Source organism: Genypterus blacodes, unplaced genomic scaffold (assembly GCF_046128005.1).
Source record: "Genypterus blacodes isolate CSIRO-AG114 ecotype Tasmania unplaced genomic scaffold, CSIRO-AGI_Gbla_v1 ptg000185l_1, whole genome shotgun sequence".
Taxonomy (NCBI): domain Eukaryota; kingdom Metazoa; phylum Chordata; class Actinopteri; order Ophidiiformes; family Ophidiidae; genus Genypterus; species Genypterus blacodes.
In genome coordinates, this window is record NW_027466986.1 from 1,961,653 (window position 1) to 2,033,741 (window position 72,089).

General features: G+C 40.5%; 2 protein-coding genes across 2 annotated transcripts in view; both read right to left on the minus strand.

Annotated features, from left to right (window-relative positions):
* Positions 1-8,515: 8,515 nt before the first annotated feature.
* LOC143014218 (apolipoprotein B-100-like) lies at positions 8,516-45,603 on the minus strand. Its single transcript, XM_076168024.1, is given in 52 exon segments — positions 8,516-10,855; positions 11,908-12,100; positions 12,375-12,496; positions 13,626-13,697; positions 13,881-14,006; positions 14,462-14,599; positions 14,754-14,888; positions 15,013-15,142; positions 15,283-15,550; positions 16,045-16,272; positions 16,487-16,789; positions 17,016-17,156; positions 17,285-17,414; positions 18,363-18,505; positions 18,637-18,744; positions 18,921-19,014; positions 19,100-19,403; positions 19,635-19,807; positions 19,920-20,107; positions 20,358-20,460; positions 20,744-20,812; positions 23,095-23,464; positions 24,873-24,926; positions 24,928-25,032; positions 25,469-25,587; positions 25,644-26,168; positions 28,790-29,875; positions 30,020-34,644; positions 34,798-35,171; positions 35,703-35,785; positions 35,884-36,059; positions 36,185-36,357; positions 36,507-36,708; positions 36,827-36,957; positions 37,051-37,221; positions 37,615-37,820; positions 37,959-38,126; positions 38,224-38,427; positions 38,536-38,700; positions 38,795-39,011; positions 39,111-39,322; positions 39,434-39,580; positions 39,690-39,807; positions 39,920-40,370; positions 40,482-40,567; positions 40,745-40,869; positions 41,369-41,521; positions 41,906-42,053; positions 42,186-42,328; positions 42,409-42,521; positions 43,010-43,039; positions 45,395-45,603. Coding segments are annotated over 52 exon segments (14,235 nt in total). The 5' UTR covers positions 45,450-45,603; the 3' UTR covers positions 8,516-10,723.
* Positions 45,604-56,218: 10,615 nt separating this feature from the next.
* Positions 56,219-72,089, minus strand: part of LOC143014219 (kelch repeat and BTB domain-containing protein 11-like) — a 17,531-nt gene continuing 1,660 nt past the window's right edge. The window contains exon 2 of the mRNA XM_076168025.1: positions 56,219-56,995. Coding sequence (XP_076024140.1) covers positions 56,219-56,995 — 777 coding nt within the window. The remainder of the gene's footprint in view (positions 56,996-72,089) is intronic.

Here is a 72,089-nt window from a genome sequence, read left to right on the forward strand (position 1 = left end):
ATGAAATCAAACACCACCAAAACCAAACAGGGGTCTTCATCTGTATTGTTTGATTGTTGCCACTGTTGTTATCACACCATCTTCATCTCCACCATAACCATATCCAGCGGCTCCCTGTGGCTTTGGCAGAAAATATATGGAAATGAATGTATTTTTGTATTTTGATTTCGTTAATTATTGTCATAAGTGTTTTTTACATTTTCCAATTGTAAAAATGTGTAGCTTGTACACAGATTCTTTAAAAGATTTCGGCGGCTTAAATGTGCGTCATAGCTCGTCGTCGCGCTCTGCTGACAGTTGAACCTCCGTGGTACTATCAGCCGCCCCTACATTTAGTGTGCACGAGTATTCTAGACTTCCTGGTAAATGCATTGAAACGGAACTTGAACAAGTTAGCATGAGGATACAAGAGTGACCACGGTCCGTTCTTCAAAATAAAGCTCAAAGTTAGCTTGAGGATACACACGTGGCTACTTCCGATTAAAAAAAAAAAAAGCTGGTTGCACACATTTTAACGTAGAAATGGGTTGATGTCGATGTTTGAAGGGCTGTAAATAATACCTCCACATAGTTACTCAGGATGACTAATATAGCTGTGCTCAGGGCAACTTTGACTACACACTAGGACAATTTCAAACACTTTTACTGTCCAATTTTAGAGATTTTGGAGAAAGTCTCACTTGTTTTTCTGTTTACTAGAAATTATCTTACATTTGCAATTTGAGGGTCTATAAAATATTCATTCAACATAGTTTGTTTTGTTGGTTAATTTGTGGTTCATCTGAAGAAGAAACAGGGAATATATTCTTCTAAGTACTACCTTATATTTTAGAGTAATGACCTTACATGCAGACAAAAATAATCATTTTCCTATATTTTCCATATTGGGTATGTTTTACCTGTACTTTGTGAGTGCAAAAATGTTAAGCCTTGGCTCTTGAAATACTGGAAGTCTCAGTTGCGTGAGACCTTTTTCTTAATTTTATTGTGATATTGTATTAATCAGAATCTAATATTTGCATTTGTATAGTAGTGTTTAACTTGGGCAATAATTGAGCCATGTGCTCTGCAAAGAAACCTCATGTCTCAGGACCCTGCATAATTGACTGGGTATGGTACTTTTTTACACTTCTAATTAAAAAAAAGAAGAAACTGTTTGTGCAGACAATACAGAGGTGACAGAAGACAAGAGTAGAGAGAGAGAGAGAAAGAAAGAAAACATATAATAATATACACATCAGGTGGCGTGAGTGCTGGCTAAGGAGCCTGATGGCCTGGGACACAAGCCTCAGCTTGATCATCCCTCAGGTGTCTCACAATGAGAGACTCCACAATCCTTTTTCTATGATCCACTTTTTGATCCACGTTTGTTTGAAACTGTGCTGGGAAAAAAAATCTTTTGCCTTTCATAATGTGTCATTGTCATTTCTTTTATCTCAATTTTTCTAAGTAATTACAAGGCAAACAATGAAATGGAAAAAGAGAGATTTTGCTTAACAGATTGTATTATTTTACAATTATCCTTACAATAAATTACTTAGTCTAACAATCTAACATTTGTGTTAGATGCACATGCATTTACAGTTGTGGTCAAAAGTTTACATGTGCTTGTAAAGAACATGTATATCATGGCAGTCTTAAGTTTCCAACAGTTTCTACAACTATTATGGGTCAACTGAAAATCTGACAGAATCTGCTGGGTCAAAAGTATACATACAGCAGTGCTAATATTTTGTCCCATGGCGCTTTTGGTAGCCATCCACAGGCTTCTGGTTGAATCTTTGACCACTGCTCTTGATAGAAAAATTGGTGTAGTTTAGCTAAATCTGTTGGCTTTCTGACATGGAAAGTCAAAGGAGCTCGGATCTGAAAAAGCAGACCATTGACTAGAACAGGTCAGGAAAGTCAATTGGAGCCATTTCAAAGCAGCTTCAGGTCCCAATATCAACTTTGCAGTATGGCACATGGCACATGTTGTGTCACTGCCACGATCAGGAAGAAAACAAGCTATCACCTAGTCATCACCTATTCATACATGTTCTTGACAAGTGTATGTAAACTTTTGACCACAACTGTATCTTCTGTGTGCACACAGATGCTCCCTGAAGAATTCATCTTCAAAAATAATCAAAAGTCCCCAGTGAGTAAATGTACAACTGGACTTAAAATTATTAATTCACAGCCAATGGAATTCCATATTAAGTTAATTTATTTGCATTACAAAAATAGAAATATCAGTTTTTAGTGCATAACTTATATATATGGTTACAGATGCCTTTAGCCTCATAGCTTCACATACATTGTTTTACTTGAGTTTTTTAATCACTCCTTAAAAGCTGTACAGTAAAAACTATTAACAGGGCACAATCACACCTGAGAAAGAACCTCTTCAACCACATTTCAAGTTTAAAGGATTCAATTAAATATAGTAGACAAACTTAATAATTCTCTGCCAATAATATCAATAGACAAATATCAATAAATAATCAGTGAACAAAGAGCATGATTGGTACAGACACACAGCATGTAGCAACATCTGTGAAAGCACATTTGTGCTGTGAGAGTTAAAGAGAGTTAAAAACCTAGTCACTGTATGCAGCATTCAGAGGCTGCGTCTGGTCCACAGTGGATCCTCCCTCCACCGTCCTCTGCTCTCTGGAGATTAATATTACTGCCAATGCAACAGCCAGCACCACACCTGTAACTGCCCCTGCAACAACTCCTGGAAATGCAGTAAGAAGGTATTCAGTTAGAATACACATATAAACTTCGAACAAAAAGTATTATATTATATTATTTCTCTGTTGTAACAATGCTTCTTGGCAATACATTTTATACCGAAAGCCTGTTTAGCCCCCTTTTAAATGGTTCCCCATTTGTAAGGAACATGCATTTGTGGGATGAGCAGCACAGCTGAGTATGTGGGTTGGGCTCATGAAAAATTTGCTCTTGAAAAATATGTTACATCAGGCATCATTTGTTTCACCAGGAGCTATTTATTAATCATTCATTATCCTTAGCCGCTTATCCTCTTAGGGTCAAACACACAGACAGACAAGCCTGTCACACTCCCATTTACACATACAGCCAATTTAGAGTTTAGTCACCTAAGCTGCGTGTGTTTGGGGAGCACCAAGCAAGCTCCACTGGCGCCCAGTGGAGCCCAGGACCTTCTTGCCATGAGGCCAGAGTGCTGGCCACTATGCCACTGTGCTGCCATATTTATTCATCAAAGATCAGTAATCCAAATGTAAGTCGCTTTGGATAAAAGCGTCTGCCAAATGATCGTAATGTAATGTAATGTAATGTGGAAGTTACCACAAGATGCCATTAAAAATAAAGGGGAATTTCAGAGGCTTCATGTTTGTATTCCAACCTAGTTCAGATCTAATTTTCACAAAAATCATTACATTTGTAAAATCTCCTGGGTATCACTTTAAGTGTAAATAAAAATTATGAATAATTGTTGCTATTTCATACATGTGTTTGTTTGTGTGTTGCTCATTCTAAGTGAGTGAAGTTGTGTAACACTGTTGGTGTGAAACATCACACATTTCAGGAGCCACCTTCATCAGGACTGTGGTTTATGGCCGGGTTAAACGATCATAGACTGGTTTACTGTTGGTCGGGTTGAGACGGTGTGATCGAGTGGGAGTGCACAAAATGAGGTCATGCAGCAGTGCACAGAATACTTCTTGGCAGGGTGTTTGCATGGATCCTGTGCAGGATGAGGAGAAATCAGAACTCCTCCACATGTTCACTATAGCGCTGTGCAGAGGAGTGGACCAGGTTCACAGAAGAGAGAAGGGTGGAGGAGAGGAGACACTCTGGGGCAATATGGAAGAGACAACAGGTGTGTTGAGGGAAAACTGATTGCTAGGTGAGAACCATACTTCAGTCAGATGCCTTGTGTGTACACTGAAAATAGTGATGTCTGTCACTTCATACAGACTGATGAAGATGAAAAGGTTCAAAATGCTGCTGAATGAACAATTCCTCCAATAGACAAAGGCATATTTACAATGTGTCACATTGCCAAATTCTGTGTAAACTAAATACTGTACCAGCAACAACTTCTTTGCTCTCAATGAGCTTCTTCTGTTTTCCTGCTGATCCAGTGTCACCTTCTGGCCAAGGACTCATGGGAGGGGTCAAGTCCTAAAGAGACAATACAGGACACCTCCATCACCTGATTCCCTGCACACTATTCAAACCTTCAGAACATACATACATAGAAGATATTCCAGGTTCCACCCCCTGCTTTGGCTGCAGTAATCCTGTCACTCCTGCTGCTGAGAGGATCCTTGAGCCTTACAGAGGAACCATCACCTTACAGAGAAGATCAAACACACAGTGTCTAGGCCTGGACATACTGCTATTAACAGTGGATCAGGACACTTTCTAGTCTCTGAACATGACACCTACCGTGACCTTGTTCTGCCCAATCCCCTGAACCAGAGCCCAACCCCTCCAGGTCATATCCTGATCCATCCAAGTCCTCTGGAGCGTCAGAAAACTATTGCAAAGGACAAAGGATACAGACATGTTTTAATTTGAGAACGAATGACGAACAGGCATTGCTTGGGCATGTCTCACACATAAATGGCCACATGTGAAAATGAAAAACAAAAATGAAAAAGTAAAATATTTTGTATGATGAGATGTTTGCACTAAACACCACTTTTCAGTGTTGAATAGACTTGCATTATCGAGTTATGAACTTGTTACATATATCATTGCAGACATTGATAGTCTCTCTAGCATTCTACCGTTATGTCAATTTAAACATGAAGCACATAAATTAACCTCAATGACCTCAATGTTCAAACAATCTGCATCATGAAATATTTATAATATAAACGATGTGCGGCAGCTAATCAGCTTTAAAATAGTTACCATTAGTTCATTTTTGTCTTATAGAATGCCATTAGGTTACTGTGTATGGACCAAAGTGCACCTGCCTGAGCCACAGTGACCAGAGGTGCTGGTCCCTGCTACACTACAGTGCTACACTATATTGCACAACACTACACACCCCACCCCACTCCACATGACACTCATTGCTATACTACACAACACACTCCACTCCACGCCACTATACACTTTACACTATACACTATACTCCACTCCACTCCACTACACACTACACACTCCACACTACAGGTGGCTGTAACTGCCAAAAATGAGCTAATAGCAGTTCATTAATAGTCTGTTGTGCTCCAGTGTACCAGTGTCCTGTAACTGTCTCACAGCATGAGACGACTACTTGAGGGGCCTCATTATCAAGGCTAAACAAACCCAAATTGGTCTTATTTTAATCAAATATTTTCTGAATTGATATAAGAGGTTTGTGGTGACACACATCCTAACTACTTCAATAACTGGACACGGCTCGGGGTTCGAATTCAGGAGTGTGAAGCAGCACTTAGACTGACTGCTCAACTCCCACAAATCATCAGCAAAAATCACTGTTCAATGATGCCAAAATATGAATGTTAATTAATTATTTAATTATGATTTGGACAAAATTGTAGAAATTGTTTTAAAGTTAGGCTTTAAAAGTAAATTAAGTGTTTAAAGTAATGAATTATAATGTTACAACATGACACAAACTTATCACCTTATCACGTGAGATATTGAAGCCGGTTGAGCCACAAAATGATAGAGGCAAAGATTCTGCCATAAATACTAAGCAAAGATGTCATATATACAGTGGCTAAAATAAGTAACACGTCACCATTTTCTCGGTAAATATATTTCTAAAGTTGCTATGGACATGAAATTTTCACCAGATCTTGGCAACAACCCAAGTAATACATACATACAAAGAAACCAAAACAAATAAGTTCAGAAATTAAGTTATGTGTAATAATGTGAAATGACACAGGGAAAAGGTATTGGAGCACATGAAGAAAGGGACGTGCAAAAAGGAATGGAAAGCCAAACTGACCTGACTTGAATCCAATTGAAAATCTTTGGAAAGAACTTAATATCAGAGTTCATAGAAGAGGCCCACATAACCTTTAAGATTTGAACACTGTTTGCGTGGAAGAATGGGCCAGTCTATGCTGCTTATTAACTGTGCATAAACTACATTTCCCACAACCCATGTCGATTTTGTGACACAATTGAATACCTTGAATACCTTCATGGGTGGGGTTTATATATGCATCACAGTTGAAGCAAATGAAGGTTCATTATCGAGTTCCCAAAGGCTTACTTATGTTTCAACTCCACGCACAAAGCTTTAAAAACAACAATATAATATAGGGGCTGAATAATTATGACATGGCTATCTTAAGAAAATACACTGTTACACACAAATACTACATCATACATTTTCTGTGTTGATGTTATGTATCACTCAACTCATAAAGAAGTCATCCAAAGCAGAATGTTGCTCTTGGAAAAAAACTTGAATTGATAAGACCTTAAAGTCTTTGGGGGTGTGTATATATGTATATTTATATATATATGCGTGCGTGCGTGCGTGCGTGCGCCTATGACATGTTTATAGGGTCATCACAAGGAAAAGCAGCAGTTTCACAATTCAACTAGCCAATTAGGTTTTTCCTCTGACTGACCTTTAGTGCTTCTGGAAATATACAGAGAATTCACCTATAGATGCAAATTTGTAATGTGAAACAGGAAGCGTTCCCCTATGGCAGTGATTTTCAACCGGTGTGCCGGTCGTCAGGTGTGCTGTGGGAAATTATCCAAATTCACTTAATTAGTCATTGAGCCGACCCCCCCCCCCCCCCCCCCCCCCCCAACAAAAGTGTTGTGTTCAATCACAGCACAAATTTCAAAGCGCTTTCGAAGTTTTGGTGGTGTGACTCAAGATTTTTGTCATGCACACACACACACACACACGAAAATTGACCTAAGGGCACATTGAACATAAATGGCTGTAAAGGAAGCATAAGCTTACCGCCACAGCAGTTGGGTATATTAATTCCAAAGTTAGAAAGAGCACAGGTGTTACAAACGTCCGCATTTTGCAGCAGATAGACTGGACCTGATCGTTTTCCGCTTCCTCCTCACGGGAGCGCGCAGCAGGTGCTCTGAGCACAAGCCCCACCCCCTGGCACTGCCACAATAACAGCAGTGGCTTCTGACCCCTGCCGATTAGAACAGGTGAACAACAAATGATGACAGAGAGAATTTTAGTTTACTCAAAGGGCGTCATCTTATAAGTAGTGATGGCGAGATGAAGCTTTATGAAGCATTGAAGCTTTCCATCCAATTGGTTCACTCATGGGCCGAAGTTTCACTGTGCTTCATTTGCTCTACATCAAGTGGACAATAAATGTAAAACAGTCAGCGTCAGACTATAATGACGCCATGGCTTTGGTGTGTGAAGCTTTGAATTGAATAAATCAGGAGTGCTTAACCAGTCCGGCTCCTAGAGCCACAACACATCCCAACACCATTGCGAAGAGCCATAGAGAAGAGGTGACGGAGAATAAATCCAAATACAGGCTGGCGGTAAAATAACTCACTCACTCACTCACTCACAGAAAGAAAAAAAACTACAGAAAGGAAAGATAATGATGATAATCCACACGTTTTAAAGATTCACAAAATGTGAGAGCGGAGGGTCGATTGCGTTTCGCGGGCCCTCATATTTCCAACCGCGCGCCAAACCAGCGAATCAGTGACATGGTACAGCAGCTTCTCGAGGCTTCGAACGTCATCCCATACGTCACCAACACAAGCCTCGATACGCGCTTCGCAAAAATCTTCCTGGATTATTCGACACATGCTTCGTTCGAAGCCTCGACGGGAAAGGACACACCACTACTTATAAGCATTCACCTTTGTTGATGTAGGAGCTGTGCCATAACAAATCTGGGTTTATCAAAAAATCGTGTGGTATTTTCATTTGATGCTTACAGTGGTTTAATTCCATATTTCAATCCAATTCGAAAAGTTACTCTCATATCATAGATTCATTACAGTTAGAATATATATATATAGATAGAATATTTTAAGCCTTTTTGTTTTAATTTTGATGATTATGGCTTACAGCTCATGATGGCTACACAATCATGGAGAAGACAATGATATTCTAATTTATTGAGATGCACCTGTACTTGTACAGGATGTTGATGAACTTTCTGGATTTGGAGCATCATTTTATTTTGTTTGCGTTTTAATCTTAAATGCATATTTTGAATTTGTGTTAGCTTTTTTGCATTACACTTACGCTTTAAGAACTCTTTAATATACTGGCTAAGGACTCAACCAACATAAAAGAGACAAGTTGCAAGTTCACCATCGTATGCATTCTGTCCTCACAGGCCACTGGAACACATCACATCAAAATGCCTTGGTCCAAAAAGGATTCTAGAGAAGCTTTGGTTTATTACTCTGGCCAAACTGCACCATAAGACACGTCAATGAACCTGTAAATTGCATTATATCAAGATCAAGATACCTTGTGGTAACATCAAAGTGGGTGAAGTAGGTTTGAGTCTCTATACACAGCAGAGATTAGACAGACAACACCACGTCTGGTCAAATGTTAGAAGAACAATTTAATTATACATAGTCACAATTCTGCTTCCAAAAATGAGTTTGTTTTCTTCATCTAACATCTGGAAATGTACATAAGGCCACCTGAAAATGTACATGACTTTGACAGTGTGACAAAACTCATATGTTCATATTTATATAATTGACAATATCTTACATTGCTTTTGCTTACAAGGTAGTAGCTGTTCCAAAATACAGCACTCTTCTGTACAAAAATAATTCTTGTCATATCATGTGAAGTTTCCATGGTAGCAGAGGACTAAATGCAGCCTCGGTTTGAGTACAGAGCGTAATCAGGATTTTCTCTTTTTAAAATGTCACACATCAGACTATCAACAGTGGATGTTACAACTCCAGTACAAATAGAGGCTGGCCTTTCCCGTTACAGATTCAAAATAAAAACCATGCCAAATTGCGAAGCAATAAAGATTTTTTTCTTTAAAATAACATGATGAAATAAAACTGTATACATTATATTCAAGGGGAAAGGAGTGATGAATATACACACGCACACATCAAAAATGCACATTTTTGCCTTTTGCTCCCCAAAAGTGTAAAAGACATCCCATTTACAGCATCAACGTTTACAAATGTACATCTGTACAGACGAAATAAAAGCATCACTACAAATTTAGCAAGGCCCGTCAAACACCACAACTAGACAATTTCAACTAATAAACTTACACTTAATAACTGCACATATACTACATGTATTCTACAATTATTCATATATGAAGCAAAGAAGCCATCACTAGGATCATTACAGATGAATTGTATAGCTTTTGATGGCCTCCACCAATGCACTTGCATACCCAACCAAATGAAAAAATATTAAAAAAAAAAAACGGAACGAAAACAGGTTCTTGCAACATCCTTCTTCTACTTATCCCACAAGCACCCCACCCCTCCCCCACACCCCCTCCACTACTCTACCCTGCAGGTGTTGGGGGTTCCATCATTGCCGCAAGCCCCCGAGCCAAAAGCAACAATTAACTTGCACAAAAAGATGCTATACATTGCTAAACTACTTCTACACATCATGTTCAGTACATAAAGATACTATTTCAAGGGCAGGATCATCTCAAACTACAAGACAGTTAGGCAAAACATGATTAAGAAAAGAATCGTTCCAAGTATTAAAACCTGTCAGAGCATGCTAATGGATACCCCACTCCCACCCGTTATCCCACATAAGCCCCCACTATAAGATTGCACCTCTACTGTACAACCAAACCTCAATGCTCTGCCTCCATACGTTCTGTTGACTGTGGTCTTAATCTTGCCGTACCCCAAGAAAACAGCTGAGTGAGGGAAGTAGACAGTTCAATTGGGACTCGTGGATGCAGCAGCTTGTCAATCTGCAATGCTTTGTACCGAAAAAGTGTTCAGGCAGACTACTAGCTGCTAGGCAACAGGGTTAAGGACACGCTCCCAGTCAGCCAGGAAAAGAAGGAAGTGGAAGAGGCAAGAAAAAGCTATCACACTACCCTTGACTAAGCACGAATCCCCAAAGCCAAGCTGGCAAACGACGCTTAAAGACCCATGGGTGACTAACTTATTGGCACATATTGATCCACCAGTGGACAGGGAGGTCTTAATCCATCCAGACTATGTAGGGCTATGTCAAAACAAATCCATGATCTGGAATGGGAAACCTTCCTGTGCATGGGATAATATACAAATATAGTATTCAATTGCAATGATTTAATTAGAACAGCTGATTTGATTAGTCTGTTTTTTTTTTGGTTTTTTTTAAAAGGGTATTTTTTTCTAAAAAGAACTTGCCTTATAAAGTCACTTGCTGGTGTAATTCTAAGATCTGCAAATTTCAGCAAATGTGTGTCTAAATTTTTTTCTACAGAGAATTTACAAGGTAAAAAACTAAATGTACAAGATAATATGAAAATCAGTCAGATACATCAGTGACATAATGAACAACGGGCTTGTGCTTTACCCAGGAAACCAGCCTGCTGACTGTGCTGCCCCTGGTGGCCGCGCTTGGGACCTGCACTAGGGGTGGCAGAGTGGCAGGGGTCAAATGTCACAGCGTTCTTAGGTGAAGCTGACTTGTCTTTCATTTTTGGTAATTCTCCAAAATGGGAAAACGGAGGGTGTCAAAGGCCCTATGGCTAAGGAGCATCTCTCACAGAACAGGGGGGTTTGGGGCTCCAGGACATCAACAGGACTACATGAGGCCATTCGTGGGGCCGCCAATGGGACCAAGTTCAGATCCACTCTTCATGTAGTACTTTTCTAGCTTGGCCAGAATGTGCTTCCCATAGGTGTACTTGCGTAAAGTTGCAATGTGGGGCCGGATCTAAAAAGACAGAGGGGAAAGGGTCATTGAGTTCAAAGTCAATCTGCTATATAAAATGCAGAGATCAACCAATGAAACAGATAAAAGAAAAGCATCTCATTAAATAATGACATTTGCATAATATCAAGGTGACCCAGACAATTTAAAACACTTGTTCCTAAGTTGGTACTTCAGTCCAAAATTACTATTTAGTATTTTTGGAGTATTTATTTGGACAAAGAACTGCGAAATTTGTGGTTGATTAGACAACTTCTTATATTTTTTAATAATTTCTTTTAAACCAATTTTTTCCCCACAAATTTAAATGTCTTTAAATACACAACATGGATCCAACAAATTGAAGTGACCGGATAAATGGAGGCAGGAGATGTTATCTTTCAGTAAGCAATGCACACGTTCAGGACACACAGGAGCTCTCTCAGGCAGGTGTCACACAGACAAGTTTTTAAAACAAGTAGAGAAAGTCAAGTGCACTGCATCACAACTTTCATCCCTAGCAGTAATCTCTTTGGAGACAGAGAATCTTTGAAAACAAAAAGATAAAGAGGACTTTTACACCAAAGTCAGAGATTTTAGGCGAATGGACTGCATATACAGGTAAAGGTAAGACATACATTCATTCACTCCCTAGCCACGAACCTCACTGCACGTCACTGGCCGGAATAGCTTAGAATTGAATGCACAATAACAGGGTAGCTATGTTTATACATGGCACTAGGCCCAGTTTGATATAAAACACAATTTTATACAATATATATAGTAGGGGGTCCCTGCTCCATCAGTTTGAGGGTCCTGAAAAACGTTCAAGACCCCTGCTCTACGCATTTAAGTTAAGGTTCTTCAAAAGATTTGATATTCATACACCAATCAATAGACCGTCTCCTGACAAAGAACTTATCTGCAGGGTTCGAACTCCCAAGGACAGAAGCTTTATAAAATAAGATTCCTGCAACTGAAAACCTGCATCAACACCTGAAGAATATAGAGTTGAATAGCAAATTGTTGGCGGCACTCAAAGTTTAGCTGTGGACAAACATTTGCTGTCTACCAACCTTGTGCATGATGATCTTACGCTGAGCAGGCTCTGCCATGTCGATCATCCTTTGAACAACATAATTGGCATACTGGTCCTTCATCATAGTGTAGAGGGCGCTGTGGGGGCCATCTTTCTGACAGCACACTTCGTCTATCAGCAGAGCTCTCTCTGCACGCGAAGAGTGGATCACACATTTCTCAACCACATTACTGAGGAAAGGGAGACAGAGAGGAGCCTTTATGACACACACACACATTTTACAGGCATTGTGAAGTAACGCAGACCGCTTTCTGGTAAATGCTCAAGTCACAGATATTTTTATCCATCTTGACCAGATGATTTCAGCTGTTATGTTATTGTTGAGCTGGTGGCACTGATAGTCGAGTTTGTTTTAGTCAGTAAATTGTCTTGGTGTACGAGTCATGCACATATTAAATATTTCTGACACTGTCAGAATGGCACACTAAAACAAATAGGGCTTACCTTGCAAATTTGTGTTGGCTCAGGACCAGAACCTTTCCACGAACCTCTGCAACAATCTTGCTCTTGTCCTCTGGTCTGCCGTGTTCGAGAACATGCTGAATGACGTAGTTGCCATACTGATCCTACAGGAGGCAGTGGAGGGTGTGTTTAATGTAAACGCCAAGTCAACATTTAATTCATGTCAGTTTACTCTTGATTGAGCCTCATGCACTAAGGTTCACCAGTGGTTTTAATTGGTGTGAGACAATCATGCATCTCGACGATGACAGGTAGACGATGAGTGACAGCCCCATGAGTTGTCTTACAAATACCCTCATGTCATCACTGTGGAAGGTCAGACAAACCAGATGCTGATAGGAGTCTTGTTGGCCAGACAACACAACCAGCAGCATCTTTGCCCCTTCAGAAATGGGTGATGGACAGTTATGGGTGTGATTTTAGTGCGGCAAGTTGATACATAAACTCACCTGCCCATGACAGAAATTAAAACTAGTTTTGCCTTCAACAGCTGTGAACTAATGTGAATAACATTCAAATTGGAATACTTTATATAAAAGCAACCTGCACAATTTAGCTCTGGTACTTGACTTAAAGTAATACTCTGGTAATTCTTCAATATCATTTTCATGGTTTGTGTCCAACTTCATGAAGAGAAGGTTTTAGAGGCCTGATGTGGACAGGGTTCCATCAGTTTCAATTCATAAGCCTACAGCCGGGCAAGGGAATGCCAAACATCTACAGATTGCTCCAATTCACAGAAAATACCAAAAGAAAACAAAAGGTCAGTGATGGAGTTCACACTTAAATTACCCCGAATTATTCGTTTTGGAAAATCACCAGAGTATCACTCTAAACTCTTGGAGTACTAAATTTTCAAATTACAGGTATATTTTGAAAACTTAAACTGAGTTTAAAAGTGCTCTTGGGAATATTCTACCAAGCTGTTGTAGTGAAATCAATAATAAGAACAGAAAATATTGATTAGGAGATGCTGCAGAAACAAGTATATCAGACAAGATAATGTGTGCCCTGTGCATCCTCTGTGGCATTATAGTCTCATTAAGGCAAAGAAAGAGGGAGGAAAAAAGGCAGGAAAAGGAGGCGGCTCAGGTTAGGAGATGGTCTGCAAAAGTTTGGAGAATCAGTCAGAATCGTCTAGATGTTAAATCAGATTCAGACCAAAAGAAAAAAGGTAAAGGGAAGGAGAAAGGGAGTACAGGGACATCCGTGAGAGAGGCAAATTGCTCTGACCTTGAACAGTGCATCGCGGGACACTGTAAAATATGTTTTGGGGGTCATCTCCAATGACACGCCTTGATATTTCTAGATGGAATAAGTGAGGGGGGGGCAGGGTGGATGTTTAAATAATCACATCATACTCCAACGACACAGCAACAAATACAAATATTCTTTGACGGACGTGCAGATAGTCAACCACACAACAAATCAATGATCACTCACATCTAGCAAACAAAGGCTCAATGTGGGCCTTCAAAAGATGCTCACCTGGCCAAGTTGTTCAGAATGCTGATGCAGCTCCTCCAGGATGGGCAGAGTCTGCTCCTGGGTGCAGTGCTCCAAAATCCTTTGAATTACTCTGCAGCCATACGGGTGGGTAGAAAGTACGAACACCTGCAAAAATACGAATAAACACAACAGCAGGTTAATGTACAGGTAGTTGAATAAGGTTTTCTTCAAATCTCACATTTACCTACAGTGTGTACATGAAATTGAGCTCAAGCTGGAGCATTTTTGGGGGTGATTCTTTTCCATTGAGAACAATTACAAAAAGAGTGAGCAGCACACATTTAATGACTTACTCTAGAATGACACAATATTATTTTCAGTGGGTTGTGAATTGTAGACAAATAGCCGTCTTGAACCAATCACAAGACTTAGCTGATGACGTATTGAACCGGAGACGGGTCTCTTCGCTTAGGCGGTTGATTTATGGAGTTCTATGAGATCAATCTTGCATTTAATGAAGTGGCGATCACAACATTAACATTAACTTTGAGACTAGAAAAGTGAGGCTGGTCCCTAGTATAGGCACAATGGCAGATGAGCTATTTATAATAAAAACCTACCTGGCCCTGGAAGGCATCAATAATGAACTGTAGGGCTTGAGGTTGGACACACTCAATGCACTTCTGCACCACATGGTTGCCATTCTGGTCCTTAACACACTTCAAGACGTGGCCATCCAGCTCACGGACAATGTCGCTCTGAAATAAAGATAGCAGGAAATGGGGTTAACATCGTGGCATAAGAAATACTGATATGTTTGTAGTATTCAAAATTCGTATAGGTTTAATTGATAAGGACAAAGAGATACATCAAGGTTAGAAAGTGTTGTTAAAGAAGGGATATCGCACTTACAATTACCTGCTGGTCAGAGGAAATAGACTCTAGAGCTTTCTGGATGACTCTGCAGCCATACATCTGCAAAGCCAGGGGCAGGACATGCCCACGGATACGTGTTGCCAAAGCCAGCTTCTGATCTGCACTTCCAAACTGCAGGAGAGAAGACAGACACTATAACATGACACCTTCTAATGACCTTTGGAAACTACAGAATGGAATCGATGTTTTACTAAATCTCATGTTGAAGAAAAGAAAGAATGTTAATCGTCCCAACCTCAAAGAACTTTTGGATGACATAATTTCCAAAAACATCAGTCATCAGCTGGTATGCAGCTTGCAGAATCTCTCCAAACACCATCTGCCTCTCAGCAGGAGTAGCCCTCTCGAGCTTCTGCTGAATAAATCTAGCAGGATAAGATTAGAGCAAAGAGGTAAGTTGACGAATAAAGAAAATGGTCACTTTCAGTTTACAGTATGACATTTTAACATATTTTTAAGGTTAATCATCAAGCTATGTTAAGGCAAGAAAGTATATCCCAGTCACCTGGATCCATGCTGGTCCTGAGAGAACTCCACCATGTGCCCTGGCAGGTCACGGAGTTGGAGGTTGGGGAAACGGTTGTTCCTGAAGTCTTCTAGAAGACGGCTGCGCCCAGATGGCATGACATCAGAGCGGCTGTAGCGTGGCCGAGATGGTGGGAAGAGCTGGCTGCTGGAGTTGAAGAGACTGGATGTTCCACCAGCGCTCCGGTACTTGGCCTCAGCTCCAGGTGCTGCAGAGATGTAGCGCCCGCTGCCATTTGTTAGGCCACCTTGGATTAAACGATGGAAAATTCATGAGTGGACATCGTCAAGATCAGTGATCGATCAACTTTAGTTTGGATTTGATATCATTAAGCCGTTTTAGCTAGAGTTGTAGTCTGATTTGGTTGAGGTGTAGCATTAGCTTCGCCGTTTCGTACATGTGTGGTAGAGCAGTTTCGTCATTTGCAGGCTGTTCAGTTGTGCCTTGGTTTGTCTCTATCACTTCTTCTCATTCTTGCTCCTCTATTCAGTTTAACAAGACGTAATAAATGCTTTTCATGGAGGACCTGCTGGTTTGGGTTGCCATTCAGCGTGATGACATCACTGGAACTTTATACCATTGTTTCATTCTTACATACAGTATGTTAGGCGGTGAATAATGTAGAGTAGCCAACCTTCACATAACGTTCTACTCAAACACTGTAAATTAAAACCACGCACATTGTGCACTAATAAACACAATTTGTAACACACTCACTCACTGAATGATCATTAGGCTTACCTAGGTGAAGACTAGAGGAGGATCCATGAGAAGACGGCAGAGAAGGTGGGGGCGTGAGCGGGGAATGACCAGGCGTGAGGCCAATGGGGCTGGGTGAGGAGGAATAACCCAAGCTGTTGTAGAAAGGCTGGCCAATAGGAGTTAAACTGCTGCCTCCACGTTTGTATAGGTCTGAACTTGCCAACAGAGAGTCTCTACGGGACACACTGTTACTGGTCGAGCTCGATACTGCAGAGAAAGTGATGGAGAAACAAAAGTCAGAAAAGACTTCCAGTAAATGAAGAAAGTAAACACCAGAACTGCACAGAACCAATTCCGGAAGTATTCCTAAAAAATCCTCCTAAATCTAACAATTTCAATTTAGAAAGTAACTGAAGGATACCAACTAGATGCTCTTTGGGTAAAGTGGTAACATAGTAAAGTTTTTTTCTTAACCACTGACCAGAAGAGCCAAAGCCTCCCAGGGCAGAGCCCAGGCCTACACCAAGGGAGCCACCGGTGCTGCTGAAGCCCAGGGAGGAGCTAGGTGGTGGCTGTGCAGCAGAGGTGTGGGAGAAAAGGGAGCTGCTCTGGGAGGTGGCCGGGACTGATCCAGAGCCGTAGAAGGAGCTGGAGGGCAGGCCGCTGCTGGGCGGAGGAGCCTGCTGCTGCTGTTGCTGGGGTTGAGGTTGAGGCATTGAGCGGTACAACCCATTGGCTGGTGGACCAGACATATTATTACCAGAGCCTGATGCTGACACTGCAGCTAACGGTGGAGAGAAAAAGGAGAGCCAATGTCAACTTACAGATAAGGAATGGCTGTTGAGGAGTCAGGTCAACATGGCCTACAGTTGTACAGATCAAATCATTTTCACTGGTTTTACAAAGTCAGGGCAGCTACAGCAAGTAAGCAAGTATTTCTAAGTAGTGTACTTATAAAGTATATAAATAAGTAAAAATTTTCTACGTAAAAATGTTAAAACAGTCCTCACCAGCCTGTGCCGCTGCAGGGTTGATGAGGAGAGGTGTCTGGACCAAACGAACAGGCCCACCTAGACCAGTTCGGGTGCCAGGGCCCATCACCAAGGCCCCAGTTTGGTCATAGTAAGCTGCAGGTGCCAATACCTGATAACCTAAGGAGATGCAGAGGCAGATAACAACTACAGGTTATTCAACTATTCAGTTTAACTTTATTTATATAGGTCCACATCACAACAAAACAAGGCACTCCAGCATTTAAAGACACTATTTATATACAAACCAGGCATTCCGGCGTAGGCCAACGTCGGGTTTGCAGCAGCAGCAGCAGCAGCTGCTGCTAGAGACTCCTGCTGGCTCTGTTGGCCCTGCCCAGGTGTAAGTGGACGCTGGTTGGTTCCTGTGCGCATCACCTGGAAGGAAATAGCAAGGATATAAAGACACTCACAGCGTCCTGCGGAGATTCATCTAAAAGCTGCATATGTATCATGCTTTTAAAAAGGTGCAAAACCAATATTATGCATCTTGGTTAACGTAAGAAAACAACCGAAAATCCTTTCGATGAGCCAAATCAAAATGGCTGTTGGAATTGCACTCTGGGGTAGACCTGCACCGTCTGCAAATCACATTCCACTATTTATAACATTTTGCGTTTGCATATGAACATTTGGAGGAATCTGTTGGCATGAATATGGAAACCTGATTATCAAGCACAACGTCCTTCAACCTAGCAGCTACAGAGGCTGGTTTAATGGCCGTTTCGTCTGGTATGCCCACAATTCTTACAGTACGCTTTGGCTTCTAGAACTTTGCAATTTGAGCTGAGCGAGCTCGTCTGCGAGGGCAGAGGGCCAGTCCTCCACTTCCCACATGGCTGCTTTGGCTATAGTGAAACCAACTTCATTAGCAGCTTTATCGCAACTTGTAGGTCAGGCTGGATCGAGGCCAAAACATCCTGTACAGCCGCAAGAACGATTACCGGCAGCATCGACTCGAGATTCAACATTAAGGGGGACTGGCAGCTCACCTAGAGGGCCTGAAATTTCTCCTCTAAAATAATCCTATCAATAAATTGCGGGTCTGCTCTGGCAAGGCTGGACCTTGAAGTGGGGGTGACAGTGTAGGCGCCAACGCCACAGAGGTAGGGCTCAAGTGAATTGTAGGACAGTTCTGGGCCTTTATGCCAGGCATACTGATTCACTACTAAAACCCAAAAGTGAGAATAGAAGTCGTTGGGTATCTTTAATCAAAAAAGGTGTCAAAAACGCAGATTTACACTTGATGAGATTCTGCAGATGATTCAAACACACATCCTACTCCATATGTAGCTCAATAGTGCCCCCAAGCATAACAACTCCTACCTGTTGACCTGGCCCTGGGCCCTGATTGGAGGCTTGCTGATTGGCAGAGTGATTGGCATTTGCTGCGGCTTGTTGCTGGAAGAGATTGGCTGGGTACACACCCCAAGGAACACCATAGTACTGTGGTGGAACCACTGTAGGGCCTAAAGGGAAAATTATTATTTAGTGTATTTTGTATAATCCGATGCAAGCCTTGTGTATTGAAAACACTGCTGCATCGAAATTTTGGCTTTACCTGGTCTAAACACAAGGCGTGAAAAGTAGGGTAACCAACCTGCAAGTGTGGCTGCCGCTGCCAGTCCAGCAGCAGTATAGGGATCAGCTCCATGATGGCCAGCATTAATGATGTATGGGTTTGGCACAAATGCAGGAGCAAGTCCAGCTGAGTAATATGAGAAAAGAGAAAAAAAGCAATTAATGTTTCCTTATTATAGCTCATCATTCAGATTAACCAACAGCAAAATGAGATAGCTATTCTGCTTTAGACAGACAAAGTTTAACAAGAAAGCTACACACCTAGTTAACACACCTAGTAAACAGACAAACAGTCCGACTTACCAAGATGCTGCTGCTGAGCTGCAGCCAGAGCATATTGTTGTTGTTGAGCTGCAGTGAGTTGTTGAACAGTCAGGGGATTAGATCTCTGGAACAGCTGGAGGAGAGAAGAAAGATGAAAAACTAGAAGGACAAATTCATTGTTAAATGTTATTATCAATATTATTTGTAGTTTAACTGACCTGCTGCTGAGAGTTGTAGTCAAACAATCCCACTGGAGTCCCTGAGGAGTCGACCTGAATTTGGGTCCCAGCATAGTCAAACTGGAGGGACTCCACTCCGGCTGTTTGCTCCATACCTCCCATGTTCTGGGCTTCTTGGTTTTGGAAGTCCTCAGCTGGCGCCTTGTTCTGGTTGGGGTTATGTTGCTGGAGGACATGAGGGTGGTGCTGTCCAATCATCTCCAAACTTGACTGATTGACATGACTGGGACCCATCCGCTCCACAGCCTCAGTTGGGGAAGCTTGTCGGCTTCCAGGGGTTGGACTTGGTAATTTAACATACAGGTTCTCTTTAGTCAGTGTTGGTTACATGTTGGTTAGAGTTACACTTAATGCTTTGAATTGATATTACATAAAATGCAATGTGAAGGATTCTGCAGTTGCTGTGGTGCCGTAATGTATGCCCTCTGCTGTAGCTATGTCCCTGAAGTATAATCTAATACATTCAGCGCAGTGCTCTATTACACATTTTCCTCATAGTGAAGGGAACACCTACTTGAAGTCTTTGCAGTCTCTGTCCATGCCATTGAGTAAGCCTCTTCCATTGGATTTGGAGAGATCGCTCTCCTCTCCAACTTTCATCTCTGTGCTCTTGTCCTCTTCAAAGGGGGAAACTTTCTCTTGGGCATCATTCTTCTCTCTTCCATCTTGGTCAGCATCTCCTCCACCCTGTGTTTATTCAAATATAAAGTAGTAATTGAAGGCGGGCATTTAATTTTTCCGATTACCATTGCAAGAGTGGCCAGTCTGTGCAATTGCATAGGAGAAAATCTTAACTCACATAACCACCATTCCTATAGCGACCATCCATCTTGTCCCCGGGGGACGAGCTGAGGACATACTCCACCATGCTCACCCCCAGGCCGCCGCCTTCGGAGCGAGGTGAAAGCACAGAGCCGGCATCCCCGTTCCCATGGAAACTCTGGCCAGGTCTTCGCTGCACCATGATTGGCTGAGACACTGAATGGTCTGAAAGTCAGACAATACAATCAAAAGTCTAGATGAAAGCCAGTAACGCAAAACATCAAGTCCATGCTTAATAGGAATAATGCTAAGCCACCCATTTACTTGTGCTCAATTGGTGACAGCTTTTTGCTTAATTATGTACAATGACATCCAATGTTGAATTTAACAGCTTTAATCAAATAAATGCTGAATGATATTACAATAAGTATATTATTCGTAAAGGTCTTTAGGATGAGCATGAGGAGCCACTCACGAGATGATCCCCAGGCAGTGTCCCTCCACTCTTCTCCAAGAATCATGCCTTTTCTTCCTTCCTTGGTCAACTCATCATCCCAGAGTTTTTTGGGTGGCAGAAGCTATAAGGACATTTTTTTTTATTTTAAATATTACATCAACTTCATGTATGATGACTGGACACTGAACCAGACCTTAACTCTGAAACAAAGACATGTGGCGCAATCTGCTGCCTATCCACAGACTATAGCAAATGTTTGTCTGCTGTATAATGGTTTGTGTACAAGCACGAGGACTGATCATTAGCTTCTACTGTGGCTTAGTCTGAGCCTAAATTTCTCATCACGTGTCTTGTGATGTATCAAGTTAGAAATAATGACAGATGTTGGGACAAAACTACTTTACCTCTCCCATGCCTCTGGACTCTAGAGCAAGAGCTTGAAAGTCATAGTTCATTTCATCAACAGGACGGACCTGAGAAAGAGAGGAGAACAGGGTCTGAGCTACAAGTTTGATGTGCCAATGTCAATAAATAGGTAAAATTATAAGACAAGCGCAGTATAACGGTGATTCTGCTCATTGCGGAGTAAGACAATCTATAAGATAAGATAGTTTATTTGTCATGTCGCATGCAATTCACGTGCAAATGAAATTTTTCTTGCATTCTTGATCTATGTGATCATTGGTTATTTTTCAGGGTTTTACAGAAACAAAGGCATTTATCAAGTAGCACCCAAATATTTCATACAATATAGCCAGTTTATACGAAAACACTTTATCCCCAAAAATATCTTGTATTTAGGTTAACAATTTTACAATAAAGTCACGACTGATTATATTAGAAAATCCAAAGCATTCCTTACTTGGTCCTTAGGTTTAAGGGCATTCTGAGTTTTATTCCACATACTTGGATGTGTTTCACAAAATCAGATGGAAAGATTAACCAATGTCTTCAGAAATGGACATGGTGTACTCTACACATTAAGCATGCATTTGTTCTACACGCCATTCCATTAGACATGCATGTGTATGGATCGATGTTCAGGGGCTGGTCCATTAATTTCCAAACAAAATATTATCTTCATGAGATGTCTCACAAACTTTGTTCCTCAAATAAAAGAGGTTATAAATATATGTCAATACAGGTTCGCTGTGCAATCTTACATTGTGATTAAAAGTTGAGTTTGATGAAGCATGAGAAGTGAGAAGAAGACGTAAGAGTCTTCACAGGGCCGTCAACACACTTCCCAAGCTATCTTTCTTTTCACCGGGCTAATTGATAACACCATGTATAATTCACCATATACACTGATGTCTGGTTGAACAAAGGTCTCAGGGGCATGGATAGGTAAGGGGGACCCAACAAAGAAACTTGAGGAAGGACCTTTGAGCAATCAATGGATTGAGATAATTACAATAGTGCCATGTGTCTCTTCTGTTCACGAGCAGGTAAACATCCGACTGTTAATTCTGGGGTTATCCATTCAGCTACGACCACGTTCACATGGAGTTCACATATGTAAGCCAATCACATGCAGACATCAAGAACAGTCCGACATCTCTTGAGAAGGAAAGTATTTCGATCATATTTACAGTCAACTGGCTTATTGCAGGTTAGTTTGTCCGCAATGGCAATGCTACATTTCTTTTCTTTTTCTTTTAATACATTTATTATACAAAATGTTGCATCTCTGAGGTCATTTCGGCCATAAAATCAGCTAAAACCCCCCCTCACTATCAGATCTACCAATAAGCAAATGTATCATGTTAACCGATAATTAGTGGCTTAGTCTTGGTTCTGATATTGAAATGCCTTACTTCCTTTACTTCCAGTCAGATGACTATGATGATATTTAAATAAACTGTTTATGTATATATATGTATACACACACACACACACACACACACATATATATTTTGTCAATGAACTCAACAAGAGCCCATTACATTTGAGTCATATTTTTGATGGATATTTTCATCCTTCTTCCACAAACTGCCTCCAAGTGACTTGAAAACCAAATTAGTACAAAGAGTACTAAAATCTCATTGGACCCTTGCTTGCATGAACATATTCTTAGTTACCCAAGACAAGACTGACGTGATTTGTCCACAGTCCATGTCGTGGATTGAGGTACTAGTACATCAGGACACCTTCAATTTTGTCAATATGAGATGCACAGCATGTCTTATGTCTAATCTAACATATATAAGTGTTATCCTGTTGTCACATCAGTAAAAATGAATACATGATGCTCTCCATTAAGCACAATGTGACAGACAATTTACAAAGTGAAAATAGTGTCCGTTACCAACAGAGGTGTAACGAAAACAAGACTGATCAAGAATTTATGTTGGACCAATTGAAAATGTATATTTACCCATTACCTTTGTTATATGGAAACGGTGGTTTTGGTGTTTTTCATCCTTTTAACTTCAAGTCGGGGATTAAATAGAGCTAAGCTGATAGAGAAACTTTAACAACACAATTTTAAGAAACTCTTGCAAAAACCCATTGGGTCAAATGCTGAATGAACTTGACAACAAAAAATTCTTATTTCAGAAATGTTAATATTTTGGGATAGTAAGTATTCTATTGTAGTAAGGTTAATAACGTGCAATCAGTGTTTTGTAATTCATAGAACTTAAGCACGTAGCCTCAGAAGATCAAAGCCTTGCTAAGTGCTACCAATGCCTATTCAACCTGTACAAAAATCAAGAACCTTTGCAATGACAGGTACTCATGTAGCGGCCATTACCTGGTCAACATGACTGCCATCTCCAGTTGGCCAGCGATGTTTACTGGGGTTACACCCTCCAAGCTGCTCCCCAGGCTGCCTCTGAAAGAAGTACCCGACTGTTGCGTCATCCTGAGACCGTCCACTCACCGGAGGTTGCGGGGTACCTGGAGCGGGGTTAGCACCCCTGTCCAAGATTTGTAGATGTGGCCCACCAGGATTCTGAACTCCTACTCCCCCTCCAACTGAGGTTAAAGGCCCCCCACTGTGAACACTAACAACTCCAGACTCTGGAGCACCATTTGCATGCAGCATCCCACCTCTTGTCTCCTGCCAGGCCACGTCATTCATACCTAGGATGCTGCATGGAACGCTCATTCCACGGGAAAGCCTAGATGTGAAAATCAAAACTTTTGTTAATTCAGGATTGAACAGATAAAAACTGCACATCGAGAGTTTTGATGACATTATATGGTAACAATAAAAACAACTACAACTTATATAATATACAACTGATTGCTAACTAGTTTAAGCTGCTGTTTGACTGTTTTTATTGATAAAAAAAAATATCGAAAGCAGCCACTGGTGTATCAAACCATATTTTTTTGATGTATAGGTATAGAGATGGGCTTAAAAAAAACAAAACCCGTAAACCACACCGATAGGGCAGTGAGCCTGATAGACGTTAGTAGGTATCAGGCTGCACCCAGGTGAACAGTGAAGGGGTCACTGACACAATGTGTATCTGTTTTCGAGATGGGATGCGTCTAATCCCCGAGAAGCTCATTCCACTCCATGACATAGCTAGCTTCTTTATGGTTTTAAGATTGTCGATTATGTTTACCTTCGAGTATCATTGTTAAGTTACCATGGACTCACAAATTTAACACGAATGATTTAATCATTTAACTAAGCGAAGCAAAAAGCCCAAAACAGATGGTAGACAGGGTTGTTGATGGGTCGTAACACAAGAATGCTAACTGATGTTTCCGTTAGCACAGTGCTAGCTCGTTCCACCATTAAGTTAGCCCTCGTGCAAGGTTGCAGCATAAGAAATGACAACACCCAATTTTTTTTATTATTGTAATTATAACGGCCGAACAATATCAAAGTGATGTTAGTGTCTGTAACACGCCGTGCCAGCCATTCCGGTAACGCTATGTGCAAGCTTTTAGCGAGCTGGCTGGCACACATTAGCCAACACTAGCCTGCAATTCCGCATTCTGCAAGTGTGGAGGCTAACTAAACCAGGTGATTCGAATTAATTCGTTAGCGTATTGTGAATTATCGGTTCCCCTTATGATCCGAACACCGCTTTCTTTTAAAAATCAGCCCAAGGTTCCATGACTGGGCTGACTTAGGACATTACTGATATTAGCTAGTTGATTAGCCTTAGCTTGCGAGCTAACAGAGGTTAGCGAACAAGCTAACTGCAACAGGCCCGTTCTATTTATCAAGAGGCTACACATCAATGTTAAAAAGCTGTGCTGGCCGTGGGATGGTGGAAACAAAAAAGGCTTCTGGAAAACATGGACGATTGTGGGATTCGACAAATCAACTACAATAGCTAACGTCAGATTTAGCACCACCATATTTGCTGGATTGCTGTTGTGTGAGACAGAACATGGGCCAAACACTCAGTGGCTTAACAACATGGCCCCCCTTCAAGTTCCAAACAGAGGGGCCTAAACCGCTAAACAAAAGGGGGAAATGCTCACACGCCGTCGCATTCACCTACAAAAACAGCAGCATCTATACCTTCTACCTTTAATGTGAGCAAACAATCAAGATGTACTCACGCGTGATCGTGTCGATAATGGCTCTATGCTCGTTGCACGCCGTCAGTCCAATTCTATATTGTTTTGTTTCCGCGGAGAGAGCGGCGATTTAGCAGAAGCAGCATAGGCAAAGCTAATAGTTAAGACTCCGCTAGTGCCCCCTCCCGGTAAATAGCGTGAACTACGTAGACATGCGTATAACAATGGCGATGTAAATGTAAGTGTCCCCTTTACATACAGCAAACACGCCTCCACTCATATTGAATATGCCGATTCAGCTTCCTGTAAATCACTAATGTGTCAAAATCAACATGCAGATTAATAAAATGACCTCATCTCGTTACATTTTCCCTGAATAATACAATTCCAAAGGCTCCTAAAACTGATTTTATTTTTATTTTTTATTATAAAGTGTTTAACGCGTGGATCGTATTATTGTGACACTGAATAAAATATTGGGAATTGCAAAATAGTTGTGAGCGCATTAGCACACACCCAGCCTGAGTCATTTGAGCTGCATCCAGACTCGGGTGGGCCCTCCTGGTCCATGACCCTCCTCTCCATAAGGGAACACCATGAGATCCAATCACCTCCTCCTCTACGAGCCGTGAGCTCACCTCCTTAGTTCCGATTGGGTTGCTATATTTAGGAAAACACCCTGCCCTTTATAAGGCGAACGCAGTTGTCATTGAAAAGGGTTCGTCTGCTTGGAAATCTGGATCGTTTAGGGTCGTGGCTAGTCAACCCGGTTTATATACGCTTTAAACAGAATAAAACAGCAGAAAAGGAGACTTACGGTCCACTTGTGTGTCGGCCATTTACATTTGAAAGCTGAGGAAGCCGCGACGAATGGCGGACATACGGAAGAAACTTGTCGTGGTGGGGGACGGCGCCTGTGGGAAAACATGTTTGCTAATTGTATTCAGCAAAGATGAGTTTCCTGAGGTGTATGTGCCCACTGTGTTCGAGACATATGTGGCGGACATAGAAGTGGACAACAAGCAAGTCCAACTCGCCCTGTGGGACACAGCGGGACAGGAAGACTACGACCGGCTGCGCCCCCTGTCATACCCAGACACCGACGTTATCCTGATGTGCTTCTCCGTGGACAGCCCGGACTCCCTGGAAAACATCCCCGAGAAGTGGGTCCCTGAAGTCAAACACTTTTGTCCTAACGTGCCAATTATATTAGTTGCCAATAAGAAAGACCTGCGCAACGACGAGAACGTAAGAAGTGAATTGTCCAGACTGAAGCTGGAGCCCGTGAGAGCGGAGGACGGCCGCGCCATGGCGACGCGCATTGGCGCATATGACTATTTGGAGTGTTCAGCAAAAACAAAGGAAGGGATTTGGGAAGTGTTCGAAACTGCTACACGAGCGGCCTTACAGAAACGAACGAGACCGCCGAGCAGCTGCTTGAAATGCTGCGTTCTGTCGTGAATGAAAACTGTAGAGACGTCTGAATTGTGGATATTGGACATATCGGTGTTGAGATTCTTCCGACAAGCCACTAGATCGTGACTGAACCAAAACCAATTTCCCTGCGAACATGATCGATATGTGATAATGGGGTGTGTGATGCAGTGTTTACAGCTTGGTTTCATTGTTCACATGATCCCAGTGGCTGCAGGGCTAAACAGGACAAACGGAGAGCCACCTCTTCACGTCAGTGGACACATTGTCCTGTAATGTGTCCCTGGTCTGAGCTGGACTGGTGCAGCACAGCACTGGTTTCTATTGCACATGTATGTTGTTTGTTTGTCTTTTGCTTTGAAATGTTTGCAGTGGCCACTTCCTCACACATTTCTGCCAGTATAATTTATACTTAATATACTTTGTATTCAGCTCGGCAGTAAAAGTTGCACTTGTAATATGTCCACATTGTATTGTAGAATGACTTAATTATTGTCGAGAAATTGCACAGAATCTGGGCACATTATCATCTAACGGAAAGTCTTACAAGAAAATTAGTTAAAGTGGTATTTTCTGCAGAGTTGCTTCTCATGTTTTGTGCCTTTTTAGAATAAAGATATAGCTCAATTGCAGGTACTGAAATCATTTGTCTGAAGTTTGTTTGTAATCATATCCAAATAGCCTGTGTTTTGAAAATATTTACTTATTTCCACGTTATTTAATAGCTACTTATAAACTGGTGATGTTATGCAATTGACAGAGGTCTTGCACATGAAATTATATTCTGACCATTCATGAATTCAGCCAACTGTAGTGGCCAATGTGTTTGTGATACATTGGCCAGATATACCAGATATACATATTTTATTTTGTTGGTTATGCAATTGTCATGATTGTTGATGACAACAATGGTAAAGTTTTAGTTTTTGGAAAAAAATGTGTCCAACTAAACACCTATCAATCAAATGAGAGGTTTTCAAACAAAGCTTATTGTAGCTAGGTTACATTAGATACAATGTACAGCACGTTTCCTTATTCCTTCATCTGAAATATTTCCAGACTATTGCGGAGGCAGAGTGTCTTAACTGTTTCATTGACATTCTATTTAGTTACACCTCTGATGCAGATGAGGCTGTGTTTCCAAGGCAACCTTCACCATGTCAGTATACGGCCTTGCAAAATTGCAAATGAAGTTATTGCAAATGAAGTAATTTTACATGTGAAAATGTCCTATTCATAGAGCTATCCAGTCATCCAAACGTAAAATGGAACCTCAATAAAACAACAGCTTTGTTACATGCTATATATTATTTTAAAGGAATGGCACACAACTTTACGAAGCTATTAAGTCGTGTTAAAAATATTTTCAAATGTATGAAATCTTTTACTAGAGTAAGTTCTGTACACTGAAAGTAAGAGAGAAATGTAATACCTGTTAATTTTTCATCTAGAAAAGCAGTAATGTGTCAAATTTATATACAAAATAAAATAAACATTATGTCAGATACTGTTGAATATATTCAGCTCATGTTTACCCTGTACCCATGCTGGGGTGTTGTGCAAAGTGTTTTCTTACACTATGGTGGGAATGGACCTTCAAATGAAAGAACATCAACTACAGAGACTGTTGCTACAATGCAGATCTTTTATTCAGGATATACTGTATTATACTCTGGATTTACCACTGGAAAGAGATATTTCACTACTGGAAATGTCCTACTTTTGACTGTGTATAACTGGTATGGTTGTATAAACCAACACGTCCCACAGAGTGGAGTTAAGAGTTATTATCTAATATACATCTAGCCAAAATTACAATGGTGTAAAAGTCACATTCTTGCTGCATTCTGTTGCTGGGCCCTTTGCTGACTTACAGGACTGGAATGCTCTGTACTGGAAAGACATTGGCCTTTTTCTTTTTTTTCTTTTGTAGTTGTATATTTCTATTGAAGACAGGATTTGACATGACGGTAGGCAAACAGTTATGGGACATTTGGGAGATTTGGAGAGTTTTTTGATACAGAAAGGGGGGGGGGGGGGGAAAGAAAAGAAAGATATGTTGATTGGGAACTATGGGATGTGATACAAACGTGGATAGGATGTATAAGGAGATGAGGGGACGGTGACCCTGGCCATTGGTACAGTCATTACCCTTTTTTAAACATTTAAGTTTAATAAGAGTCACTGTAAAATCAAATGCACAAAGATTTTTGATGCAGTAAAAACCATTTTTATTAAAGCCCTTGTTTTGTTTTTTTAAATAGTACAAGATGCATTGGGAACACAGTTTAGAACAAACAGTCTACTGTGAAATAATACACAAAATTAATCAATTGAATAACAATGTAGAGAGACAGGCATCCTGGGTACACACCATGTTTGTTGCTGGATGGCTTTGAATGATGAACAATAAAAATCATTTAGACTCAATATTGCCTTGTTGGTTACACAAACAGACATAAAAGAACAACCTGTCCAATCATGCTATTGGACAGTACATCCTGCTTAACCACAACCACTCAGTTCATTTTGGCAGTGAATGGAAAAGGAATGTCAACCTCCATCTGTCTGTCAGTGACTCTCACAAATGGCTCAACAAATTTGCTTTTCTCCTTCAGGAACTTAATGGCATTGTTTTGGAAAGCATTCAGACGTTTTACCAAGGTGTCGATCCAAGACTGGAAGTCAGCATTAAATTGTTCAATTGACATGCTAGCAAAAATATCCAAGAACTTAGCCTGCACAGCATATAGGTAATCCATGACAATGGTGATGGTCTTCTCAACCTGTTTGCTGATATCAACTAAGAAACTAGTGTTCATGGCATCAGTGTATACATCATTCAACCAGGAGGAGATCACATTCTGAGATTTAAGGGTTTGGAGAAGCTTCTGACTTTCGTCAATTGCAAACTTTATGAACTCATTAGACATTTTAATGATATCTTCCAGCTGGATAGCACCTAATTTCCTCACAATTGCAATCACGTGACCCTGCATTTTGTTCATTGCTACGAACAAGTCATCAAGAATTTCATTTCCACTGACAATGTGGTTAGACCCAGGAAGGGTGAATTCGATGGTTCTGATGTAATCAACAATTTCTGTAAACATGGAGGCAAAGTACTCTGGAATCTTTTGAAGAGCCTCCTCAGATACATCAGCTACAAAAGCACTACATTTCATATATACCTCCAGCCCGGACAACCTATTTTCATACCCAGGGATGTGGAACTTGGTCTCTTTCAGGAATGTAATAACAGCATCAAGCAAAATCTCAATTTTCTTCTGGTAGTGTTTGACAATTAGAATGGTGCTATCTGTAACTGCCATCAATTTAGAAAGATCTACTGATGCAAAGTTGTCTGCAGCTGTCTTGAGCATCACGGTACCGTGCGCTGTAGCCCGTTCAAAAGAACGCAAAAAGAATCTTCCGATGTGGGTGAGCTTACTGAGATTTTCCCTTATGGGTTCAGACAGAACTATTTCCTTCAGTTCCAGCATCATCTCATTGGGAATCTCCATATTCCAGGTGGTCTGAATGTTCAGCTTCTCCGAGTTCATTATGGCCATCTTCACAGCCAATATATCAATGTCTTTTGTGGGCTCAGACTGTATGAAAAAGAAAATAGAGAACATTATGTGACATAAATAAATCTCACAGCACCCATATGCACATTACTAACTATGCTGACATCAGAAAAACAGTTATTACAAAACAAATAGGTTAGCAAAAGCATAGGATGCGACTCTTACCGGGTAACGGCCATAGACTCTTCCCTTTACTTGTGCTGGCAGCTTAGTCTGCAGCTGAAGTGCAACAAGTCCTGCAGATGGAGAAGACATAGAAACAACAAGGCCTTCCTGTGCGTTTCCAAAGATTTCTTGATTGATTTCCATCATCAGGCCAGGTAGGTTGATCTTTGCTGAATTTGCAATGGAAGTATCCACGTCGTTGCTTATGCTGATGGAACTGTCATGGTTTGCCTCTACCATGAGATGTTTTACAGATAGGACAGATGCCATTTTCATTCCATTGACTTTGTTAATGGTGCTGGTGCCCTCAATCTTTCCAGTCAGAACCGAAAATTCAGAGGCTGAGGAAGCATCAAGTCTGATGATGATGTCGTCCTGGTTGATAATACTAGCATCTGTCTTGAGTGTGAGCATTGCTGTCTTCATGGAGAACTCATAAGTCAGATCACCCATGACAGGGATGCTGATGCTCCTGGGCAGATACATTTTTGGAATTTTCAGCTTTCTAAGGGCAGATGGAAGCTCCGGAACAGGCATTGAAATTAAACTGAAGTCAGGCATGGTTTTAGGCAAATTGTTGCTATATTTTACATACTCTGCCTTTATTTTGTCATAAGATGTAGTGAGGAGGGCTACAGCATTATCTTTGCCAATGACCATGTTCTTGTTCAGAAACATGACATTGTCATTTATGACATTGATGACTGGTTCCACCTTGATGTCAATGGTGATCACATCACGGTTCTTCATGTACTTAAATTTAGAATTCATGTCAAAGGTCTGATGAGGTGTGATTAGGAATGTTCCCAGGACAGTGTCTTCCCAAAGAGAGAAACTTTCAATTTTTGGTGTCATCATTCCAACAAATGGCACAACAATTTCAGGAATGGTTATTGGTTCTCTCAGGACATCAAAATTTGCTTCACCATTCATCTGGGAAATTATCTGAATTTCCCTCTCTCCATTATCCAGTGTGAAGTAATGGGAGTATTTGTACTGATTGAGTCTGGCCAGACCAGTCCAGCTTGCCTGGTGTACGTCAGAGTTTAAAGTGAGAGAAATGTCATTCTGGAAATCCATCTTTCCGGACAGCCTAAATGGAAGGGCAACCTTGGCATTTGCCTTGTTTTTGGTGTCGAGCATGAACTCATTTGGTGAGACCAAAGCAAGGGCAGAGTTGGACAGAGTTCCTTCAAGTTGACCCACCAGTTCTCCAGTATGAGAGGCAGTGAAATCAAATTTCAGTTCTTCAACCTTAGCCTGAACCTTCACTTCTGCAACACTGTTCTTCAAGAAAGGTGTTTCTGTCTCAACCTTTGCATCTATAATAACATGGCGGAAAATGCAGATGTTAGCATCAATTTGTTGATCCATTTTGAAGTGACTACAGCCTGTTGCTCCTGTGAAAGACAATTTGGTTGTGTGGAAATCCATGGCAAATTCCATGTCACTCTTGTGGTTTGCCTCATCTGAGTAGTCCTGAACTGCATATTTTCCATTTGCTAGATTGTTCATGTTAAGACGAGCAGTGCCATCTTCAATCAAGAACTCAGTCTTTTGATTCATCGATGTTTCACTGAAGATGTTGAGGGGTGGCATGTTGACATTTTGCTTATAGGCAGTCTCTAACTTGGCAGAAATTTCTCCTTCTGTAGTTAAGGATGCGTTATTGACAAGCTCTGCTACAAAGAGCTCAGTGTCGACTTTTGCGGAAGTTTTAGCAGAACCCTGAGCTGACAATCCATATGCAGTCATTGTTCCCTGATGATCGATTGTACAAGATGACTGGGCAAACTTCACACTCTCAGCGACAGACAGACGACTCATCTCGGGCACAGCAAAATTAGCTGTAGCATCAAGAGTGTAGTCCAGGATCTTCAGAGTAGATTTGGCCTGTGAGTTGAGGTTCAAAGTTAACTCTGGTGTGACTGGTGTGGTTGTGGTATTCTGCAGGCTAGCAGTGGTCTGAAGGTTGTAATGAGGTGAGAGAACCTTGAACTCGCCGTAGAGTTTCCCAAAGCAGGGAATCTTGCCAATATCTGTTACTTTCTCTTTCAGCTCCACTGTAAATTCATCATAATCAAATTGTTTGGTTTTCTGGATCATTCCAATGAAGTAGCTGCTGATGTCATCAATCAATTGTTTGAAGTCAAAAGAATAAAGTTGATTCAGAAACTCCTTCACAGGTACCATCATTCGTTCGAACAAAGGCTGGACATCAATTGACCTCAGAAAAGCAAATGCAGATTGAATCCTTTCCCTCACTTGGTACTGCTTCATGATTTTAACAGCCTCATCCACGATGGCCTCAGTCATCTTTTCAATCTCGTAGTTGGACAGTATGTCTTCTAATTTAGAATACATTGTATTTATCTTGGTAGCAATGTTATACTTGTGAATCCAAGCCATGATAGCATCATTGATTGATTTCAGCACATTCATGAATTCCTCAGAAGGAAACTTGGCTGTCAGGTTGGTGATGACATTTTCAAGTGAATGGATAAACTTTGTCAGGTCCTGCACAAAGAGGTGGAAGTCAAATGTGTCAGCGACTTCTTTCAACTGTGATATTTTTTCATGGAACTTGGCACTGATTTCATACTTGTTATCAATATCTTTCAGCATATCAATGCTATAGTCCAGCATCCCCATCATGGTGACTTTCACATCTTCAATGACTGCAGGCAGATGTTCAATAAATGGGATCCGGATGAAGTGGCTGTCACTATTCTTGTCATATTTTACAAATCCGGAGATGGTGTAATCATTGCTGGTTTCTGCAAAGAAGTCAGTGGAGACCACTCCCTTCAAGTCGATTCCCAGTCCCTCTACATTGTTATAAGCCGTCATTTCTTGATCAAAACCATGGTTGTTCACTTTGGATGCCACCCTTAGTGTGAAACTTTGCTCTTGGAGGCTCATCATGCTGCTATGCCTGCTGTCCATATTGGTCTTCATGGAGGCTCCATTTTCCAATTCATGCGTGGTTGAGGCTCTGTACTCAAGTGACTGTGTGAAAAGCAGGGGTTCTGCCTTCAGAAGGAATTTGCTGTATAGCTCACCACTTTGTTGTCCATACAGATACAAAGCACCATTTGAGTTGACAATGGCGTCAATGTTCAGAGTAAAGGGTGCAGCAACAGTTTTCAGAGTGCTGTCCAAACGAAGAGCTGGAGAGTTTAAGTTAGCAGCACTGTTAAACTTCATAGTTAGTCCAGCAACCTCCATATCAGTGCTATGGGTCATGTGAGATCCAAGGATCTTGCCATTGGTATTGCATTTTGCAGAAAGGCTCATGTCAACAAATTTGACTTCATATGTGTGTTTGAGCTCTTCACTTAACAGAACTCCAATCATTGTGCCAGTCAGTTCCATACTGTATGGCTCTCCCTTGAACTGTGCATCATTCGCAAAGTTCGCGCCCATGATTTTCAGATTATTTTTCACAATCACTGAAGGAGCAAAACCCTCTGTATTAACTGTGATATCGTGCATGTAGGAGTTTCTATTATTAAGGACATTGTCAGTCTTGGAGTGCAGGGTAAGGGATCTTAGAGTTAGGGTAAGGGTGTGTGAACTGTCAGTCTTGATTTCTTTGAAAGATCCAACAATGTTGTTTGAGAAGGTCAGTCCATCTTCATTCACTTTGAGGTTCACTCTGTTTCTGGTGTTGAAGTCAAGGAGGTTGCCATGAAACACGCTGTTGAGATACACCTCTGAGGTTCCAATCTTCCCGTCAAGGTTGAGCTCAGCTGTGTTGTCCGTAATTGCTCCCTTGGTGATGAGAGACAAAGCGGCACCAGAGTTGTCAACTCCACCATGGAAAACATTCTCAAAGGTCATTGGGCTGCTCTGCGCAGTTGTGGTACAGCTGGTGGTCAGGCCATTCATGTTAAGAGTCAAGGTTGCTTTATGAGAAGCACGGCTTGAAAAGATGTTAAGGGACGCATCGGTATTGATTTCCATGCCTGAGGGTTCAATGGACCCAGACAGCAATGAATAGGCACGATTCTCGGTATCATCAGCTTGATTTTCTATCCTGATGCTGGTCTGTGTTGGAGACGCAATGAAGTCAACCTGACTACGAACCATCCGATCAATAGCCTTTGTCACAGATTCAGACTGGACAGTAAGCTGGACATCCTTGTAGCTCATGCTAAATTTGGTTGTGTGCTTGAGTGGGTCATTGTTCATGTTGGTCATTGACTCAATCAGAAGTTGCTTATTTGCATATATTGCCTTGACCGTATTCGTGGCTTTTAGAACTGCAGAGTCCATTCTCATGTTAGAGTCCCACCTTGCTTCTTTCTTCATTGGCTCCACAGAGAAAGACTGGGAATAGGTGGTGCTGGCAGATATGGATCTAACAGACAGACTTCCATCCATGTTGCTGTCTACAGTTAGTATGTCTGAAGCTATGGAGCACTGGGAAGTAATAACTAGGGATGACTGGAGACCCAGAGGGCTGGAGGCATGAACCTTGTAACTTCCTGTTGACAATATTTTGTCTGAGACGGCAGCAGATTCCATCACACTGAAACTTGTCTCCATGAGCTTGTGCTTTAGGGAGCCTTCTATGGTGTACTTAATAGTCTCCTCTGGTGTATCACTAATCTCTGCAGCTCCTTTAAAAGAGAACAGGTGAGACAGATTATTTACATATGAATTACAAGGTGGGGTGTGTTAATACATTGTTAGTTGTGTAAAATGTCTGTTCTAATTTATTAAACAATAAATATATAGTTATGCTAACTGAACAAATAAAAAGCTCAATTTACCCTCAGATGTGAAGGAGAGAAATTCGATGGGACTGTCAGCCATGACTTTGAACTTGGCCAAGTAGCTCGGAGACTCAGCAGTGTTGTTGCCAGCTGAAACCACTCCCTCCCAGTTATAATAGTTGCTATTGACCTTGGCAGACATGTCCACCATTCCTATCAGTGGCAGGCAGAGATCATATTCTGATGGGATGGTGAAGGTGGGGATTTCGATCTCTCTTGGGGAAAGTTCCAGGCCCATCTGAGGTACAGACATGTGTGGTGTGATGAGCATTGGAGGTATCCTTAGCTCCTCAGATGATTTGCCTCCAAGAGGGATAGGGACTGTGAAGGTCATTCGGTCCTGGTTGAAATGGTATCTGAATGTGCTATCCCTGGTGAGAGAAAGAATTGTCATTAAATGTAAATATACTCAATTCACAATTTTCTAACAATGCATCAAACATGCTATACCAGTGGTTCCCAAACTTTTTCTTTCACGCCCCCCTTTTAAAGATCAGAAGTTTTTCACACTCACCCCCCGCCCCAGGAGATGATATAAAACAATATGGGACGGCTGATCGGTCTGACGGGGGCAAGATACGATATAAAACAAATACAGGACGGCTGATCGGTCTGACGGGGGCGAGATACGATATAAAACAATAAAGGGCGGCTGATTGGTCTGACGGGGCGAGATACGATATGCAACAATACGGGATGGCTGATCGATCTGTGGGGCGCTCTGGACGCTCATTCTCTCCCCCCCCCCCCCCACCCCCCAGGGGTCGCGCCCCCCACTTTGGGAACCACTGTGCTATTTGATATTATTTAATACTGAAGTGTTTTTATTATCCATATGCAAAATGGGGGCAATTTCTTATTCAAGAAATTCAATGTTAAGTCACTGACTATGTTTTACTTACAAGTTCATGAACAGGTTGTCAGGCATGGAGGGCATTGTCATCTCTGCCATGCTGTTTCTAAAAGTCTCAACATAGGGAATGACCTGATGAAAACACAAAACACATTTCTCTTAATTTTTTTCTGAGGCAAATTTCTTTTTCACCTTCTGCTAGAATTACAATATATTTGTTTGTTTTCTACCTCAACAGCCTTGGTGAAGATGTGGCTCAGCTTCATGTCAGTATTGAGCAGCTGCTGGTCCATAACGTCTCCCACAAACTGACCCAGCCATGTCTGGAGGGCCACAGTGTAAGGCACCAGGATTTTGGTGTCAGAATTCATCTTTGACATCAGCTGCACCTCAGCGTGGTCCTCACCTAATATAAAAAAATATAGTTTTTATATTATATTATAGTTGTTGTTTTGTATGAAACAGTCTTTGGATAAATCAATAAAACATTAATAACTGAAAACCATTAATGCAAATTTTCAAAAGATGTACCATATTTGAAGATGACTGCCTGAATGGAGGACGTCTGTGGGAGCTTGACATCACTTTTGATCTCCATGATGAGTCCCTCAGCATTGCTCATGGTAGCAGTGATTGCAGCATCGGTCATGAGTGAGGGGATGAGCAGCTGAACCTGCAGCGTACCATCAGTCATGGCCTGATGCCTGTGATAAACCCAGACGAAGTCAATTAATTTATTGCACAAAAATGATTTAATCCAAACCAAGGACACATCATATTTGCATTGATTCACATTTTGACTTTGTATTTGACCTTCTCTGTAGGTACTTGATGTGGGACTGAGTTTACTCACTTGGCACGGCCAATCAGAGACAGTTGGGGGATGTTCTTGTTGGAGAGCTCAAGGGTAAGAGATTTGCCTTTAGCACTGCTGTCAGTGATGCCAACCTTGATGCCAGCCTCCACATCAAAGTCAGGAATCTCGATTTGGGTGGTGAAGACATTCCTGTTACGGTTGTATTTCATGGTGGCTGTGGCCTCACTAGGCTGAGCGCCTAAAACCACAAAGTTACAACAATTTAAATAAATTGTTGATGTAATTTTTAATAACAAAATAATAAGGTTGTAACTCAGAGCAAGCATAGTTTTTTTTGCAAGAAACAATGCACATACCCTCAGCTCTCAAGATCATTTTTAAAGAATCCACCTTCTGTCGGCCGTCCTTGCCTTCATCAAGGAGTTTATATGCAATGGTAGCTGTATACTCAGAGACCTGGTCAGTCGGGCTGATGTCCAGAGCAAACCTAGGGAAAACAGAATAGAGCTGTAATATAGAATGTCGCTAATAGTGATATTACATTCAGCAAATAATCACAGATATTTAAACTGTAACTTACATGGTCTCTCCATTTAGGGGATAGTAAGGAGCAGCAGTGTCATCACCACTGCCACCGCGAAGGGTTCTGGTGCAATACTGGAATCCAGAGAAGAGAGGCCTGCATGCCTCTTCTTCTTCTGTGTGTGGGATCAGCACAGCTTGGCTGGTACCCACTATCATCACTCTATTGCTGTAAGACAGAACAGTGACAGTGTCAGATTCTGCAGGCTCCTTTCAACTTACTCCCTTTTAAAAAAAATGAAATCTCTGAATGCCAATGGGTCCACATCCACATTTGGAAAAACATTTTTTTTATCACTAATTTATTTTGACCTTTGGGAGTTGGGGGTGGGTAAACATGGACACACATGTGCACACATATGCCCTTTATATCACTGAATGAATGGGTCAAAATGAATATAATGTAAAAATGTGTAGCGCCTTAGATATACAGTAGTATCTAGATATGAGTACAATCCAAGCTTAAAAGAATATAATTTTACTGATTGAAAATGTAGACATCTAATACATATACTACATATTTAGTGTACTATGTCAGCTTGTGTTGTGTGTAAAATGGTACCTGACTCTTAAGAACTTTGTTCTGCCCTGTGGCACAGGCAGCGAAAGCCTGATCTGGGTCTGCTCCATGCTAATCTTGGCATTGAGGGCACTCTCATGGTACAGGTTGGTGTGCATCTCTACCCCAGACACAATAAATTCAGGCACATGGACTCCCATCTTGGTCACAAACTCGATTCCCAAGGAGGGCCTGAATGACATTTCCTGCTGCAAACAAAAATATATTACATGAAATTGAAAAACTGCTCGAGTCAGGAAAAGCAATTCAAGAAAATATTACACAGAGCGACAATATCACTGTAATTATAGTACTATACTTTATAGTGTTGTGAATCAAGTATTTACCATGTTAGGAGAGAAGCGAAGGCCTCCTGTTGCTCCGGGAGCAAAGGTGCCAGACAGAGCAAACGTCAGAGGGAAGCCACATGCTGTTGACAAGGTGAATTTGTTTTCCATGAAGATGTAATGAGCAAAGAACTCATTGTCAGTGCCGGACATCAGTGAACCCATGACCTGATAAAAAAAACTATGGGTAAAGCTAATGCATCATGCCAAAGGAAAACAGGCAATCATAGGTTTGTGTAAGTGTTTAGATGAATATATATCATACCGATTTGGGAATCAGCGTCAGGAACGTCTCTGCATATAATTTGGCATTGTTGGCAATAAACCTCATATCACTGCCCTTAATGTAACCAAGTTCGGTTCCCAAGATCCTGAGGTAGGCCATGGCCTCTGGGGACTCCAGGTTCTCCAGATCCCTTACTAGCTTGTTGAAGTTCTTCATAATTTCCCTCACAAGGTTATCCGGCACCTGAGAAAAAAATCACAGATTTAAATATATTACTTGGGATTGTATGAGCAGAAAGCGATGACAGAACACACTAAGACAGTTTGGTGCACTGCTATACACAAGCTCTACCTTCTGTCCTTCTGTTTTCAGTGTGGATCCCAGAATGTCTTTGATATTAGATGGCATCTTATCTCCGGCCCAGTACAGAGCCTTGGAAACAGTGTCAGGGAAGAATCCATTCTTTCCAAACAAGGTCTCAATGGTGGGTTCAAAGCCCTTTCCTTCCATGCCAACCTGATCGGCCATAAAACAATTAGCTACATTCAAAACCATTCCAATCATTTGTCAGTGAGGATGATTCCATGTAGTTTTTGAGTGTTTTGTTTACCTCCAACATGTCCAGATTGTAACCAAAGGCTTTCAGTGTTGTTTCCAGCAAGACCTCCCTCGGTAACTGGCTGCTGGGATCAAAGACAACATTTCCCTGAATGTTGGCCTGCATGCCTTCATTTGTCATGCCCAGTTTGTAGTTGCGAGATAATGTGGTAAAGTCAGTGTGTGTGGTGACATCATCCTCCAGGGCCTCCATGATCTTCTGTCTCAGTCTGGGAAGAAAAAATAAAATTTAACACGGCTAAGTCAAAATAACATAAAATATGATTGTTTGACATTTGTACTTCAGTGAAGAGGTGCTTTATTCTTACTCATGGGTCTCTGAATCGGTGGAGGAGATGATGTTGTAGACGTGGGAGGTCACAAAGGCCTTGACTTGCATGTTCTGCTCCTGACTCAGCAGCTTCTTCACCATCTCAATGTCACTGTCCTTGGGGCTCCTCATCACAATCAGGTAGGCTGCTAAGCGCTTCTGGATGGCACCCTTTGGATACTGACTGACCCTCTGGAGGTTAGACCGAACCTGGATGGAAAAAAACAACCCTTATTATTATGCTGCTGTAAAAACTTTAATTGTAAATTCTACTATAATATTGCAACAGGGTAAGATGAAATGCAAATAATTTTGTTTTACCTCATCAGTGACGGACATGCGTCTGAAAGCCTGGATAGCAGCCAGCTGCACAGAGAGTGTGGTTGCAGGCTGTCTCATGCACTTGAGCAGGGTGGCCTTAATAGCAGGGTCTGCAGCCTCCATGGCATCACCCATGTTACCAACAACCTGAATGAATAGCACAGAAAATTAAAAATGCACAACAGGATTGATAATCATCATGTGTCATTGACTAATAAGAGGTGCATCAGAGCTGATTGCTCAGCTCATCACTCACTCTCAAGGTCAGGAACATCAGATCTTTTTCGCCAGCACAGTCTGCACCCAGAAGGGAAGCTATGAACTCAGACACAGCGGTGATCTCAGGGGTGACTCTGCCCTCAGCCTGGTACAATCTAAAAACAAAATCATACACTTAGAATTTACAGCAACGCTATACAATATGTGCTTTCGCAGCACCGAGGAACATTTTACTTTAGAGCTCAAAAAGTCTAGAGGTTTGCTTACTTCCTGACAGTGTTGCTCAGGGCATACATGATGGGTTTACTCTGCTTGTACTGAGCCATTGCCAGCATGTCCTTTACCATGAGGTGTGAGGGGTTGGGCATCAGTCCCAGGGCATAGACTACGGCATCCACCTCTAGAGCGCTAATGTCAAAGGTCCTGAGGATGTTCAGAATGGCGCTGGTGCATTCTGGAGTACCACACTGAGCCAGAGCTTGCCATGTGAGGGAATTGGACATTTCCATCATCTCCAGGGCAGCAGGTCTGAGGATGTCACCCTTCAGTCCACGGAGCTCTGACACCAGTTTGTGGAAGAGGGTGGTACGCTCCTCACCATTACCTGTCTGTGTCAAGGTGATGAGCCCTTGCATTGTGGCAATGGCATCATCCTTGGTCTGGACAGGAGACTTGTCCTCAGCAGCCTCCATGGGCAAGAACCTGAGGTTGGCCTCATCTGTAAAGAAGTAGAACAAATGAGAGTAAGACAATGTCTCACACATTTGACAGCATGAGCATATTTGAGCTTATTTCAATATAATATGTTCTAAAAACAAAAAACACTCACTGTGGTCAAAGACCCTATCATTGATCTTGTTGGTTTCGCTCAGAGTCACAGTCTGCTTCACCAGAGTAGATACACCGTAATCATTCCTGTTTTGAGTGGAGAGACATGTTCACCAAATTAATTTGTCAATGTGACTATTCACATAAATGTAAAATAATTACGATGCAGAGGGAATCTTTATGACCTGCTGCCTATTCTGAAGTGTAAAGGACTTTAGGTTGGTATTTCAGTTTATGGGGATGATTTGTTCTTCCAAAACTTACTTGTGGGACAAAGGCAGGAAGATGTGTTTCTCTGTGCAGGTTCCACTGGTCATGTGCTTTTTGTTGTTGTCAAACCTGTAGTTGCAGGTCTGGGTGCTGCTGATCATTTTGGACAGAGGGTAGTGCTGTGGCAGAAACACATATGATACAATGATTTTTGCCTCACTAAAGTGAACTGTGTCACAGTAAACTCTGATGGTGATTGATCATGACATGTTGATATACATACTTATATATAATCAACATAACTCATAATAACAACAGGATGTCATAGTTTAACAGCTCCGTGCATGTTGTATCATCTGTTGTCATGTGAGAATGTGTAGACGCTTTTATGTCACAGGCAGATTTTTGTCAGATTCTCTTATTTTTGTAGTTTAGTAAAGTTTAGTAGAGAGTGTGTTGACTATTGTTTGTATCAACAAATGTAAGTAAGCATGATGCAGCTGGCCAATCAGAATGGAATGTGCTTAAAGAGACAATACAGCTTTTATATTGTTTCAGAAGTTATGTGGAATAAGATATCCTATCATACAGTAACATTGATTTTCAAATTGAGACAGATTCCAAAAATGTAAGAGACCTACAGTTTTAACAATATGAAGTCCTTTCACACATTCTTACCAGGCCAGAGATCAAGGCCAAGGGGCTGGTAGCCTCCTTGTGAGCACTGAAGCTGTCACATCTGGAGAGATCCCGCTTTACAGTTACATCAGTGGCAATGTCTTCCCTGGAGTTAACAGTGAAGTCAGTGTCACAGACTCCATGCACGGTGGCCTGAAAGGAAGACATTTGAGTAATGAGGAGATAGAAAACCATAAAAAGACTACGTGATAAACAAGCTTATATTGTGCTGTGAGAACCTATCTGAATCAGATTATCTACACTGAACTGAATGATTAGCCTGCATTTTGAGAGCAGGTGATGACGTCACTCAGATAAACTTATCTCAGACTTTGACCTTTAGCCGTTCACAGTACACCATGTTACAGGATTCTGTTTGTCACCTATGATTGGAGCAGCTTATCTCTTCATTGAGCAATGTCTTTATCTTTGTGGTCCACACCACAACAACAAACAGGCTCTCCATGGTGGCACAGGCTTCGATCGATATGTAACAAAACAAAAACAAGGCAAAGGGCAATGAAAGGGAGTTCTTACCATCTCTTTATTCCTCTCCTCCTCCATGACAGGCACCAGCAGAGCAGACACTATTCCCCTCTTGACATTCAGGATGTTAATAGGTTCATCCTCCTCAGGGAAGAGTTTGACATCAGTCTGTCCTTCAACCGTGATCTTCAGGGGGTACCTGTTTGGATCAAATCATCATTTTCATTTGTTTTAATATGGTGCTCATAAAACATTTACATTTAATTTGATTTCTTTTTATCAATCATCAATAATTGTGTTAAAGTAAACCATTAGACTTGTGGTGACTTACTTGGCCATGGAAGCTCTGAAAGCTTCAGCTCCAGCAGCAGGAGAGAACACGGGTGCACCCTCATCCATACCAGAGATCTCAGTCAGAGAGCACTCTGTTGTCCGCACGATGAAGCTACAAGTTTGGGGCACTTCAATCTCCACCTGAAGACCAGATTCAGATGAGTTTAAGCCATTTGTTCTGTTAGGGGTCACCAGATTTTGTTCAGAGCTGTAAGACAAACCTTGCAGGAAACTTTGGGCCCAGTTTTGTGGTCATGTGCTCCTTTCACGCCATTAAAGGTCTCAGCTTCGTAGTCGTACACAAACCTCCTGAAGTTCTTGAATCTTTTGGCCACTAAAATAAAGCAAACATTAAAGCATTGCAGAAATAAACTTGAATGTTCTCCATTTTCCTTAACTGAAAAACAATAATTAATATAAACATTCATTCTTCATAGCCTGACTTATCTTTGATTGACCTTTGGTATGTTGTAATTTGTTAAATCTGCGGCCATATCTCAGTTTGCTCCTTGTCCCTTTGATTATTGGACTACTAAACATGATATAGATCCTAATAAAATGACAGCCTGGGACTAACTGATGTGTGAGTGACTTTCAGCGCCTAATCAAGTTCAGCTGAGTAGATGAACAAGCAGTCATTGCTTTATTCATCAGTCACTATTGTTGTAGTTTCAAAATACATTGCATGCGTGAGTGTTGAGAAAATATAAACAGTATACTGTATATAATTCTCATAATTTTGTTTGAATGGATTTATCTTTGTAACATCTCAAACAGTGGTTTCTAAATAAATTGCAACGTGTCAATAATGAAGTAACTTACAGAAACATGGAGATTCCTCAGCAACTTGCTCTGTAAATGAAGGAGAAACGTGAGTGAATGACATGTTAAAAAGTCATCATCTGCTTTGAAGCTTTACTGACAAGACAGTGACAAATGAGGCACTTATAGTAAATCTAATCTAAGATTGTTTGCACGTAGAATAAGGCCGTTTCAGTGTGAGAGATCCCCTTCATTACAATAAGACATTGACGAATTTGACACCTAGCATAACAATATATCACTGATTCTTGAGAGTCGGGACAAAACATGTCCCACATAGACAAGTCTTATTTATAACAAAAATAAATAAATTAATAATGATTGACATACTCACAAAGTTAGATCTAAAGGAATTGTGAATACTGATGTTCTGTTTTAGCATAGATAATTACTTTTTTGAGGGATATTTGTTTAAATGTATGACCAGTGGTTAGACGGCCCATGTTATTTCTCTTGTCCTCAGCAAGAGGTCACAAAATTCACCAGCCCCCAAAATCTTTAAAAACCTCTACAATTGTGAAAACATTTATATCAAATCAAACATAAGGGTTATGAATGTATAAAACAATGCATGCCATGAACATCTAAAAATATTTTCCATAGAAATCTGCCTATCAAAGTTGTGTCTGTTTCCGTCAACTCCGTCAGATTTTGTCATAAACCTCATTAAATCAGGCAATCCCTGAGGGTCCCTTTTCATTCCCGTGGCTGTGGTGAATACATCAATACCACACATTGTCTGGTTTGTTTGACATTTTTTGATATTTTAGATGAACAATGTCAATTTTCCTATGGTCACAGCTGGAGCATGTCAACACCATCTCTCTGACATTGATTTTGTCTGCACAAGCCAGTGTATGTTTTCAACATCTGGTTGTAGGAACACACACTGCACCTGTAAGATTTTACATCAATCAATCAATCAATCAATCAATCAATCAATCAATCAATCAATCAATCAATCAATCAATCAATCAATCAGTCAATCAATCAACCAATCAATCAATCAGTCATGTTAAGTAAATGGACATCTGATTCCAAGACCATTGCTGTGGATACTGAGCATCAAGATGTGAAAGTGGAATTTCTGCATCCCCATGGTCCAACAGCAAAGGTTAAGCCCAAGTGTGTCAAGAAGGATGTCTGTTTCTAACCAGTTCAAGACATCATAGTGAAACTAATGGGAAATGCATCACCAGTCCAATCCAGAACAAGAGTTATCTACAGTATTGCCCCTGATGTGATGGACTTCATAGAGCGTGAGCATGTCCGACGCCTGCTGCTCAAGGCATAAGTCCCTCGTGTGACAGCATTCATGCTTTAAAGCATAGTGTGTTTTTTCAATGTAAGCACCTCAACACGTGTGTTCCTGCTCTCTTCTTTTTCCTAGTTTTGAAGTATGCCATGTTTTGCATTATCACCTATGGCTGATTGTTAGCTTAATTACATTTCTTCACTTATTTTTTATAATAGTTGGAAACGGTGCAATTTGTTATAGTTTGAAACGCTGTATTTACAGTTTGTTTATTTCAGTTGAATGAAAAATATGTTCAGTATAAGACAAGGAGTTGTTATTTATTAATCTATTGTCACTTCCATCTGTTTAAAAAAGCATTTGTTCATTAATCAGAAATCTTCATCAGCAACCTCAGATGTATGTTTTTGTAATTTTTCTGGGAAAAAACTAATTCTTTCTTCAGTTTTTGTTGTTTAAGTAATAAAGGATCATCAGATCGACACCCTCTTGTGTCTTATTCCCTTAAGGATTTTTTTTCTTTAGTGGTAAAATAAAAGATAAAGTTTGAAAATGAAATTTTTTAGAAATTTGTGTATTCATAACGGTGTGAAATTAAGCCGTTAGTTTATATATTATATTTTATTGCGTATAAGAGTAACTAAACACTATTACAACATACATCAGAAGTTAAGATCCTTGTTGGGCTATTATAATTATATAATTATATTCTTTAGTGTGTCTGACGTAGTTGACACAAATCAAGTTTTTAAGGTAAACATGTGAATTTATTAAAAATGTGTTTTAACCTCCAGCCTGCACCTTTACATGGTTAAATAGCACAGATCTTAATCTACATGAATATATAACTCTAATCAATATAGTGTACATTGTAGTGTTTTGTCCCGACTCTCAAGAATCAGTGATATACAGTATACACTGTATAGCCTATATATCATATCTATATAGCATCAGGCAATTGTTAAGTATTATCAAACATAATAACTTGCAACCTGGATGTAAATATTTCATACATAGCACTTTAAAAGACAAATGTATCATTTTTAAGCTAAACCCTTCACATGTCCAGATTTCCTTCATGTGTATTAGCTGTTAGATGTAAAAAGCAGCTGATAGAAGTCAGTACTTACGGGCTAGAGTGTGTGTGCCCAGCAGCACCAAAAGGCAAAGCTTGATACTCCCCATGATGGGTTTGTAAAGCTCCTGGAGGCCTTAAGGAAAGGAGAGTCCTCCTCTTTCTGTGAAGACTAATCTTCAAGCTTTGGGCTCTGAGCTTTTATAGTTCTGGCGTCTTACTGAATGTGATAACTAGAACCTGCAAATGTGTTGCCCTGGTTCCAAAGTCTGAGTAGTCTGTGTGGCAGGCCAAAGGTAAAAGCCTTTCACAACCTCTGACTGTCAGCAGGGTGGGATGGTTTGTGTGATTAGGTGACACGACTGTTTCTCCTCTTGTCTATTCTTTTCTTTTTGGACACGTGAAGTCAGTGTAAATGTCAGCCATTTTCATAAATTAAGGATTGATATTTGAATGGTCATTGTTTAATAATCACAAAGATAACTTTTCACAAATATTCTGTAATCAGACCTAGATCATATTATAGCTAATATAAATCTTGTATCAATAACTTTGATTACCTTCAGGGCTCAAAGGGCAGAACAGAAATAAATTCATCAGCAGAGCATGAGGATTTAGTGGACTTTATAATGATTTAAATGCTATGGAGTTAAAATAAAATAAAATAAAATAAAATAAAATAAAATAAAATAAAACAATATGATGTAATATAATACACACACACACACACACACATATATACTTACTTACTAATTGAGGCTGAACATCTTAAAGAAAATAAAGTCTAGAAAAAGAAGTGATTCTAGAAAGTTTGCCATTAGGACAAACAAGGCTGAGAAAATTATATAACTTTTATAGAATTTTTTATTTTTTTGGGAAGAATAATGTAGGGATTAAATATGATATTAGTAATGATATTAAAGTGGATTATATGAATATGTTATTAATATAATATTTATTACCTTAAGACAGACATCTTACATGACGGTGCTCTTTAAACAGCTACATATCATGATGTGCTTTGGCAGATGCTTCAGCAGACTTTGCTCTGTGACTGTTGAACTATATGAATTTGACAGAGGCAGAAATGAAACCTGTTTATTTGTGCTATATAGACCCACGATGACTTCTCCAGTCGTCCTTGCTCCCAACACACGCACACACACACCTGCTGGCTTAACAAACATTAAAAGTCAATGGTTGAAAACACAAGGCAAAGGGAGAAAACTGTGGATGCACAAGTTGCACTTTTATCCAAAGTTCAAAATAAAGAAAGGGTTAGGGTTAGAAAGCATCAATGTAGTAAAGGCAAATGGCAACAAGAATAAACAGAAGCTACGCCTTCACCCAATGGAAACAGCTAAAAGAAGAAAGAAATCTACAAACTAACAAACTGCTAAATTTATATTTGAAATATAGAATATACATTCTATATTCATTCATTTAGTTCAAAGCTTGGCAGCTACTTCAATTTGTGTCAAAAGATCAACAAGTGACATCGCCTCACTGTGACACTTGCTTTTCACTTGGAACTAGGAGTCATTACTGCCCCCGGTTAGCATTACAGGAAGAAAAACAGCAACACCTAGGATTATTATTTTACAGGATCACGGAGCCTCCTGAGATATGGACATGCATTACAGAGCAGCATTTTCATTAGTGTAGCAGTCAGCAGGACATCTCAATATTGCAAGTTTTTCAAGATTTAGTAAATAGGTTGGTTGGTTCTAAATCGGGATCCAGATCTGTGATTTGTAATCATGTTTGAAGCGTATTCAGCATATGAAGACAATTGTTCAAAGTAAGGAGAACGGACTCTTAAGACATCACAAGCGATACATATGACTTATTATAACCAAACTAAACAACTCCTAGAATTTGGATGGATTGAATTCAGTCAATGAAAAAAGGACATTGCAACCATTGTTCATGTTTTATCACACGTCATTTAATTAAAACTTTTCAGTGAAGCTGTTTCAAGAAACTTTTGTCTTGTACAGGGAGACTTTTGTTATTTTCCATAAATAGACTCCATATATTAGGAAACACAGCTCCTGGCTTATCTGTGTCTCCAACTGTCCCAAGTCAATAATAATTGAATAGAAATTCCTTCCAAGCATCTTCCTACTTGACAGTATGTCAATTTCATAAAGGTCAATGAAAAACACTTCATTATTGGTTCACCCTTCACCTCCTGGGAGAAGCTGTTTCATCAGGATTACAACAGATATGAACTCTGTCAACATAATGACCTATTGTGCTGAGATAAGTTAATTACGAATAAGGAGGTTGCACAAGTGTAACAACAGCCTGACAAATGTGAGGGCATTTGGCCTGAATGAGGGCCACTATGAAAAAAGGTGTAATTATAAAAACAAACATTGGCGCATGCAAACAGTGGCAGTTGAACGTACACCAAATTCTCCTTAGATGGTTGCAAACTGATTTTCAGTATTGCTGCAAATGTTTAATGTGAAAAGGTTGTGAAAGTGTAGTATCAGCAAGGTGTTGTAGAGAAATCAGTCTTTAATTAATCATTTAAACTCATCTGTCTATGTCTACAAATTGTATTGTTTAACTTAATATGTACCTATATACAAAAAAAAATTACATTGAAAAATAAAATTGGTATTCTAAAAAGAGATTATATAGAAAGAGATTATATAAAGTTCAGCCACTCTTAATAATATGAGATACTTTTTTTTTTATCACCACCAAGCCCTTGAAAATCTTGTGATATAATAGTTGAGGCGCTGTCAATTACGAGCATTCCAAGAAGTGTTCTAAAAATCTTTTGTTTTCCACTTTTTGATTTAATGATTTGGTAGAAATGTTCTGGTATATTATTCTGTGTTTAATAACTTGAATCAAGTAGAACATCTTATGGTGTCATTTATTTGAAAAAATGTTTTCGTAGAATTATGTTCTTACCAGAGTTTAAATATTTTGAAAAATAATTATTGAGAACAATTAGTAATTTATTAATTATTAACTCTGGTTAGCAGAACAAACAATCTTAGTTATAATCACATCAGATTCTGTGGTATCAAAGCGAACTACAGTTTTTTGCCACCACTGTGTCTCATGGACTCTTGAGCCTGAGTCAAAGTTCATTCATGTGCACAGTAATCAATTGCTTGGTTAGATGGCTTAAGACTCATCAAATCAATATGCTTCAACAATAGAAAAGGACTATTGCGTTCTTTTCTAGATGTACATTAACCAGCTTTAACATGGCAACTATTCATTTACCTTCTCGATCTTTTCCATATTTAGACAGGTACTTCAACTAGTGTTGATATGTGGACATGTAATCGGACCCTTGAAAAAGAAATGCTCAGGTACCAAAATGTCTGCATATAATGTCTGTAATATTGCAGTAAATTCAGAGTAAGCTAGATATGCTCCAGTGTCCCCCTCTGGTGGCTTCTTGACATTACAGCTATGCTTCTAAAGGCGCTGTAAACTTTGACCTGTTGTGCAGTGCAGCCAACAGTACAGAGAGTAAATTTGCCACTAATGGAATTGAAAGGTGTGCAAATGTTTGATTTTTATGGTTATGGAGAACCACACCTTTTGTTGATATCATCATCAAGTATGATTACAATGTGTTTTTTATTTTTACAATGTGTACAGTGTTTTTGGATGATTCCATTTTTTTCTCACATTATAATAAACTGTATATCAGCTTGTTAATGTAATTGATATACTTAAACTACTTTCTTATGAATATTTATTAAATCTACATTCTGAAACACACAGATGTATTGAAAGTATTGAAATCCTTCTGTCACAAAAACTCACAGTTTTGTCTCAAACCAAGTGGAATGATTTGTTCAGTAGCCCAATTATTAATTTCACATTTAATAGAACAAATACTTTGATTTTAAAGTATGACCTTAATTACATGGATAATTATTTTAAATAAAATGAATGAAAATATCATCCAAAATTTATTGGAATCTATAACCTAATTTGACACTTCTCCACTGTTAGTTTGTTGTTGTTTATATTATATTTATTTATTTACTATATATCATTGTTATTATTATGATATTAGGCAAGGGAAGGCAATTTTATTTATTTAGCACATTTCAGCAGAACAGCAATTCAAAGTGCTTTACCACTAAATATTCAAAGCATCAGGAAAAGAAAAGGACACTTATACATACAATTAAAAACAAAAAAAATTTAAGAAAATTCAAACAAGTTAAAATTAAAGGCAGCAGCAAACAGAGAAGTCCTCAGCCTTGGCTTAAAAGAAGTGAGAGTTGCAGCTATCCTGCAGTCTTCTGGGAGTTTGTACCAGATACGTGGAGCATAAAAACTGAATACTGCCTCTCCATGTTTACTTTTGGATCTGGGGACAGAAAACAGACCCGAACCAGACGACCTGAGAGGTCTGGATGGTTCATTATCTAGCAGAGGATCACACATGTATTTTAAACCATTCACTGATTAATAAACCAGCAGTAGTATTTTGAAATAAATCCTTTGACACCCAGGAAGCCAGTGTACAGACCTCAGAACTGGAGTGAAGTGATCCACTTTCTTGGTCATAGTGAGGACTCGAGCAGCAGCGTTCTGGATCATTTAGGTAGACCTGCAAAGACCCTGTTACAGTAGTAGTAGTAGTAGTAAATCCTGCTGAGACATATATCCTTTAATCCTTGATATATTCTTAAAGTGATAGTAAGCTGACTTTGTAATTGTCTCAATGTGGCTGTTGAAATTCAGGTCTGAGTCCATGACTTCACCAAGATTTCTGGCTTGGTCTGCGGTTTTTAACATTGCTGATTGAAGCTGAGCGCAACCACCTCCGTTTTGTCTTTGTTTAACTGAAGAAAGTTTTGGCACATCCAGTCATTGATCTGTTCAATGCATTTACTTAGTGCTGGTATTGATCCATAGTCTCCTGGCTCCAGTGGAAGCATGTAGATGTATAACAGCAAAGGCCCCAGAATGGAGCCTTGGGGCACTCCGCAATATTTGTCTGTTCAGATGTGTAATTACCTGTGGATACAAAGTAGTCCCTTTCCTTTAAATATGATTTAAACTAGCTTAGTACTGTGCCAGAAAGTCCTACCCAATTTTCTAGTCGGTCTAGTAACATGTTGTGGTCGACAATGCCAAATGCAGCGCTGAGATCCAGTAATACCAATACTGAAATTGTGGATGTCGCTGAATACCTTAACAAGAGCAGTCGCAGTGCTGTGGTGTGGTGTGCTCGAAATCCTGATTGGGAGACATCCTAACAAATGTTTAGTGCCAGGAAGTTGTTCACCTATTTTACTTAAAAACGTGAGTTTTGATATGGGCCTCTAAGAGTAGCTTGACGACTGCAGTCCTCAGGGTCTGTGGCAAGACACCTGACGAAGAAGAACATTGCAATTTGTAGAAGGTCTGGGGCCATGCAAGTTGAGACATTTTTGAAAAAGCCTGTTGGTGGAGTATCAAGGCAGCAGGAGGAGGATTTCAGATGTTGTATAATGTCCTCCAGGTTTTTATGGTTTATTGGAAAAATTGTGTCATGGTATTAAATTAATACATTAATATTACTATTATTAATATATATTAATAGTAGTAATATATAATGCAGCCTAAAGTGGGGGCAAAAGCCAGTGCCTTCCTTGTGCCGGTCTCAAGCCCAGATAAATGCAGAGGGTTGTGTCAGGAAACACAGGCCAAAAAAAACAATGATGCAAGTTAATCTGATTTCCATTCCGGATCGGTCGAGGCCCGGGTTAACAACAACTGCCACCAGTGCTGTTAACCTGCAGGGCGCTGATGGAAACTGGGCTACTGTGGGGCGAAGAAAGAGGAGAGGAGGAAGGCCTGTTCATAGGCAGAGAGAGAAGAGGAAAGTCAAGAGGCTAGGACTGAGTGTAGGGACTTTGAATGTGGCTATGACAGGAAAAGTTAGAGAGTTGGTTGATATGATGCAGAGGAGGAAGGTGGATATACTGTGTGTCCAGGAGACCAGATGAAAAGGTAACAAAGCCAGGAGCCTAGGAGCAGGATTTAGGCTGTTCTATCATGGTGCTGATGGGAAGAGGAATGGGGTAGGAGTTATCTTGAAAGAGGAGTTTGTTAGGAATGTTCTAGAGGTGAAAAGAGTGTCAGATAGAGTGATGAGTCTAAAGCTGGAAATTGAAGGTGTGCTGTTGAATGTTGTCAGTGGTTATGCCCCACAGGTAGGATGTGAGTTAGAAGAGAAGGAGAAATTCTGGAGTGAGTTGGATGAAGTAATGCGTAGTATCCCCAGATGTGAGAGAGTGATGATTGGAGCAGACTTCAATTGACATGTTGGTGCAGGCAACAGAGGTGACGAGGAAGTGATTGGCAGGTTTGGTATCCAGGAAAGGAATGCAGAGGGACAGATGGTGGTAGAAAAGGATGGAAATGGCTGTAGTGAATACTTTCTTCCAGAAGAGGCAGGAAAATAGGGTCACATATAAGAGTGGACGTAGGAGCACACAGGTTGACTAAATCGTGTAGATGGTGTAAGCTGAAGGAGATTAGTGACTGCAAAGTAGTAGTAGTGGAGAGTGTAGCCAGACAGCATAGGATGGTGGTGTGTAGGATGACCCTGGTGGTGAAGAAGATGAAGAGGACAAAGGCAGAGCAGAGGATGAAGTGGTGGAAGCTGAAAAAGGAAGAGCGTTGTGTGCCTTTCAGGGAGGAGCTGAGACAGGCCAGGGGGTGCTTCCAGATGACTGGACAACTACAGCGAATGTGATCAGTGAGACGCGCAGGAGAGTACTAACTACAAAGAGACTTGGTGGTGGAATGAAGAAATACAGAAGTGTATACAGAGAAAGAGGTTAGCTAAGAAGAAGTGGGACACTGAGGGGACAGAAGAGAGTAGACAGGAGTACAGGGAAATGCAGCGTAAGGTGAAGGTAGAGGTGGCAAAGGGCCAAACAAAGGGCGTACGATGACCTGTATGCTAGGTTGGACAGTACGGAGGGAGAGACTGATCTGTACAGATTGGCGAAGCAGAGAGACAGAGACAGGAAGGATGTGCAGCAGGTTAGGGTGGTGAAGGATAAAGAGGGAAATGTATTGACAGGAGCCAGAAGTGTGATAGGAAGATGGAAAGAGTACTTGAAGAGTTGATGAATGAGGAAAATGAGAGAGAACGAGTAGAAGAGGTGACCGTTGTGGACCACGAAGTACCAAGGATTAGTTAAGGCGAAGTTAACAAAACAATGACCAACTCAGCATGTGGATTCAGGAGTTTGAATTTCCAAATACTTGGAAGTTTCAGCTTAAGAAAACTTCAAATCTTAATAACAAAATTAGAAGATAGAGGGAAACGAACTAAAGAGATGCAAACCTCGAAGAGAGGGAAAGAGAAAACAAAGCAATTTAGGCAGATTGGAAAGCATATGCATGTTGGTTACAGAAAGCAGTCTGGATCTGGACTCGGCTCAGCCAAGAAGACAGCCAGCACCAGCACAGCCAAGCCCATGCCAGAGCCCTACAAAAATTACCTCCAGCAGGCTACTGTTGGGCATGGCACAGAGAGCAGTTCAGGTGTGGTTAGGTTCAGTTTAACGGACAAGCAAGCAAGGGTTGTTGTGGCAATTTCTGGAGTACCACAGTGTTGAGTAGAGACCAGTCAGAGTTTGTCGGAGTAAGCAAAGTTTATTCACATTTGCAAATAGAGGAGAGATACGTGTGCACAGGATGCCCACCTAGCTTTCAGGCCCACAAAGAGAAAAACACTGTCGTATATCCGAACCTATCAGTTAGGAGAAAACCTGAACGAGGCCAGCACACGATACACATTGTATAAGCATACTAATACAGAGTAATACATAATAATACACAGTGAGATTACAAAATTGCCATTACAGGAAGAAGAAAGATATCCAAAAAGTGGGGTAACACTTATTGTGTAACATTTCACTCATGCAACTATGTCGTAGCCACAAAAAAGATTAGGCTAGCTGTGATGATTGACTGCTTTGAGTTTTGCTGCACCTTGTGCTAAAAAATTAATTTACTTTAATGTTTATAACAAGGTGCCACGGTGATGATTCCTTGTGGCACATAAGGGAATTGACCCTGCAGAATATGAAAACCCATTAGTCAAAGGTCAACAAATGTTTTTATTGGTGTCAAATTAGAAAAGCAGAGGTGTGGGCCTGATGGACCTTATCTGACCTGATAGAAATGAGGAAATAGACAACAAACATCCCACCCTTTAATATTTGTCCAATTCACTAAAATTTAACTTTCTAAATGTCACAAGTCAGGAGTCATATGCGCAATCACAATAAACTGAGACTTCATTGGTTTAAACAGTGGTCTAAAAATACATGTGGGTAAGAATACAGCCAGACATGCACAGTTAAAACACAGGCACAGTGACTGCAGGAAGAAAAATATTCTGGCTCACATTCTCTCATTTTATTATTTTCAAACCTGCACGGAAAGGTAAAAAGTTTGATTTAATTCAATTTACAGGTCTGCAATGATTGGTTGGTTCCTAGTCCCAAAACAACAACAGCGATCTATTGATCAAGAACCAAATGTGTGGTTATTGCTAAACTACACATTTTGTAAAACGGAGTTTTTACATTAGTCATTGGTCAGTTACACACAAGTTGCTGTGTAAAGGCGATATTCATTATGAAGCTCAGCTAACATGTCTTTAGATGAACATGTTGAAAGTTAGCATGAAACCACACTGTATGTGCTCAATATCTACTCAATGTGATTTTCTACACGTGTTGCAAGTCAAATTCAGCTTCTGTAGACAGAATTTGTTTGATAAATGGACCAAGTCAAATTCAGCTTCTGTAGACGGAATTTGTTTGATAAATGGACCAAATGATGACCAGTGCTAGGAAAGTATGCTAATTCTGTTCTTGTTCTATGTTGTGTTATTTAGCTATCCCAGCATTGTCACATAAGTGATAAGTGATAAGTGATAAGAGTTTCTCAGAATTTCTTGGTGTTAAGTTGGTTCTCCTGGATTTTCCCCTTGTGATTCCATACAGAACCAACTGGTACTGCAATATTCTAACATTCATAACATAACTTAACATTTAATCTCAAATTCAGAACAGAGCAATCAGACTGTGGGTATGAAAATACCCTTTGTAAAAGATTTTCAGTCTTTTCTTAGCAGCAGCCCAGTTCCATAGGTGGAATTTCATTAGCAATTCTTTTTTTGGGAACACTTTTATTGAAAAAAGCATTTGACATGACAGTGGGCATACAGTTAAGAGACAACTAACCACAGCCAGCAAAGGATACTTTGAAATTACATAATAATGTAACCGCAGAATTTCAGATGACATCAGTGTAGTTAGTTCAAAGATCTTATGGGTGCAGTTTTCACAGGATAACATCATACTGCATTTCATTGGCTTGTACCTGTACTTTGCTCAATGACAATAAAGTTGAATCTAATCTAAATACCGGTGTACAGGAAGCTGCAAACCGCATCATGGGCTGTGGTGAGAGAGAAAAAAGTATAGTAGGAAAGAAAAGGTTGCTATTTGTGATAGAATTTAGATAAAGTTAATGATAACCCTAGATAACACATAGTGTTATCCAATGTTTCTGTTTTCACTTTTGTTTATGTATTGGCATTTGCAGCATACAGCAACTGACTTTTGGGCCACTGCAATTAATTGCATGACCTGAAGGGAAACTGTTTTTGTTTGCAGCTCTACTTAGTAGTGGACTAAAAAATTTCTGGGCCTTCCTGACTGAAATTTGACAGAATTTTAAACGCATTTGGGAAATACTACATAACTTGTAACAACTCAATCAGTGGGGAAATCTCCTGTTACAGGTATTTGCAATATGGTTGTCACCTTAAGTGTTTGTGGAACCACTTCTTCACAGCTGGCTTATTATCCTTGGGGTCAATTTGACCCCATTCAATGTTTAACGTCTCTAAAAACATGATTGACATCTTTTTTTCGCTTTCGCTTTCATGACTTTTCCTAATACAATAGGGACAACTGATAACTAAAACAGAATGTCTACAGAATATTGGAACATATCATCATGTTAATTTTATGTTTCCCCAGTGCTCCTTGGGGTAATTTTTTTTATAAACACAACAAATATCAACATTTTACACACATTTGTTTTGGTTGTTTGGGGTGATATCAAGGTCACTATAACACATTCTATACCTATAATTATAATCTACAAAATCTCCCTCTGCTTTAGCGCCCTAACATAACATAACCATACCTGTAGTACTGCCAGAACCACTGATAGTTCACACAACATGGAGGAGGGGGAAAATGTCTTTCCCATGAAAACTTTGATATATTCTGTACTTTTTCTGAACTTTAATATTTTCCAAATATTCATATTTTCCTGCGAATGGAAAATATGAATCATGTTAAGACATTGATTGTTCTCACAACATAGGGTTTAAATTGCTGGGGTCAAATTGACCCCAAGGATAAAATATGTTATTCAAGTATTAAAGTAAAGTAAATTTGAGGATAACAGGAGGGCTATGGAGTTTTATCAACACAGACTAATTTTCAGTTTTCAATTGTAGCACATTCAACACTTGTGGCTCGACATGATTGCTACCACACTTTTGGTTGTGAAGGAGTTGCTTGTTGTTTGAGTTTTTTGGGGAAATCTAAAAATGAAATAAAATATAGGCAGTCCCCCGGTAAGTAACATGTTTCAATCCGTCTGACTGTAATTCACATAGGTGCACAGTGGGCTGTCAGATCATGAGTACGAACCATTGTATGTAACTTGATTTCTTATAATAATAGGCTTTGCGTAGTTTGTTATGGTATGGGATGTGAGTAAGTGGGGTGTTTGTAACTCGGGGACTGCCTGTGTAAACCCTGTATGGGTGAATCAATTTTCTGTTCCCATCTCACAGATTAAGAATGAAAGGCACCAGAACTCCTCTGGCCTCAGCAGGAGCAGGTAGCACCTCCGGCAGGAAGCCCTCCTGATCCTCCCCCACCTTGAACTGCAGGGTCTGGCTCCTGTTAACACAATAGATACGTTCACCAAGCACTGCACAGCGGAATGGCAGTGGGTTGTCCAATGGGAAGGACATGCTACCGTGCCAAACCTTCACCACTGTGTTGTACTTGAACACACTAACTGTGGCATGCTCACGGTCCACATCAAAACGATAGATGAAGCTGCGATGTGCAACCATATCTGTGGATCTGCTCCTGCTCTCATTGAAGGGACACTCCTCCCACTCATCCCGGCGGGTGTCATAGCGCAGTAGGCGGTAGAAGAGTGACCCTCCAGACACAAACAGATCCCCATTGCAAGATGTTGCTTCATGTGCCACAGCTAAGGAGCCCTTTGGCAGCATGGCCACGGGGCTCCACCTGTCTATGCGTGGATCATACCTTTCTACAGTAAACAGACACTCCCCCCCAATGGCGTATAGGTAGCCATCCATGGAGACCAGTTTGAGCTGGGAGCGTGGCTGAGACAAGGACCGAATCTGGCTCCAGAGGCTGGTGAGAGGGTTATAGCAGAAGACCAAGGCTGACATCTTGGAGCAACCATCTACATGTGTGCTGATCCCACCCGCCACAAAGATATAGTTATACATGGTGCAGATTCCTGCGCCTTTAGCTGGGATCTCCTCTGGCAGAATGGTCAGGACCTCCCACTTGTTCCGTTCCTGGACACAAGAGATGAACCACAGTGTAAATATAATCAACACCTCCTCCAAAAAAGGGCTGCATTCTTGTAAGCAATTTAACAGGTTCCAATCCGGTCTACAGTTTTGTTTTCCACAAACACGTAAAGCCAATCCGAGCCAAGCTGAAGTAAGCTTACATTACATTACATTACGGTTATTTAGCAGACGCTTTTATCCAAAGTGACTTACAATAAGTGTGTTCAACAAAGGTAGACCTCAGTTCTTTAACCCTGCTTTGGGCCGAAGTGTGCTGGTCTTCACCCTCTGTTTGGCTCTAACGTTGCATCATCACAAGGGAAGCACGTAGCTGTCCTGTTTGAAAGACTTCACAGCTTATCTCTAAAAATACTTTTGAACTCTATTTTAACTTTAAAAACAGTGGAACCCCTGAACCGAATTTGAAAGAATGTCAGGCACTCTTTTTCATTTTGTCTGAAGACCAAATTTTGAAGACCAAAAAGATTTTGAGAGCTCAGTTTGTACTGTGAAATCAATTTCTCTAATGTTTTCAAACTAATATGAGCCAGTCTTTCATTCGGCATGCTAATAATCCATGATGTAGTTTCTACTTATCTTCAGTTTAATTGGTAGCTCTGCTGAAACAGACCACGTCGAATATTCCTTGGTACAGCTTGGTGGACTCTCGTTGTGCTGAACAGCAGAGTGAAACATCCAGATTTAGAAAAGCTATAAGTACTGTAATATAATGTGTATTTTAGTGTCAATCCACAATTAAACAGTCAATGGCTTGTGCAACTACGTGAAACATTAACAACATTTTGCGGAAACGGTGTCACTGCTCTTTTCTCTTTCCATGGTCCTTTTGATTTTAATTTGTATATGAGGGAAAATTTACTGATTATTTGATAAAGCTTTATCTGTTATTGCTTTCCTTTATACGACATTGACTTGAGTGGACGTCAGGGCTGGTTTGTTGCAGTTCTACATTGCTTGGGTAGGATTCACTAGTGAGTCCTTCCATGAGGGCAGATTAGTTCAGATCAGTTTAAATCCTGATTTAATGCACGCATACTAATTACATTTAAAACTCTTTCTTGGTTAACATTAGTCAACTGGGACATGAGTCAAAGTCGGAAAGGAAATAAACAGGACTGCACAATATGGAGAAAAACTGCAATGTGCAATACTCTATACGTTTTGAAAACAGCTGCACATTTGCATGAGCATCAGATGCTTGTTTTTATATTTTAGATGCTTGATTTTACATCTATTTGTTGTGCTCCTCCCCCCTGTGATGTGCATATTACATAATTGGCTTATCATGATAACGCTGAAATTGCGATGCAACATTCTGCCCAAGGAATGAATGATAACCTAAATACCAAATGCTTATGTTTTTATAAAGTAAAGATGATCAAACGTTATCTTTTTAATGTTTATTGATTACCATCAGACATTGCTATTTCCCACAACTTCTATTTATTCAACTATTTTGTTGGGTTTGGGCTTGACCTGGAGAGGGTGCACCATCACCATCTATTGTATGTACATATCTTGACCTGTGTCAGGTGAGGGAAAAGGAAGAGTACTGAGAGGAATTCTAAGATGCAGATGCAGAGTACAGGATGGTTGTAGGGTGACCTGTTAATAAATCTTAGCCACTCACTACTTAGATTTCTTAAAAATAACCTACTACACAACATATTTTAGTTAATTTGTTTTATTTGACTATTTCGTGATTTCATGTTTCAGCAAGACTGTTTCAGATTTTGGATTACAATATTTTCTGATTATTTCCCGTCCTGCTTTGTCTTTGGTTCCTATACTGATTTTGGGAATTGTTTTTCCCACCAGTGCCACTTCAGTGCAGAAGATTCCACTAGTTGTTGTCCTGCTGTTGTCCACCCAGAGGTGGACAACAGCTTTTTTTTTTTTTTTTTTAGAAATAACTCACAAACCAAGGACATCAATATTGTTAACAATAGGTTCTGGGCCCATAAAGACAGTCAACTAAACAGAACTTAACTGAAAGACATAGTGCATACAAACTGACTTTACCAACTCCACACACATGGGGTTTATAAACATGTGGCCATCACGCCATTTACATAAAGACGGGAAGACGTACACATACACAATCGCCCATTAAGCTGGAATAAAAAATCATTTCAACCTTATGGGCGACTATGTATTAACAAATTACAACCCACAAGACAATCCACAACTCAGCTCATATAAACATAACAAATTAAATAAAATAATGTACCAGAATGAAGTCTAAATAATCCTCTTAGTCATGGTGAACCAGCCTTATTTTGCTATTTGTTTTTTAGAAGCATACAATTGTAGGATATTTTGGAGATAACTTTTTATACAGAAAGAGGGGGAAGAGGAGAGAGAGAGATAGAGAGAAAGAAGGAAAGCTGCACAATCAATGGTATTGATGTTGCCAAACTTTAAACGTAGACCCTGGGGTAGAATACAAGTAGATTGACATTGCAATGAATGTGAACCAGTCCTATTAGTCAGTGGTGCAGCTCTGGCTCAAACGTTGGGTACGAATCTATGGTAAAACCCTGCCATGCCAATAAAAGATCTAAGCCGCTTCCTGGTATGTGACAGGGCACATGATTCTATTGCATGAATCATTACCCCATTGCCAATAATGAAACCCAGGTACTCTGTCTCTGTTCTGGCAAGAACACACTTGGCTGGATTGATGGTAAGGCCTGCCAGCATCAGAGCCACTTTGTCAGGATATGTTTGTGATCGCGCTGTTTTGTTTTGTGTTCTCCTCTCTCTTGTCTCCTGCCTGTTTCTCCCTACCTGTGTTGTTGTCCTTGGCTGGGTCGGGCTGTCTGGTTCCTGTTCCCACCATCTCATTCCACACATCTGATGCCCCTCATTCAGTACTCATCAGCTCCAGGTCATCCAACCGTTCTTCGCCAGATATTTCCATAATCACTCACCCTCGGCTTCCGGCCTCTGTGTCTCCAGCCACAGTTACCCGTCCTGTGTGCTTCGTACTGGTTGGACTACCAAATGAACCTCTGTTATTTATCTAATCATCTGTTCTGGTGTTTGTGTCCGCATCCTTGGGTCCCCTATTAAAATTACGTGATCATAGATTACAACACACTTCCTCTTTGAGAGACTCTAGGACGTGCTCTGGTATCCTATAACTCATATGTTCACACTTTCATCGCTTTACAACACAATATCATGCGCCACCAGATTTGTGCGACCTGGAGATTCTTGAAATGTTTCAGGATTATTGAAACTTTGTACCTGACGTCGCTGCTCTTCTGACAGGTGGCTCAGATCAAGGCCACAGGGTGTTCGGGAAGGAAAGTAGTGGTCATCAACCTCTTCTTCTTCCTCCATGCTCCTAATCATCAGCACTCCTGGTACCCTCTCTGGCCATGGGACCCACTCTTTGAGAAGGTTTACATGCAGGACCTTGGGTGCCCTGGGAGGGAAACTTTGTAGGTCCATGCTTCTTTTGCAACTCAAAAGGCCCCTGCCATTTTGCCAACAACTTGCTCTCAGCAGTGGTACGCATGGCCAGAACCTTCTGACCAGGAGTGAAATTCCTCTGCCAAGCTGACCAATCATACCAGGTTTTTTGATATTTCTGAGACTCTCACTTATTCTCTGTAATCTCTCCCTCATCTGCATGCCATCAGGAAATACATCAATAGTTTCTGCTGCTCCTGGATCCTCATCCCAAGTTTCCATGATGTGATTCAGTCGAGTCCCCCTGTGGACCAAGAAAGTGGACTGGTAGATGTTTACCTCCAGGGCACTGCCAAGGTGCCAGTGAGCAAGGCACCAAACCCCCAAAGAGCAGTTGGGGCGTCGCTGCCCTGCACCCCCTCTGTAAGCATGTGTTTGTGTGTGTGATGTGTAAGAGGGGGTGCAAGACCATTTTTAATTTCATGGGATTTCATTGGGAATTGCATGTAACATGACAATAAAGAATCTTAATCTTAATTCGAAAGGGGAAAAACCTGTTGAGGCCTGTAGCACTTCCCTGTATGCAAAAATGCAAATCACTGATCCCAGGCAGAACCAGTCTCATTCACAAACTTCCTAAGCATCTGCTGAAGAGTCTGGATCAAATGCTCGGTCAGTTAGAAAACACTTGAAAACAGCTGCACCTGGGAAAAAGCCTAATTTTTTGTTTTTACAGTTTTTTAATGAAAACACCTCTGGATATTTGGTAGCATAATCTGTAGTCACCATCATATTGACCAATTTCCTGCTTTGCTTTTTTTTGACTGGGCCAACAATGTCCATCCCAAGGCGTTCAAAAGGAGTATCAATGATGGGGAGAGGCTGGAGCAGGGCTCTTTTGGGGCGTTTAGCTGCAGATTTGTGGCACTGAGGACAACAATCCTACAGACCTGTGCTACATCTGCCTGTACCAGGCTAGAAAAAGTGACGTTTAATACTAGCAATGATTCTATGTTTCCCTAGGTGGCCAGCCCAGGTAATAGAGGGGCAGGAAATGGAAGGTTTTCAGCAACTCCAAAATTCAACCAAAATTAAATCCAAAATTCAACAGATAAATCCACACCAAACCTTGGCTCGTATGGCTGATTCTCTTCCCACACCTGCTGACCAACTGGGTCAGTGTTGGCCCATGTGTATCTTTTGGTGTGGGCTTACCCACACCTGCTGACCCATTGTGCTGGAACTGTGTCAGTGTTGGCCCATGTGTATCTTTTGTGGACCTCCAGGAAGCGCAGCACCATGCCCGACCTTTTTCCGAGCAGCCACAAACATTGGCCAGGGTGACAGCCTCAGCAGCAGAGCATGGATCATAAATAATCCATAACTGAACCTCTGGAGACAGCAGTCTTAAGTACTGTTCAAGAATTATTATCTCGCCTGTCCTGAATTGTTTTACCCTGAGGTTGGATGCACTTCCCATAAAAATCCTTCAGCCTTACAAAGAAATCCCTTGGGCATTCACCAGGTTCCACCTCCTCTGCATGTAGAGCTCAGGATTGATATAATACTTTCTCAACATAGCTTCTTTTTCTCATTCTCAAGCTAATCACCCATGTGAACACAGGCACTTCTTGCTTTTCCAGTCAGTAGAGGAACAAGATGAAATACCCAGTCAGATTTCGCCACTTACATGCTACTGCAATTCTTTCAAAAGTAATGAGGAAGTGTTCAACATCATCATCATTTCTTAATTTCTCTAGGCAGACATTTTAGGAGATCTTAGACTGACCTGACGCAGCTTTTGTTTGTTGAACTCCTTGTAACCATGAGGCTTGGCCTGTGACGGGTCATCGTCTTCATCAGGAGGTTTAAGAACATCTGGCTCTGCGGAACTGTGTGCTCCTACAGGTGATGAACGGGCCTGCTCCATTTGCAGAACCTGAAAATGGTGCTGCAGGGTTTTTAAAACCCTGCTCCTGGCGTGCCGTTTCTTCCTTTAATTGGGCATCACCGTCTCCTGCTGCCCCATGTAGGCCTGCCGAATACCTTCCAGATCTGTGAGCGTTGGTTCTCTTTTGTTTTTACCCTCTGTCCCTACAGCGACTTCTTCCACTCCTACTTGGCCCTCTCCAGTCTGTGGCTCCGTGTTCTCCAGTCTTGCGCCTCTTCCTCCACGGCACATGGTGAACCAGTAACAAAGAGCAAGGGACAGACAGAACTAATTTATTTAACAAACCAAGGACAATAACTAGTTAACAAAAGTTCTGGGCCCATAAACAAAACTTCACTGAAAGATGTAATGCATACAAACTGAGAGACAAACTGACCTCACCAAACTCCACACATCTGGGGTTTATATCGGGCCTCAGGCAATTTAGACACGGAGGGGAAAACACATATATAAACATATATATATAGACACACACACACACACATATATATATATATATATATATATATATATATATATATACTACATATATATATATATATATACTACATATACATGGCTCTCGAAAAAATCCACCACTCCAAATTTTCCACAAATCAGCATCTCTACGTGAATGGCAGCCATTCCATTCCAGTGTCTGTTGAATTCCAACACAAGCACACCTCATTCTACCTAATGAAGTACTGATGAGGTTATTACCTGAACCAAATCTTATTTAAAGAGAAAGTATAAAAAACACTGGTGTGGCCATCATTACCCTCTTGCAATAGAATCAGCTGGATAGCAAAAACAGTTTTGGCACAGATTTTTATTTTTTATTATTTATTTATTTAGTCTTCCATCAGAATTTGAATTAAAACAGATTCTGCAGCCCACACTTGACAACCATGAGGTGGTGCTATAATATATATATAAATAGTACAAGTAATTGAACTGAACACATAATGGTTTATAACTTGCAAATTCACTGGCAGACTTTCTGGGGAATACCTGCTCTGATTAGAAGAGAGTACAGAGTAAGTACAGTAGAAGAGTACACTTTGGATGGAGCTGCTTGCATTTCTAGAAATATGGCCTAATGTATTGGTAAACCTGACCCATGACAACCCAGAGTTGAGACTAGGAGGCAGAGCTGCAGTCCCACATGCTTCTCTGCGCATCCATTGGAGCCGATACCCCCCAAACCACTGGAAGGGAAGTCACAGATTGTTCCTAACTTCATGAGAGTCGAGTGTGACGGAATGAACACGCAGTATGCCGCTTGTAAGACGTGTTCAATAATTATCAAATACACCACTGAGTCAGGGACAAGTGGTCTCAAGAGGCATACGTGCAAGTTAAATTCGGGGAAAAATCAGCTAAACATCATTTTTAAAACGCAAATTACCATCGGGTGTCACGTCTGACAAACAAAATCGCTCGCATGTGCAGCCAAGATCTCAGACCCTTTGCTATGGTAGAGGGGGGAGTGCAGGTGGGAGACATACTGCCATGTGCACGCTAGAGGCTCACATTTTTTCTGGAATCCCACGGGTCACGGGATTCCCGCGGGACGGGAGTCAACTTTACTATCAATCACGTGATTGGGACGGGACAAGAGTTTTTTCAGTAGGAGTGGGACGGGACAGGATTGAAAATCCACTCTCGTGTCACCCTCTTGTGTAAATCAGCTGCAAATAGAAGAGGAGTTAAGCGCCAGATTAATCTGACACCAGATCTCTGAGAACATTCCTTGTGACACCGGGTCGAGGAAGTGGAGTCACAGCCATTTTCAATTCAGGTCTAATGATCAACCCTAGACCTAAACGCAAGTATAACACAAAAACCTTATTCTTACTCCTACACACCCATCCTGGAAAATGTCACAGCCTGTTCTATTTGTTATTGTGTATCGTCCTCCTGGCCCATATAGCAAATTTCTATCTGACTTCTCAGACTTTGAATCAAAATTAATCCTGTGTACTGATTAAATAATAATAGTTGGTGACTTTAAAATTCATGTCGACGTCATGATAGCCTCAGCACTGCTTTTATTTCATTACTCAACTTCATTGGCTTCTCTCAGAATGTAAATAAACCCACTCACTGCCATTACCACACCCCCGATCTTGTTCTGGCTTATGGCATCAATATAGATCGGTTAGTAGTTTTTTAATATAACCCTATTCTATAAGACCTAATAACCTTTGAATTCACATTATTGGACAAACATATGAACACACCCACAGACACAAGATGCCTGTCTGATAGTGCGATAGTCAAGTCAAGTCAATTTTATTTGTATAGCCCAATATCATACAATGTCTCAAAGGGCTTTACAGACCCACAACATCAGCAAAATTCCCAACCCAGCCCAAAGCTCTCTAGGAGGACAAGGAAAAACTCCATAGAAAACCTTAATGTATCTTAAACCTTGGGAGAGGCAATTCCAAGAGGGATTACCTCTCAACGAGTGGCTGGAGTTGCAATAGGAACTTCTAGTACATTATTTCCTAATGCAAGTCATGCATTAGGAAATAACATACAAGACAAAGACAAGGGAGACGAGACAGGCAGAAAGGGAGGAAGAGATAAAGTTGCAGTCCTATTGTTGAGAGTCTCTCTCCATGGGCAGCAATTCATGCAGGTAGTTGGGTAAAGTGACAATGTTGCAGGCAACTGTGGCAGGGTGGGTATGTAGTGGTCGGGAGGGGTCCGCCCTGGAAAATGGGATGGGGGTGTGGCAGAGGGAGACACAAAGTGCTGATGGTGGAGCAGCTGACCAGAGAGGTGAGCAGCACAGACATGGGATGTAAGATGAGTCAATTAAGGAAGGATGGAGAGGGAAAATCAGTGTGCCCCATCCTCTTAATACACTCACACTGCCACTGACTAAGAGTGAACAGAGTCCATCAAAGCCCTGAACTTAAACCTGGGTTGGCTAATCACTCTCCTGCAAGTAGGAGACTGCCCATTTAGCAGTTATCGAAATGTACTGAAAAGAGGTGCGTCTTTAGGTGGGATTTAAAAATGTCTACGGAGCCTGCCTCTTTAACAAGTGCAGGAAGTGCATTCCAGGGAAAAGGAGTGTGGTACACAAATGTTCTATTTCCAAAAGTCTCTGTCCTGACTTTTGGTAGTAAGGTAGTAAATGGTAATAGGTCAGAAGGATACACAGAAGCTAGGCTTTGAAGTATCTTATATGTAAGAAGAAATACCCTAAAGTCAGCCCTGGCACTGATAGGAAGCCAATGAAGCGACACTAGGACTGGCATGATCTGATCGAATCTGTGAGTTTTGGTTAAGAGTCTTGCTGCAGTATTTTGAACAAGCTGCGGTTTATCAGGGCATAGGAGCTCAAGCCAGAAAAGAGGACATCACAGAAGAAATGACAAGCATCAGCATCTGCTTTGCTAAGGAACGGTCTGATTCTGATTCTAATTCAATATTTCGGCTATGGTAGTAAGCAATTGTCACATTATTAATATGGCTGCTGAGTGTTAGGTCCTCGCCAAATGTTACGCCCAGATTATTCGCCGTTGCAGAGCAATGGGGCCATAGTCAAAATTAACTAGGTGGTTTTTAAATTTAAACTTCTGCTTCTTTGGCCCTGAGATCAGCATTTCAGTTTTATTGACATTAAGAAGCAGAACATTTTTTTGCCATACAGCCTTTAAAAGCTAGAAGACAGGACTCGAAGTTGGAGGTCCCAGAGTGGTCATCAGAGCGGATTTATGGAAACATACAATTAGGTGTCAAACTGACAAACTATGAGAGGAGCAAGAGGGAGCATATAGATTGAGAAGAGTAATGGGCCCAATACAGAACCCTGTGGAACGCCAAACTTTACAGGGTAGCAAGGCAAATTAGTATATCTTAATGAAGCAAAGTGAAACCTATTTGTTAGGTAGGATCTTAAGAAGAAAGTGTGAGACCACAAATGCCAATGTTGTTATCAAGATGATCAAGCAGGATATTATTATCCACAGTGTCAAAGGCTGCACTTTTCAACCTCATCTTCAAACTTTTTTGCCTTGTTTCACTGAACCCTACAGTTTTACCTTTGATAAAAGCGATTTGGCTTGTTGAGCAAATTTGTGTTGTGTGTGTGTGAAATTTTATGTAGTTTATTCGTGTAATATCGCCTTTGGTAAATGCTTTAGAAAAGGAAGCTAGCAAGGTTAGCACAAGGACACAAAAGTGACTAAGTCTTTTTTTTTTCAAAAATAAACTACACATTCTTCACATTGAACCTACGTGAGATATTAAAGGTAATTTATTTTATTTTATTTCCATGACATGCTTTATGCTTGTGGGAGTGCATGACTGGCCTTGAAATGAACTGTGGTCACACTTTTAGTAAAGCAAATTTTACATGACTAACGCTGTAGTGAGTGTGTGACAGAGAGCAAATGGAGCACGAGAGACAGAAAGAGAGCGAAGGAGACAGAGAGAGAGAGAGAGAGAGAGAGAGAGAGAGAGAGAGAGAGAGCAAGAGTGAGAGTGAGAGAGAGAGATATTCTAATTGATAGACAGAGGTTAATTTTATGAAATTGAATTTGATTGAGAAAATGTCCCCACCAGTACTGCCTCATCATTACCACATTCCACAGTAAAAATATGAGCAACAAACATCAGACACCACAATGGTTTCAAGACACAAATTCATATTTTCATGAATTAAAATTACTTCTCAAACCAACAATGTAAGCACAAATTTTATAAGAAAATCCTGGGGTGCAGGATAAAGAAAATTATTAACAAATTATTGTTGTTGTTGTTATTATTAACAAACAATTAGCAATTTCTGCTTTAAAACCATGTATTGTGTAAAATGGAAATATATACATATATCAATAATGAATACAATAAGAGTTATAGGGTCAACATAAGGTGTATAATCAGGATACTGGTTTCGACAGTCTGTGTTTATTACAAAGGATCGAGAGAGCTAGGAGTCTGGTCACACACAGCAGGAGACCAGGGCCAGGCAAGATGGACAATAACTTCACAAGGTGCATAGTAATTTCATGACCTCATCTCAATCTTCTATATAAGTCAATCCAACAAACAATTCTAGGAGTCATTTCGTTAAAAGAACTCCCATGTACATTGTGTGCTTTGCATGCAGCTACGTATTATAGACTGAAGGTATGTTTTGATTCTGGTATGCCTTGTGTTAGGAATTCACGTTACTCTATGCTTCGCGACTAGTGAAATTTGTTTAACTATTAGACTTTCAAACATCCAAATGTTAAATAAATTGATAATTGTTAACTTTGATTTAATTCTGATTATCCTTTGTGCGATTATTTTAGTATTTTCTAGAGGACTTATATTTCCACGTTTACCTTGTGAAGGGATTAGTCCTTTGGTTAATTTGAATTGCAGTAACTGTGATGCACAGCAATCTGAATTAATTCAAACCTAATCATCGAGATAATCATAACTGAGCGGGACTGACATAGAGGAAAGAATTAGAATTAATCTCATATTTGTGGGTTTAATTTATCAAACAAACTTGTTGTTAAGAAGATAGCCTATTTAACACACATGTAAAATATATACAATCATGTCACTGAGTTAATAGGAATGTTACGTCAATCAGTTTTACATTATCCAAACCGATACCGTTGGATTTCTTGTAACCTGGCCAGTGGTAATTGTCAAGCGATATGAGGACGCCCGGTTCGAACAAATAATCTAGCCTTAGTGTAATTAAGACCGTATACTCAATGCCAAATTTGTGAATTCCCATGCTGTTATAACGATTAGAAACTTAAAACTTCTTATTCTATGTAGAGATTTGGCGATCTATTTTCAGAATCAACCGATGAGAGACCAAATTATCACTAGCAATGAATACTTTTATCTAATGGAGTCAGATAAACGAGAATATTACAATACAATACAAAAATACTATAACAATTCACAGTGCCAATTTGGAGATTTAACCACGCCTTCCCCGCAGCATTAGCTACCGTCATTAGGACTAGGGCCGGACCTCCGGGTTTTATAATTGAAAAGGTGCTATGGTCAATAGACTTTGGTTCAGTGTAAAACTTTGGGCCTTAGTGAGGCATAGAAGACTTCCTTCACTAATATTCTGTGAACTTGGTGATGATAGCAGCCCATCCTCTCTTCTTGGAAATGTAAAATTAGATTTGACCTGATCTGGCCCTTTCTGAATAGACACTTCCCTATTAGCTATTAAGACCAATTTCTGTACAGATCTAGCTTTTGTTATGCAAATCTATTCATTTTAAAGAATTGGATTTGTCTTGTGTAATGTTATACAACCTAAACCTATTAAAAAATATTTGATATGAAATACATTCATTCCTAGTTATTTTTAAATTGTATTTGTCAGAATAATACATTTTGTTATACAAGATGTTAATGGTACAAGTGTCTCCTTTCATATTTAGATTTTCTGTGTTTCTGTGACATTTATATGTACAGTTAAATACAAAACAAATGTACAAAAAAATAGGGCCAGCATTTCCCATTACCGCAAAATGAGTTCTACTTGTTATCTCTACATTCCCAACTCATATCATAAAAATATGTCTGTAAATGTGGCCATACTGTTTTTATGATTGCATCCAATCACTGCAGATTATCCTTATAAACACATCATGTGAAAGACAAGTGCTATATAGAGTGCTTTGATTTTTTCCAACTCATGCTTCATCTACACACCATTATCCATGTTCCTCACTAGTAACCAAATCTCTTCACTTTCAAGAGATTACTCATGCAAGTACAGGTACAAGCCAATGAAATGCGGTTAGCATCCAACCAGAAGTGCAAAAGTGTACTATTATATATACAGAATACAGAATATATACAGAATAAACTATATACACTATATATACTAACTATAATTATAAATGAATAAATATGTAAATAACTAGTGCAAGGAGTCTGATCAGTGCAAAACAGAAAGTTGTGCAAATGGCAGTGGAAGTTAAATGAAAAAGATCAGTGCAAAACAGAAAGTTGTGCAAATGGCAGTGGAGTGCAAGATGATGCTAGTGGGAGGATGATGTTGAGTGGGGGAATGGAGTAGAGTTCAACAGGGTCACCGCCTCATAGAAGAAACTTCCTGAGCCTGCTGGTGCGAGAGCGGAGGCTTCTGTAACGCCTGCCGGACGGGAGGAGGGTGAAAAGTTTATTATTGTGGTGGGATGAGTCTTTTATAATGTTACTGGTTTTGCCCAGACAGCGTCGACGGTAGATCTGTTCGATGCTGTCCAGCTGTGTACCGGTGATCCTTTGGGCGGTTTTCACCACTCGCTGGAGTGCTTTCCGGTCTGATGCAGAGCAGTTGCCATACCATACTGTGATTCAGTTTGTGAGAATGCTCTCAATGGTACAGCGGTAGAAGTTCACCAGGATCCTGGGACAAAGGTGAGCTCCGAAGAAAGTAGAGGCGCTGTTGCGCCTTTTTAACCAGGGTGGAGGAGTTTATGGACCAGGTAAGATCATCCGAGATGTGGATGCCAAGGAACTTGAAGCTGGGCACACGCTCCACTGCAGCTCCGTTGATGGAGATGGGGGTGTGTGCATGGCTCCCAGCCCGCCTGAAGTCCGTGATGATCTCCTTGGTTTTCTTGGTGTTGAATGCCAGGTTGTTGTTAGCACACCACGTGGTCAGGTGCCGTACTTCCTCCCTGTAGGCCGTCTCATCGTCGCCTCTGATCAGGCCTATCACCGTCTGCGAACTTAATTATGGAATTGGAACCATAGATAGGAGCGCAGTCATGGGTGAATAGGGAGTAAAGGAGAGGGCTCAGCATGCAGCCTTGTGGCACGCCGGTGTTGAGGGTGATAGTGGAGGAGGAGAGGTTGTCTATCTTAACAGACTGGGGTCTGTCAGATTGAAAGTTGATGCAAAACTTCAATATGAATGTTTGTTTACTTGTATTTTTATTCATCAATTTTGTGATACAAGATGGTAAATCTAATGCAACAACCGTCTGCTTTCATTTTTACCTTTGCTTTGTTTCAGTAATGTGTATATTGTAAAGTTATAAACATTAAAATAAGTGAAAAACATAGGCAGGATTTGCCCATTAATGCACAATGAGGTGTAGTTTACACATTCCCAGTGAGCAAGCATGAACTCATATCATTAAATATTAGTCTGTTTTGTATCCAATCACTGCAGATTGTCCTTATAAATGTGTTTTGGGAAATACAAATGCTGTGTAGAATGCATTGGTGTTTTCCAAAAGATGGAAAGCAGCAAACATAACTCACTTTTAAATAGAATTAGCTAATTTGTTTTATTAATTTATTAATAGAGATGGAGGGATTTAGCACCTAAATTGTGAAAAAGTGAAATTAACGGTTGTGTCGGTATGTTAAAAAGGCCACAGTAAAAAGCTGTAAGCTGCAGAATATTTTTAAATGTTGTTTATTTAGTTGTAAATTACTGAACAAAACAAAATTAAAACATTTTAAAAATATGTCAAAATAACTGTCTATCCGTAATACTGGTAGATTGCCGTATTTTTCCTAGTTAAGCACAGTCAAAGAAAAAATGTATTTCAGGCAAATTTACAGTAAAGAAACGTTAATATAGGTATATAATGAGAGAAATCACCCAGCAGGCCTTGCAGACATCAGACTTTATCCTGCACATGTCTCATGTTCCTGTTATTATACTGCTAACCCCGTGAACTGCTTACCCCGTATCAGCCTGATCACTACCTGGGATCTTCTAGCAGGTCCCTTCTTATGTTCCAGAATCGCAACTAGTGAGCAAAGGTGACCGGTCCTTTGCTGTGTGGGCCCCTCGGCTTTGGAACTCCCTCCCTGGAGATCATAGGGCAGGCAAACTCGGCGTCCTCTTTTAAATGTCCTTCTAAGACTCACTTGTTTTTGTCTTTTTCCTCGCTCTTGGTTGTTGTTGTTTTTATATTTTTTTTCTTTCAAAGTTCTATTTGTTGAAACACATATAAAAGAAGCCACTTGATAATACAAAGTTGAATTAAAAATGACAAGGTTTTAAATGATAATGAAATGTCAAGTAGAAGAAGCATGCCCAGGCCTTAATTGTCCAAAATCGTATCCATGTGTATGTGTGTCCAGGGTAGAAACGTCAAAATTATAACTGCAATACTTTAATTAGACTGCGCGACTGTCACTGTCTGAGTTTGCCTTAGAAGAGACATTTTAAGGTTTTGAGGTTTGATGAACCATGAACACATTATATATATACCATGAACACATTATATATATATATATATATACACACACACACACACACACAGGTTTCATGGTTTCCGAGCATTGACAGCTCTCTTTAAGTCACACCACAGATTTTCAATAATATTCAGGTCTGGGGACTGAGATGGCCATTCCAGAACGTTGTACTTGTTCCTCTGCATGAATGCCTTAGTAGATTTTGAGCAGTGTTTAGGGTCGTTGTCTTGTTGAAAGATCCAGCCCCGGCGCAGCTTCAGCTTTGTCACTGATTCCTGGACATTGGTCTCCAGAATCTGCTGATATTGAGTGGAATCCATGCATCCCTCAACTTTAACAAGATTCCCAGTCCCTGCACTGGCCACACAGCCCCACAGCATGATGGAACAACCACCAAATTTTACTGTAGGTAGCAGGTGTTTTTCTTGGAATGCTGTGTTCTTTTTCCTCAATGCATAACGCCCCTTGTTATGCCCAAATAACTCAATTTTAGTTTGAACAAGTCCACAGCAC